Source organism: Eschrichtius robustus, chromosome 4, assembly GCF_028021215.1.
Source record: "Eschrichtius robustus isolate mEscRob2 chromosome 4, mEscRob2.pri, whole genome shotgun sequence".
Lineage (NCBI taxonomy): Eukaryota > Metazoa > Chordata > Mammalia > Artiodactyla > Eschrichtiidae > Eschrichtius > Eschrichtius robustus.
In genome coordinates, this window is record NC_090827.1 from 145,397,789 (window position 1) to 145,469,877 (window position 72,089).

Genomic DNA, 72,089 nt, shown 5'->3' on the forward strand with positions numbered 1-72,089 from the left:
ATAGTAGAAATTGTTGCCAAGTCTCTGAACCTGGAAACCAAGATGAGAGGTCGACTAGATATATCTAGATAGCTCAAGCCTCAAAGCATTTTTTTTTCTCACAATGGGAAACAATTCTTTATGGTGACCAGCCATAATGGGCAGACACAATAATGCTGGAGGTTTCTTCCAGCCAGGTAGGATGTGGAAGAAGTTATTTCTTAAGAGTTGCAGCCAAATATTATATAGAAAACCATATAATATGGATTTTTCTAATTCTTTCCTCATAAATCAAGTTTGAGTAAAACATTTTTGTGTATGTGTCAAAAATACGACATGGGTGATTTCCTGTTGCATAACAACATTATGAGGCACATAATACCATTTTGTTCTTATCAACCAATGCCACGTATGATTATTTTATCTGGTATTGCCTTCTAGATCTTTACATCAGAAAGGAAAAAAAAATTTTTTCCTTTGGTATTCTGCAAATAATATGTGGGGTATTGCTTAAAACATGTGTGAATGAATTTTAACATTCACTGATAATCTTTGCTTGAATAAGGAATTATTACAGTAGTCACAAATGCTGATTTTCTATTTTCCTACTACATGTATTAGCTAATATTCCTCTGTTAGAAAACAGCTTTTCTCCTTCCCCATTTTTTTAAAGTATTACTATGGACTCATGCATAATATACTTTAATTCATTGTGTTATAACTGGTTACTCTATTTTTATGATGTTTAATTGTCACTAATTTGACCCCCGTGGGCCCCTTTCTCACTAGATCCTATGCACTTTGACATGTTCCCATTAGTTTTGAAGCATGTCTTTGCTTTCTGGATCTCTCATCCACTTGGAGCTATTCTCTTATATGCAGTCGAGTATGACTCTAATATCTCTTTTTTGCAAATGATCACTAAGTTGTCACAACACCATTTACTAAAAACTACATTCATCAATGAGAACTCTTTAAAAACCAGAGAAATTAACACTGATTTGTGATGTCATATTTACATATGTATGCAGTTTCTTAATGAACTTTAATCTTTTTTCTGTGAGAGATCAATCTCTTTGGGCTTGAGTTATAGTTGGTCGACTTCATTCCATAAAGTCTTTATATGTAGGAGCAAATAAATATTTTGAAGACTTCACATCCAACAGTCAATTTCTCTCCCTCCTTCCCTCTCTCCCTAATTCTCTCCCTCTAATTCTTATTTTGGATTTGATCTTAATCTCTTATAACAAATAATTATGAAATAATCAATATGAAATATGAAAATAAAAATGAGAAGACACGGTTTTTAGTCTTATGTATACCTATTTAGGTGTAGGAATTCTGAAAAACAGTAAAACAAATATCACTCAGATTAAAAAATTATCTCACTTACTTTAATTTCATGCACTTGGTTTTGTGTTAGCCCTGTATAAGCTCAAATCTATTTAAAATGTTATTCTATTTTAATATTGTTAAAATTACGCATTTTATGCTCCCTAATTTAACTAGCATGGTAGGTTAAGGGGTCATTTAAAAAATTACATTTCCCATGCAGAAAATGATAAAGAAATGCAATGGAATGGCACTTTTTTACTTTATTCATTAGGCTTCACACTAGTAAATAATTTGTAGAGTCGTGGAGCAAATTAGCCAAAACTGTTTTATTTGATTCTAATTCTACTTTGTCATTTGTGAACAGAGATGATGGCACTGACACAATACCCATAAGGAATGCACTCTGTGGTTTCCCAGCATGGTGATGGATTTTCACGGATTCATTCATATTTTCTTACCCTGTCTCCCTGGTAATCAGTGTTGCTCAAGAAAAAATTATTTTCCTAAGAGCAAGATATTGGACTTGATTCAATCTGTGTCGCAACAAGCTGCACTAAATATACATTGATATACTGTTGGCTCTAAAGTTAACTGTGGAAATTTTTTAAAATAATGAATCATTAAAATTTGAAAGACTCTGGAATGTTAACTGTAGTGCAATTATGGGAATACACTACAGAACCCAAGTTTTAAAATCTACAGGATAATTAACTGGAAAATACTAGGATTCTGCCAAGTCCCTACTCATAAAGTTGATTTCAGGCCACCAATCTTACATTTAAGTTGGGTGCCCTTTATTAATTTCTTCCTTACTAAGTTAGAGAAAAATTTTAATTGCCCAACAGATAAAAATAAATAAATAAATAACATTTTAAAAAGTCTTACCTAAAAATTTAAGAAAAATTTCCATAGCACCTTGCATTTATCAGCAGAAACCTCATTTGGTTTCTGTACAGATTCTGTATCCCATTATATTTTTTGAGTTAATATGGATGAATTGATAATCCTAATCTGATTATTACCTAAAGGTTAGATAGTTTGATAGTTTTATCAACTACTTATTTCACTCTAAGGAATACTTCGACATTGTAAAAATTTCAATGTTTTTCCTGTATATACTACAGTGTTTCAGCAGCGTACAAACTCAAGCCTCAAGACCACGCTGGAAGTTTGCTGGGAAGGGTAATGATGCTAAGGTCTCCTTACTTAGGTAACCTGCCCAACTCTAATACAATGAAGAGAATGATGATGGCCATGGGAGCTCAGCATCTGAGACTCCCAGCTTTTCAGTTTCCTTCTGGGTTCTTCGATTTTCTATGGGCTCTATTATGTCATGCTGGCATCCAGCTCATCAGAAAACAATGAGAACTCTTTACAATTGGAGAAATTATCACTGAATAGGTAAATCTGAGATACTTGATGCTAAAAGGCAACAATGCTTTTAGACATTTGTCAAAATAACTAGTACCATGGATGTTTTCTAATCTGAAGGGAACGCTCAGGATAGATGTACAGAAAGTATTAAAGGGTGACAAGAACTCCAAGTTAGTCAGCCTTTTCATCAGTCTCATCCCTTGAGATTCAAGGCAGTGACTGAAGTCACAGGAAGATCAAACACACTTGGGGGCTAACACCAACTTCCCTGGCAGTCTTGAGAATAGAAACTGATAGCTGGTTTTACTGGACAGCTAATTCTTGAAGAATATGAGTATCTTTTTAAAAGGACTCTACAATGTCTTTTTATTTCTTTCATTATATTTTCTTTCATATTTTGATAACATAATGGTCCTTCTTAACTTGTAACCTGTTATTTGGATATTTACTGTAGAAAGCTTGTAATTCATCCAAATAGAAAACTTCATTGTTCATTTCAATGTTAATGTGTCAATCTGGTTTCTTCACTTATTTCCTCCCTCCCTCCCTTCCTTCCTTCCTCCCTTTCTGTCTCTCTATTTTTGGTTTCGAGAAGAAGTAGCAACACTATCTAGTAAAGGACCTGTGATCCATCAGGCTATAAGTATTAAAAGGGAGTAAATTCATTAACAATAAATAATGTTTACTGTAAGATTTATGATAAACTTAGGTAAAATTTATTTTACTTGTGGGAAATGTAAAAATTGAAAGGAAAAGAATATTTGCCACATGGAATCTTTAAATCAGGATTTGTGCTGGGTAATTTACACAAATTATATATCATATAGTCTATTCAGAAAAAAATGACTAAAATAACTAAATTAGTTATTTATTAAGTTAATGCAAAGATTATTATCCTGATCTAATTACTGAAGATCTCAATTAAGCCCATATATCTAGTAAATTTTTGATAACGGGAAAGAACTCATTAGATGATTAGAATAACAAATTGAATAGAACCTTAATTAGATAAAGTGCTTTCAAACATTACAAGATGATTTTAGCTCCTTAAAAGAGTTTCATAAGTTTGGGAGAACATCTCTCTAGGCTTCCATGTTCCCTCTTTCGTTCCTGTCTAGAATTGAGTGATGGGCAGTCATGATTTTCTTAATTCTTTGTCAACTTCTCAATTTGAGAGAGAATTAGTTTTAAGTGGGTTTCACCACAAAAACACAAAATCATTCAGAAAAAAATTGCTTTATCAAAATTGCTCTTAAACTCTTCTTTATCCTAAGAACAGGATTTCGCTGCCTTATGAGAACTGATACAGTAGCAGTGTTGGAAAGGTGGAGAGCATTCCTACATTCATGCATCCTCTTAAGGCATTTCTTGCATTAAGTGCTAGTCTCTTATGATGAATATAAATGAAAAGACTAACTACTCTGTCAGGCGAAAGAGTCTAGGCTGTTTGCAAATTCCAGGAAGGAAAACATAGGTTCTGAAACACTGCAGTAGCTGTTACAAACACAAAATATACCTCAGTACTAGAGTCTAGCCTGCTCTTCAAGTTTACTCTGCTTTAGTCCTGTAAGTCCAAGTTTATTGGAAATGGAAACAATTTCTATTTGTTCTGAATTTGTTCTCAATTTCTATTTGAGAAGTATCCTCTTGGCTGCAAAACTGTGACTATTATTATGCTATTGAACAACCACAGAGATTTATAAAATCTACCATAATTGCTCTTTTAAATATTTTGATTATTGTGGAATAATGAACACACCATTTGAATATTTTTTTAAACTGACAATTGTTGATATTTCTTCTGCCATTCAGTCTAATTTTGTATTAGTTCTACCTGTTTTCTCATGGTTAACAAATATTTTAAATAACCCTGTCACTATTACACAACAGAGCCATTATTAACATATTTAATGCTTTGTTGCTTATATATAGTGAGAGACAAATATCACCAGGGAGGAAAATTCGAGGTAAAGATGGAATAATACAAAATTATGATCAAGCTTCTAAAGAGACTGATTTTGCTTTAGTGGAATATTCAAGACATTCTTGAAAGTACCTATTCTCAGAGGTATAGTAGATTTATTAATCAGAGTGTAAGTTTATTGGAGGAATTGGAAAAAGAAATCAAGAACTATTCTGTATCATGACAGCTAATAACACTGTTAATACGCATAATGAAACAGGAAATTAAATCATATCAAATTAAATTAAATTTCAAAGATAAACATCTCTGTAAATCTAAGGATGTATATATTGATGAAAGTCAATAGCACTTATCTCTGGGTGGTGGGATTTACAGTACAGTTTTTACTTCTTATTATTTTAACTTATTTCTAATTTTTATTATTAACATAAACTTCTACAATTACAATGTTAAAGTCCCAATATTAAGCCAAACATTGCAAACCCTAATGATTTTCTGTATAGTAAATGAATTCTACTGTTTATTAATTGATATTTTATTCTCGTTTCATCTGAACTCTTTAGGCATCACTTATCATCCACATGTTTTTAAAGGAGATTTTGGGTGGTTCAAGAGGAATATGGACACACATTACAATATATATCAATTTTTGGAGTGAACTTACGGTAAACTTACGCATCTTTGGAATTTGGTTAAAATAATGACAAGTGGTTAGAAACTATAAAAAGAAAACACAGTAATATGTTTGTTCTTTATATTTGAATCTGAGCTTTCTCAGGTATTGAATACATTATTTAAGATTAGGTATGATACCAGTTCCTTAGATGAAGTTAATAGTTTTCTTCCACTGAATTATTTAACCACTCACCCCTACAAAAATTTAAAGAAATCCTAAGACTGATGTCATGAGAAGTTTCTAAACACTGTTTTTACAAAAGTAAACATATCACGATTTCCATATAATTTTATGACACAAAAGTAAAGGGCAGAAAATAAAACACAACACTATTATGATGGTTCTCTGAGGACAAAACCAGTACAATTAGAATATGTATATTTTCAAAGGATGAACTGATTCCAAAGGTAGAATTTAGATGATTTGGAGGAGGAAATAAAATTCAGAATTGATTAAAAGATTTCCTTTATGTCTCTTTTACCTGTGCTTTTGATAGGAGCTAGAAAACAGGCTCACTAAGATCGATTTCTCATGCAAGGGGCCAGGGTCCTAGTGTGTTATGTTGTTGAATGAGAACCACAGTAGTAAGGATGGCAAATGACACATCTGCCCTTCATAGAAATCAACCAAGATAAGTGAAAATGGGGTATATGTGTTTTCACTCCAAACCAGTATCTGATCTCCCACTCAATCTGGGGAGTATTGACCACTGAGGCAAAGAAGCTGAACAGCCTGGCTCTCACCTTCCCTTCCTACGTAGCAGATTGGGCATTTGTGTATGATTGAGCTTGGCCATCTGAGACAGAAAATCATAAGTGTGTGATTCAGGGATAATGAAGAATTAATCAGGCATGGGATGACCATGGCACAAAAAAAATAACTAGATGAAGATACATTGGAGGAATATTGCCCAGTGCTGGTAGGGGCAGAGATGACAACACTAGTCTCCAGTGTCCAATGTTAGTGGCACTTCCCTTGTTCGGCCACTTGCTGTGGCATGAGTCTGGCTGTGATACTTGCTTCTGAGTCTCCTTCGGTGCATGCCTATTTTCTGAGCCTGACTATCACACCCATCAGTTCTGTGAGCCAGTCAACATTCTTTCAATAAACGCATTTTTCTTTTAAATGACTGGGAATTCGTTTTTGTTACTTATAAGAAAGGGTTCTGACTAACAGATTTTGCTGAGAAGTAATTTCACGAAATTTAAGATAGCAATGAATTTAAATTTATAGTAGTAGTTAATATCCTTAAAAAATGATTAAAGCAGACAATTTAGGTGACACAAACTTTATCTACCACTTCATAAAGTGGACAGCCTCCTTTTGGGGAACTGCAAAATGGGGCAGAAGGCCAGAAGCTTTTATAGGATTAAAAAAATAAGAACAAGGAAGAGAAAGATAGAAAATATCTGATTGGTGGGGACCACATAGTCAACTTGGGGGTGAAAAGGCCCATAACTGGCTTGGGATCTGGGGCTTGTTTGATTGGATACGCTGAATTTCCTGGCAAGTGGAACATTTACAGAAACACAGAAGTTATCTAAATTTTGGTTTCCTGAAGTGGCACCCCCAGCAGGAGCAGCTCCATCCTGGACCTAGAAATTTATTTCATCAGTCCCCCTCTTTTGATCATCCTCTTGACCATTCAAGAGCTTTGATAAAAAATATCAGTCTTAGTGTGACTCTCAGTCTTGTGAATACTATGCTGAGTAGTATTCACAAGAGGTGATTTCAGGCTATTCTTAAAGCTGGCTAGTCTTCTGTTCTCTTTTGTCATTCCAGCCAGAGAGAGATCATCTGTCAGCTGGTTGATGGCTGCCTATATGCATTTAAAACTTTTGTAAGAATACAGTATATTGGAGAGACAACAAAACAAGGCCCATGGTTTATAGAGCACTCCTGAGCCAGGGTCCCCATGACCCAAACCAGCTAGAATCAGATAAGTCAAGAAATGATCCCAAAGACGTGGACACTTCTGTAAGCCAGTGGCCTATTTATGTATTTCATGTAACTGTGTCTCTATTTTCCCAGAAGTGTTTATCCAGCAAGCTTGTTCCAGAGAAGCTGAGGCACTGGAAATCAGGGAGAAGTTTGTGAAGAACACAAAGAGCTACAGAATCATGAGCATCATAGCAAATCCAACAGTTGGTTGGAGGCTGGATTACCCAATGACCTAACATATGTGAGCAATGGCATTATCTTTTCTGGCCAGGACAAGGAAGAAGGTGAACAGAAGAATCACAACAACCTTCCTGGTATAAGAATTAGGAATAGAATGATCAGAGAGGGAAAAATGAATGGAAGGAAATGCTCTTGATCTGACATCCTGGGTTGAAGCAGTCTACCCCAATGTCAGCTACTTCTCTTCTTAGTGAATTTGATTTTAGGTCTCTGGCATTTACACAGAGCAGATGTCAGGTAGAACCTTCTTCAGTTGTGAAATATGCACTCAAGGTTTGACACCTTGTAATTTGGCAGCAGTGTCAGTGGTCAAGAGTACTTGGTAGGGTCCTTTCCATGACCCTTACTTTTGCAAAAAGCATCAGAATGAAACAATAACTGTCTGTAAATGACAAAAGACTTAAAGCCCATGGTTAAAGATCTGATGAGAGTTCATTATACTGGAATTGACAAGGAATGTTGGTTATTTTTGTGACACACAACATTTTAAGGTGATAACTGGAATTGTGACTAATAGAATTATACCAGGACATACTGGATTTTTAGAAATGTTATACAATTTCTAGAACACTGATATTAATAACATACAAATATAACCTAAAAAAGGTTAAACATCACTTCTTATTTGAAAATGTTTCCTATGTGACTTAACATATCAAATAAGCCTAATTAGTTTAACATTTCTCTTTTTACAAAAAGAGAGAACAAATCATTGGAGACATTCCAGGAGCCCTTTGAAAAATCCCAAAGTTAGTTCAAGGTCAAAAAGACTTTACTTAGAATTTGATTTGGAGGGAGTTTCTCAAAAAAAAAAAAATTCGTTTAATCAAAGTAAGATTTAAAGACTTTGAAAACAAATATAGAATGCTACATAGTTGTAAAAAAAACTCAGCTCTTTTAATATTGAGAAGGCTGGGATTTCTCATGTAATCAAAATCCTGATAAAGAAACATGAAGTACAGTAAATTATTTTGGTAAGACACAGAAAAAAATCTCTGCTTTCCAGGCAGATTACTTAAAATGTTTACAATTTATTATTAAGGGCAGACCAATAAACTAATAAAGCTTTATCCTTTTAACAGAGAGAAAATTAAATACTAATTTTGTACCAGTGTGCTTTTGATAGTAAAACTCATTAAAAATAAAACAAAACTTAAATATATCCATTCTAACCTTAGCCAGCTTGACCACACATAAAATTCTTTCCCAAGATGCCTTTTCCACAAACCCTCTACAACTGTTTATATTCATTCAGATTTTGTCCTACTTTTTTCTATCTTTCTCTTTCTGGAACAATCAGTTGTTTTACTTCAGAAAAAAATTACTCTTTTTACCTTAACAAAAACACATCTCCATACCTCATACCTTTTCTTACCAAAAACATAACCTAATTCCCTTGCACAGACATGTTTCCCTTATTATTTCTAGTAGTTTTATTTATGTATCTTAATTAGAATCCATAACCCTTAGAATCCTTAATTCCTAGTGAAAACTTAGAAGAAAGCAATTTGTGAACTATTATACTACGATTCTGTGGATTGGAAAATTTATAAATACATTTCAGAATTTCTAGAATTAGAGTCTTACTTGTAAATTTTTCAATGTGGTACAAAACGTGTTTACTAATATACCCAAATATTTTTAGTTCTTCTGTAAAAGGAAGCCAAAAGTGGATAAATCTTTGTTCAGTAATTAATGTTTCAGTATTTTACCTTATTTGGAAATGATTTAGGTAGTCAATGAATATCCATCATTTCATTTAACTCAGTATAACTTTAAGGATGGAAGCTGCCAAAAAGATCTTGAAAACTATTTTTAAGTATACATACCATAGAGCATAATTATTGCTGAAAAATCCATTTATAAAATTTTATCTTACTTACATCTACTTAATTTACTTGTTCTTAACAATTATGTTTAGATTATTCATGGAACTTTCATGAGACATTAAACAGCTAACCATCACCTAAGTTATCCTTCCTGCCGACAAGTTCTGTAAGAGATAACATAAGCTTATTTGACTTCTGGTTAACCTAAGTAGAATAAAAGTATTATATTCAACGTTGATAACTCTAAAAACATGGCTATTTTAATTAAACCAACAAACTTAAACTAGCTTTTGTTTACTGAAGATTATCTTGGGAACTTGAATAGAGCTCTTTACATATAATACCATCCAAAGGTAGAAAAAAAATCATACATTTATAACACACATACAAAGACATACATAAATACACAGACAGACACAGAGATTTTATAGCTTTTGTTTTAAATTTTTAGCCATGAGTTGAGTATGATAATGAAAAACTCACTAGTTTGAAAAAGAACAGTTGAATCCAAACTGTGTTGCTGGCAGATGGAATAAGTTAAGGTTACCGGCTCGGATGGCTTAAACTTTTTCATAATATTTGTGGAGAAGACTTAAGATTCTTCATTCACCTCGTTTTCAAATATCCTTTTCCTTTTTCTTTCTTCTGATAAATTACATCCCTCGAGTTTACATTTCAAAGAGATTCAGGTCTTAGAGAAGACCAAGTAGAACATTTACATTGCAAAGGCACAGAGAAAGAATGTGAGTTCTGCAAGAAGGATTTTTGTTTCCTAAATCCAGAATTTTTACGATATTTACGAGTATTTTGAGATGAACAGGGGAGTTTTGGGGACTGGTCAAAAGGATATGTGGACTTTTTCTGTTCTTGTAAAGACTCAATTTGTAAGTAAGTTGTACAAGTTGTCCTCAATTTGTAAAACAGTTGTTCTTAATTTCTCAAAGAATTGGGGTACAATGGGAATGATATCAAGGGACTGATCCACCCGTTGAAGTACATTATTATCAGTTTGCTTCTCCATATCAGGAAGAAGGTCTTCAACTAAGACAGAAATCAAAAGGTTCTCATATGCTAGATTTAGAGCTGTTTATCTTTTAAATGTTTTTCTTTCCCTCTGGGTACATAGTTTCATTTAGCTTAGAAGAGAAGGCCTTTAAAAAAAGTTTCTGTCAGGCTCTGAATGTCAGTTTTCAATTTTGCCAACTTCTGACTCCCAGGGTTGTAGAGCTACTTAAAAAAATACATCCTTTCAAATATTGTCAGGTTTCAGCTGAGACAAACAGTAAATATTCTCGGCAGTATTAAACAACCTCATGGACCTAAGAGGCATCCCCAAAGAGGGTACAAAAGATACTACCTTCCCAAGCTTCAGAGCCACTCTCACAGACAGCCCAGTGAAAGAAAGACTTAGACAATTCCCTGAGAGCTGGCAATGGTCAGTAGGACCCCAGCTATGAATGTAGTGTACCCAATTTTGTCTGGCAATATCTAGCCCCAAATGCGGTGCAACCCACATTTCTGTCTGGACATATTTTGGGACCCCCAACCTGATAGGTGAGCTGCCTGCATATGAAAGAACCAACAACCTGCAGGTCCCAGGCAGGCAAAAAGCCAAGCCAATTTCTCAGGACACAAAATGAGACAAACAAGAAGGCAATAGCTGTCCCTAGGAGATAAAAGGATTGATAACCAATAAGGGGCAATGTAAAATTTTCCCTTCCTCTCTCAACTAGACACTACAGAGATCCAGGAGAGCTGACTCTAGTAAGAATTCTCATCCTTCGCTGGCTTCTGCCAATTTTCCCTGGATCCCATCGGCAGGCTCCAGAGTGAGTAAGTTTCAAGTAGAGAATGTAACCCCAGTATCTACTAGAATATGGCAAGGTTTCCATTCATCTTAATTTTAGTTTCTCCTTGACTACTAGAGGGAATAACTGGTAGCATTTTGCCAGAGAATCCCTCAACGTCCCATCAACCCTGGGAGGGCCCGCCTTCAAAGGTAGACATGGGGGTGTTGGAGTTGGTGTGGAAAGCTTTGACTTTTGTTTAGAGTCTTGCAGTCTTTTCAGAGTGGAAAGGAAATTCAGATAGAGAATTACTAGACTAAATATTCAGGTAAATAAAGATAGAGGGCAGTAGCAGAAGTCACATCAGTCTTACAGTCTTTTGTTTTAGGTACCTCCTGTGTCTTTAATTTTTCTTTAGCCTTTTGCAATGAACCTTTTAATGAAGCTAGAAATTGTCAAGTCTTTTGGAGGCTTCTGCATGCCAATTAAAATAGGTATCCAATTCTGTTTGATTTGGAAATCCTTGCTTTCAGGTGCACTTCTTAAATGAATGATCTTGTCCAGTTGGACTGTTCCCCATAATGTCCATTGTAACTCTAGGTTGTTTTAGTAAGATTTTGCCATTTTTGTAGATATCTAGATTTTCTAAGACCACAGTTCTTAGACATAAAATAAGCAGATGTGCCAGAAAGTGATACTCTCAACTCTTTGAAACTTGAGGATTCCATTTCTTTAGCTAATCCTTGGTTCTCTCAGAGCCAAATTAATACCCAAGAGGGATGTGCCACTGGGTTGGGGATTGTGTGGTGTTTCACAGTGTACCTCATTGTACAGAAATTTTCTGGAGGATAGTATGTGATGTAGTGTCAATCTAACCCATTCTGTGACCAAATTATCCTAGCATGTGTGTCTTAAAATTAAGTGGCAAGTGCTCTAACAGCTTTTAAGTGCTTGACCTCTGCCCACCAATTTTGAGACTTCGGCTTCAAAGTACCCATTAGCAATAGGTCTCTTATTCCTTTTAGGAGAAGAGTTCTCTATAGAACCCTAGGTAGACACCTTAATGGCTTTTGATAGTCTGACTTACGCCTACTTAGATTTTGATTTTGACAGTCAAAATAGTCTGAATTTCTTGTCTTAATCTACTTCCCCAAGTCCTCTAGTGGTTTATGCTGTGGGCTTACCTTAAGGCTGAGTCCCATAATGGATGCCACCTGATGTGGACTTCCAATGTAATTATCCTGGAACATTTCTGGGACCCCAGAACATTTCTGGGAACTTTAATAAACCCTGGACCCTCTCTGATATATATTAACCACCAACCTCAAGAAAATTTCTGTGCAAAGAGGTACACTGTAAAATACCACAAAATCCTCAACCCAGAAGCACATTCCTCTTAGGTATTAATTTGGCTCTGAGAAACCCAAGGGTTAGCTAAAGAATATATGTGTATGTATATATGTGTGTGTGTATGTGTGTGTCTATATATATAATTTTTAAAAAAATACAGTTTGTTTGGATTGGAGAGCTGCATGCAAGGGAGCAGAGTTCAAATCTTAGAGTGACTTACCCGTGGCCCTCAGAAATGACGAGAACAGTGAACTCAAAGGGATCAGCCTGCCTCTCCTGTGTGTCTCCTTGTCCAAGAGGCCATTAGCAGTCACCTTAGGATCCCATTCCTCCACGCCAAAAACTGTAAAAAAAAATGATTAAAGAAGACAATTTAGGTGATACAAAAAAGCTTTCTTGGGGGAGATCTTCAAGATGGTGGAGGAGTAAGACACAGAGATCACCTTCTACCCCACAAATACACCAGAAATACATCTACACGTGGAACAACTCCTACAGAACACCTACTGAACGCTGGCAGAAGACCACAGACCTCCCAAAAGGCAAGAAACTCCCCACGTACCTGGGTAGGGCAAAAGAAAAAAGAAAAAACAGAGACAAAGAATAGGGACAAGACCTGCCCCTCGGGGAGGGAGCTGTGAAGGAGGAAAGGTTTCCACACACTAGGAAGCCCCTTCACTGGTGGAGACGGGGGGTGGCGGAGGGGGGAAGCTTCGGAGCCCCGGAGGAGAGCACAGCCACAGGGGTGCGAAGGGCAAAGCGCAGAGATTCCCGCACGGAGGCTCGGCGCCGAGCAGCACTCACCAGCCCGAGAGGCTTGTCTGCGCACCCGCTGGGGCGGGCGGGGCTGGGAGCTGAGGCTCGGGCTTCGGCTTCGGTCAGATCGCAGGGAGAGGACTGGGGCTGGCGGCGTGAACACTGCCTGAAGGGGTTAGTGCGCCACAGCTAGCCGGGAGGGAGTCCGGGAAAGAGTCTGCAGCTGCCGAAGAGGCAAGAGACTTTTTCTTGCCTCTTTGTTTCCTGGTGCGCGAGGAGAGGGGATTCAGAGCGCCGCTTAAAGGAGCTCGAGACGGGCATGAGCCGCGGCTGTCAGCGCGGACCCCAGAGACGGGCATGGGACACTAAGGCTGCTGCTGCCGCCACCAAGAAGCCTATGTGCGAGCACAGGTCACTCTCCACACCGCCCCTCCCGGGAGCCGGCGCAGCCCGCCACTGCCAGGGTCCCGTGACCCAGGGACAACTTCCCCAGGAGAACGCACGGCGCGCCTCACGCTGCTGCAACGTCATGACGCCTCTGACGCCGCAGGCTCGCCCCGCCTCCTCCGTTCCGCTCCCTCCCCCCGCCTGAGTGAGCCAGAGCCCCCGAAGCAGCTGCTCCTTTAACCCCATCCTGTCTGAGCGAAGAACAGACGCCCTCAGGTGACCTACACGCAGAGGCGGGTCCAAATCCAAAGCTGAACCCCAGGAGCTGTGCGAACAAAGACGAGAAAGGGAACTCTCTCTCAGCAGCCTCAGAAGCAGCGGATTAAATCTGCACAATCAACTTGATGTACCCTGCATCTGTGGAATACCTGACTAGACAACGAATCATCCCAAAATTGAGGCGGTGGACTTTGGGAGCAAGTGTAGACTTGGGGTTTGCTGTATGCGACTGACTGGTTTCTGGTTTTATGTTTATCTGAGTTCAATATTTAGAGTTAATTATCATTGGTAGATTTGTTTATTGATTTGGTTGCTCTCTTCCTTTTTTTATATATATACATGTATATATATTTTTCCTTTTTCTCTTTTTGTGAGTGTATATGTGTATGCTTCCGTGTCTGATTTTGTCTGTATAGCTTTGCTTTTACCATTTGGCCTAGGGTTCTGTCTGTCTGTTGTTTTTTTTTTTTTAGTATGGTTTTTAGCACTTGTTGCACTTCTAATCATTGGTGGACTTGTTTTTTGGTTTGGTTGCTCTCTTCTTTCTTTCTTTCTTCTTTTTTTTATCACTTTTTAATTTTTTTTACTTTTAATAATTTTTTTATTTTTTATTTTAATGACTTTATTTCTTTTTATTTATTTATTTTCTTTCTTTCTTTCTTTTTTTTCTCCCTTCTCTTCTGAGCCGTGTGGCTGACAGGGTCTTGGTGCTCTGGCTGGCTCTCAGGCCTGTGCCTCTGAAGTGGGAAAGCCAAGTTCAGGACACTGGTCCACCCAAGAACTCCCAGTTCCATGTAATATCAAGTGGTGAACACCCTCCCAGAGATGTCCATCTCAATACCAAGACCCAGATCCACCCAACAACCAGCAAGCTACAGTGCTGCACACCCTAAGCCAAACAACTAGTAAGACAGGAACACAACCCTACCCATTAGCAGAGAGGCTGCCTAAAATCATAATAAGGTCACAGACACCCCAAAACACACCACTGGATGCGGTGTTGCCCACCAGAAAGACAAGATCCAGCCTCATCCACCAGAACACAGGCACCAGTCCCCTCCACCAGGAAGCCTACACAACCCACTGAACTAACCTTAGCCACTGGAGGCAGACACCAAAAACAACGGGAACTACGAACCTGCAGCCTGCAAAAAGGAGACCCCAAACACAGAAAGTTAAGCAAAATGAGAAGACAGAGAAACACACAGCAGATGAAGGAGCAAGGTAAAAACCCACCAGACCAAACAAATGAAGAGGAAATAGGCAGTCTACCTGAAAAAGAATTCAGAATAATGATAGTAAAGATGATCCAAAATCTTGGAAATAGAATGGAGAAAATACAAGAAACGTTTAAGAGGGAACTAGAAGAACTAAAGAGCAAAAAACAATGAAGAACAACACAATAAACGATATTAAAAACTCTCTAGAAGGAACCAACAGCAGAATAACTGAGGCAGAAGAATGGATAAGTGACCTGGAAGATAAGATACTAGAAATAACTACCACAGAGCACAATAAAGAAAAAAGAATGAAAAGAATTGAAGACAGTGTCAGACCTATGGGACAACATTAAACATCCTTCGAATTATACGGGCCCCAGAAGAAGAAGAGAAAAAGAAAGGGACTGAGAAAATATTTGAAGAGATTATAGTTGAAAATTTCCCTAATATGAGAAAGGAAATAGTCAATTAAGTTCAGGAGGCACAGAGAGTCCCATACAGGATAAATCCAAGGAGAAACACACCAAGATACATATTAATCAAACTATAAAAAATTAAATACAAAAAAGAAGTATTAAAAGCAGCATGGGAAAAACAATAAGTAACACACAAGGGAATCCACATAAGATTAACACCTGATCTTTCAGCAGAAACTGTGCAAGCCAGAAGGGAGTGGCAAGACATATTTAAAGTGATGAAAGGGAAAAACCTACAACCAAGATTACTCTACCCAGAAAGGATCTCATTCAGATTCAATGGAGAAATTAAAATCTTTATAGACAACCAAAAGCTAAGAGAATTCAGCACCACCAAACCAGCTACACAACAAATGCTAAAGGAACATCTCCAGGAAGGAAACACAAGAGAAGGAAAACACCTACAATAACAAACCCAAAACAATTAAGAAAATGGTAATTGGAACATACATATTGATAAATACCTTAAATGTAAATGGATTAAATGCTCCCACCAAAAGACATAGACTGGCTGAATGGATTAAAAAACAAGACCTGTATATATGCTGTCTACAAGAGACACACTTCAGACCTAGGGACAAATACAGAAAGTGAGGGGATGGAAAAGATATTCCATGCAAATGGAAATCAAAAGAAAGCTGAAGGAGCAATTCTCAAATCAGACAAAATAGACTTTAAAATAAAGACTATTACAAGAGACAAAGAAGAACACTACATAATGATCAAAGGATCAATCCAAGAAGAAGATACAACAATTGTAAATATTTATGCACCCAACATAGGAGCACCTCAATTCATAAGGCAAATGCTAACAGCCATAAAAGGGGAAAATTGACAGTAACACAATCATACTAGGGGACTTTAACAACCCAGTTTCACCAATGGACAGATCATCCAAAATGAAAATAAATAAGGAAACATAAGCTTTAAGTGATAAATTTAAAAAGATGGGCTTAATTGATATTTATAGGACATTCCATCCAAAAACAACAGAATACACTTTCTTCTCAAGCGTTCATGGAACATTCTCCAAGACAGATCATATCTTGGGTCACAAATCAAGCCTTGGTAAATTTAAGAAAATTGAAATCCTATCAAGTATCTTTTCCGACCACAATGCTGTGAGACTAGATATCAATTACAGGAAAAAATCTGTAAAAAATACAAACACATGGAGGCCAAATAATACACTACTTAATAACCAAGAGATCACTGAAGAAATCAAAGAGGAAATCAAAGAATACCTAGAAAAAAATTACAATGAAAACACGACGACCCAAAACCTATGGGATGCAGCAAAAGCAGTTCTAAGAGGGAAGTTTATAGCAATACAATCCTACCTCAAGAAACAAGAGATATCTCAAATAAACAATCTAACCTTACACCTAAAGCAATGAGAGAAAGAAGAACAAAAAAAACCCCTGAAGTTAGCAAAAGGAAAGAAATCATAAAAATCAGATCAGAAATAAATGAAAAAAAATGAAGGAAACAATACCAAAGATCAATAAAACTAAAAGCTGGTTCTTTCAGAAGATAAACAAAATTGATAGACCATTAGCCAGACTCAACAAGAAAATAAAGGGAGAAAACTCAAATCAATAGAATTAGAAATGAAAAAGGAGAAGTAACAACTGACACTGCAGAAATGCAATGGATCATGAGAGAGTACTACAAGCAAGTATATGCCAATAAAATGGACAACCTGGAAGAAATGGACAAATTCTTAGAAAAGCACGACCTTCAGAGATTGAACCAGGAAGAAATAGAAAATATAAACAGACAAATCACAAGCACTGAAATTGAGACTGTGATTAAGAATCTTCCAACCAACAAAAGCCCAGGACCAGATGGCTTCACAGGTGAATTCTATCAAATATTTAGAGAAGAGCTAACACCTATCCTTCTCAAACTCTTCCAAAATATAGCAGAGGGAGTCACACTCCCAAAATCATTCTTCGAGGCCACCATCACCCTGATACCAAAACCAGACAAAGAAGTCACAAAGAAAGAAAACTACAGGCCAATATCACTGATGAACATAGATGCAAAAATCCTCAACAAAATACTAGCAAACAGAATCTAGCAGCACATTAAAAGGACCATACACCATGATCAAGTGGGTGTATCCCAGGAATGCAAGGATTCTTCAATATACACAAATCAATCAATGTGATAAACCATATTAACAAACTGAAGGAAAAAACCCATATGATCATCTCAATAGATGCAGAAAAAGCTTTCGACAAAATTCAACACCCATTTATGATAAAAACCCTCCAGAAAGCAGGCATAGAGGGAACTTACCTTAACATAATAACAGCCATATATGACAAACCGACAGCCAACATCATTCTCAATGGTGAAAAACGGAACCCATTTCCTCTAAGATCAGGAACAAGACAAGGTTGTCCACTCTCACCACTATTGTTCAACATAGTTTTGGAAGTTTTAGCCACAGCAATCAGGGAAGAAAAAGAAATAAAAGGAATCCAAATCGGAAAAGAAGTAGTAAAGCTGTCACTGTTTGAAGATGACATCATACTATACATAGAGAATCCTAAAGATGCTACCAGAAAACTACTAGAGCTAATCAATGAATTTGGTAAACTAGCAGGATACAAAATTAATGCACAGAAATCTCTTGCATTCCTATACACTAATGATGAAAAATCTTAAAGTGGAATTAAGAAAACACTCCCACTTACCATTGCAACAAAAAGAATAAAATATCTAGGAATAAACCTACCTAAGGAGACAAAAGACCTGTATGCAGAAAATTATAAGACACTGATGAAAGAAATTAAAGATGATACAAATAGATGGAGAGATATACCACGTTCTTGGATTGGAAGAATCAACATTGTGAAAATGACTCTACTACCCAAAGCAATCTACAGATTCAATGCTATCCCTATCAAACTACCAGTGGCATTTTTCACAGAACTAGAACAAAAAATTTCACAATTTGTATGGAAACACAAAAGACCCCAAATAACCAAAGCAATCTTGAGAAAGAAAAGCAGAGCTGGAGGAATCAGGCTCCCTGACTTCAGATTATACCACAAAGCTACAGTAATCAAGACAGTATGGTACTGGCACAGAAACAGAAATATAGATCAATGGAACAGGATAGAAAGCCCAGAGATAAACCCACGCACATATGGTCACCTTATCTTTGATAAAGGAGGCAAGCATATACAGTGGAGAAAAGACTGCCTCTTCAATAAGTGGTGCTGGGAAAACTGGACAGCTACATGTAAAAGAATGAAATTAGAACACTCCCTAACACCATACACAAAAATAAACTCAAAATGGATTAAAGACCTAAATGTAAGGCCAGACACTATCAAACTCTTAGAGGAAAACATAGGCAGAACACTCTATGACATACATCACAGCAAGATCCTTTTTGACCCAGCTCCTAGAGAAATGGAAATAAAAACAAAAATAAGCAAATGGGACCTAATGAAACTTAAAAGCTTTTGCACAGCAAAGGAAACCATAAACAAGATGAAAAGATAACCCTCAGGATGGGAGAAAATATTTGCAAATGAAGCAACTGACAAAGGATTAATCTCCAAAACTTACAAGCAGCTCATGCATCTCAATATCAAAAAAACAAACAACCCAATCCAAAAATGGGCAGAAGACCGAAATAGACATTTCTCCAAAGAAGATATACAGATTGCCAACAAACACATGAAAGGTGCTCAACATCACTAATCATTAGAGAAATGCAAATCAAAAATACAATGAGGTTTCACCTCACCAGTCAGAATGGCTATCATCAAAAAATCTACAAACAATAAATGCTGGAGAGGGCGGGGAGAAAAGGGAACCCTCTTGCACTGTTGGTGAGAATGTAAATTGATACAGCCACTATGGAGAACAGTATGGAGGTTCCTTAAAAAACTAAAAATAGAACTACCAGATGACCCAGCAATCCCACTACTGGGCATATACCCTGAGAAAACCATAATTCAAAAAGAGTCATGTACCACAATGTTCGTTGCAGCTCTATTTACAATAGCCAGGACATGGAAGCAACCTAAGTGTCCATCCACAGAAAAATGGATAAAGAAGACGTGGCACATATATACAATGGAATATTACTCAGCCATATAAAGTAACAAAATTGAGTTATTTGTAGTGAGGTGGATGGACCTAGAGTCTGTCATACAGAGTGAAGTAAGTCAGAAAGAGAAGAACAAATACCGTATGCTAACACATATATATGGAATCTAAGAAAAAAAAATGGTTCTGAGACTCTAGGGGCAGGACAGGAATAAAGATGCAGACATAGAGAATGGACTTGAGGGCATGGGGAGGGGGAACGGTAGGCTGTGGCGAAGTGAGAGAGTGGCATGGACTTATACTACCAAATGTAAAATAGATAGCTAGTGGGAAGCAGCTGCATAGCACAGGGAGATTAGCTCGGTGCTTTGTGACCACATAGCGGTGTGGGATAGGGAGGGTGGGAGGGAGAAGCAAGAGGGAGGGGATATGGGGATATGTGTATATGTATGGCTGATTCACTTTGTTATATAGGAGAAGCTAATGCCCCATTGTAGAGCAATTTATACTCCAATAAAGATGTTGGAAAAAAAAAAGACAGTGGGTTTGACTCCCATCCTAATCAGGGATCATGGGTTCAAGTCCCAATCTGAGGTGTGAGTGGGTTCAAGTCCCACCCGAGAAGGAGAGTGCAGCTTCGATGAGATATAGAAATAACATGTCACAGAATTCAACATGCATTCATAAGAACTATCATACAACTAGGACTAAAAGGGAAAATTTCCATTCTGATAATGGGCATCTTTGAAACACCTACATCTAACTTTATACTTAGTTGTGAATGACTGACTGTGTTCCCTCTAAGGTGAAGAAGTCAAGGATGTCCATTCTTACCACTTCTGTGTAACATTTCTCTGGAGGTTCTATCTAGTATAACAAAGGGAAAAAAAACCACGAAGTTCAAAGAATACTTATTGCAAAGGAAGATGTAAAAATATTTTCTTTTACAGAAAGCAAGATTCTATAGTTGATGGAATCCCCAAAGACACTGAGGAAAAATCAACCACATCTTCCTACACTGGGAAATAATCAGTAAATGAAAAAAAATAGTATTTAAACTAGCATTAAAAATGCAAAATAATTTGGTACAAATTTAACACCATATGTGAAAAAACAATTTACTGATAATTACAAAACATTTCTGACAATAATTTAAGACTACTTAAAATTTGGAGACACAAACAAATTTCATGGATTGAAATAAATGATACTGTAAAGGTCTTATTTTTCCCCAAATGGGTCCATATATTCAGCATAATCTCAATAAGAAAATCCCCAAAACCTTTTTTTTTGGTTTTGTTTTGGTAGAAGACGACAAACTGGTTCTAAAGTTTGTAGGAAGTACAAAGTCACAAAAAAAGCTAAAATAAAAATGACATATAACAAAGTTGGAAGAGTTACGCTAATACATTTTAAGACACATTCCCAAGGTTCTAAGTGGTGTGGTATTCACTTAAGGACAGACTTACAGATCAAATGAAACCATTCAAAGAGTACAGAAATATACTATTCACCTCCACTAAAATCCACCTGTGTCATCTTCTCAATTCACTAAAAAATAAACCTTTCTGAAATCATGTTAATTGATTTTTCACAGTTCTGTGTAGACAAAAAATAGTCTTTTTACTAAGTAGTGGTGGAATGGTGGAATGGTGGACTGGATATCCAAAGAAATGTATCTTAACCATTTCCTCTTTCCAAACAGTTATTAACTCAAATGGAGTCATACACTTAAATATAAAATAGATAAAGCTGTAAAAGTTCTAGAAATAAATAGCAGAAAAAATTTCCCCCAACATAGGACAGACAGGGAAGGCAAAGATCTTAAAAAGAACTCAAAAAACACAAGGCATAATATATACATATATTTGTATAATATATATTTATATATGTATCTGTATAGTTGGTCCTCCATATTACATGGGTCCATATCTGTGAATTCAACCAACTGTGGCTCCAACATATTTTTTAAAAATCCAGAAATCCCCAGAAGCAATACTTGAATTTACATAGGATGTGTGTAGATTTCATGCAAATGCTACGCCATTTTACGTAAGAAACTTGAGCATCCATGGATTTTGGCATCCGCAGGGGTCCTGACACCAATCCCCCATACATAGATACATTCATCCCTCAGTATATACATACTATAAACTCACAATAAAACTGTGCAGTAAGAAAGCATATACACAACATGGATAAATCTTAAAAGCATTTTGTCAAACAAAAAAAGCCAGATACAAAAAAAAAAATACATACTGAATTATTCTATTCATGTAAAATTCTAGGTCAGGCAAGACTAATCTACAGTGACTGAGAGCCAATCTGTGATGGCCTGGAGCCAAGGATAGATGGGTGGGTTTAGTGCAAAGCAGCACAAAGGAATTGGGGGGTAATGGAAAACAAAAATTCTATCAGTATATATCCTGATGTGTGGTGATTACACAGATACTCATATTTTTAAATATATGAACTAAAAATTAAAAATGTGTGCATTTTAACATATGTAAAATGATATAGATTTAAAAAGTAGGTGTGCAACAGCTAAATAATTAAATAATGCTCAAACTCTATCACAGAACAATTAAGAATTTCTGGTGGTAAAATCTGTGCCTCAGTATTTTCTACAGAGCTTCTGGGGGAAATTCTAATATGTAGGCAATGTTTAAAATATCTTGTTTACTGGAAATGAGGGTGTCATTTCTTGTAGACTTCTAGTGTTCTACTTAAGTATTGCTTTACTAGTAAGTGATGTAATTGTTATTTTTATTTTGTTTTGTTTTGTTTTTGTGTTCATAGACCTAACTCAGCAAAGATGAAGCTAACTCAATTATAAAAATCTCCTGAGGATAATCTTAGCAGTACAGAACATCTCAAAAAAAGAGGACAAAAAGTTGATATCCTTTCATACTAGAGAGATTCTTCTTTCACCTTGCCTCTAAGCAATTCCAAAACAATGGCAGTAAACATTTTAAGAGGGGCTGATTTATTTAACTAGTTTTTACACAGCCTGTTGTGTTCAAAAGTATTTCAAACAAATAACACATTTGATTAATGTGCACACTCTAAACAAAAGTCTGAAAGAGGAAAAAATATCAGGGTCCCAATGAGAATTTATTCTTGGACATTCGGTTGTCATGAGCTCTGCACTGAGCAAAAACGATCAATAAAATAAACATGTGAGAGACAAATTGAAGTAACAAAGAGTAGACAAATCTGATTATGGACTGTCTTCTTCCAGAAGATTAGAAGATTCAAAACTGACTGATGCCTCTTACCTCTTTCCTACCACCTCTGTTTGCGTCATGGTTAAGAGTATGGGCTTTGGAGCCAGTTATCCTGGATTTTAATCCTGTCTTCATCACTTAGTAATCAGGTGGCTAAGTGCAAGTAAACTCATTTCTCTGGACTTCATTAGTAATCTTGGATAAAAATAATTGCTATTAGATAATGTGAAGATTAATTGAATTAATGCATGTAAATTGCCTAGCAATTGTAAATTAAAATTAATTTTAAATACCATTGATGTAATTATATTTCAAAATTTGTCCCTTGTTAGTGATCATACAGGATGGAGACAGTGACTTTTATATCACCTAAATTCACATATGGCATGATAAAATAAGAACTATACCTATTCAAATAAGATGGTAATGTACAGCCATTTAATATTAATCCAAGTAATGAAGAAAAAATAGTCTTTTAGATCTAAAATATATTGTTACAAGTTTGCAGTATTGGGGGAGGAAGTTCTGCTTTCAATAAAATGACTCACAAAGCTTGTATAGAGAAATCTGGTCTCCCATCCTGAGGTAGTAGGTCAAGGTTGGCAAAAACATGCCAGGCATGCTGCCATTATCCCCTCTGCCCATCTAAGAGGTTATGAAACTGTCCTACTGTGTCTTAAGACAGTCCAAAAAACTTTCTTATTTGAAAGCTCTAGGCTGTCCCTTCTATTGAAGTTGACATTTTTGATAAATTGCTATAAATGGATATAGATGATTCTTATAGCTATAATCATTATAAAATTCTTGCTTCTACAGATATAAATATGAAAACAACATCCAATGATGTTTAACTTGAAAAGTACAATGAAAACAACAAGAAAAAAATTAATATGGTCAGTGTATGTGGGGAGGAGAAGGGGTATATGAGAATTCTACTTCCTACTCAATTTTGCTATGAACCTAAAACTGCTCTAAAAAAAATAGTCTGATGATTAAAAAAATTTTAATAAGATGTAAATATACATGTGAACAAATATTAAAAAAAGATGATTTCGTGTCAAACTAATATAAATTATAATTAATTGAAAAGGATAAGGTAGAAGAAAGATGTCATGGATAACTGAGCTCCAATGAAAAGAATAAAATAACAACTAGATTAAGATACCGAGAGATGAAAAAAAGAAAGAATCTCATGAGATAGTCACAGTTGGAAATGGGACAGTATGCCAGGGCTTCAAAACTTTTCTCAGAGACAACCAGCCCCTTTAAGCTGAAAGAGATGGCAGGATCTGTAGACTTTGAGATGAGAGTCCACCCAAGACTTAAGGTTGAAAGAAGATTTTTCTCCATCTGGAAAAGGAAAGAGCTAAGAGCAAAAACGTTTGCCCTTTAAAACCCTTATGTTCACATTTGTAAGCTTGAAACTTCAGATATCCAGCCATCGTGTAAATGGCGAAGGCAGGGCAGACACCTCTCAGGTATCCTCAGAGCTCATCTCTCTGTGCTCATGTCTGGTCACTCCACAGTGGCGAAGCATAAGCATCAACTGTTTCTATTATATAAACTCAAAGGTACACAGTTAAACAATCAGATTTGAGTGCTAGTTTCTAAAAAACTAAGTAAACAAAGAGGTATTTTCATTTCTTTGATTATCCTTAGAAAATATCGTGAACATTTATGTCGACTCAAGCAGTTGATTGATTTTTTTTTTAATCCTTAAATACAGCAAACATAAAACTCTTCTGGTTCTGTTTAAATCTACTCTCGTAAACAAATTGTTCCATTTATAACTCATTCAGTGTCTTTTTCATAAACATGATTATTATGTCTAAAATAAGATAATCTATATGAAAAGCAGATTTTTATTGCTTTGGGTATATTTGCCAAATGATTTTAAAAAGAAAAGTATAATGGGTTAGACGGATTTATGGGGCAAATAACTTACTCTTGGCAATAGGATGCTTAAAAAAGGCTGCTTTAAAAGTTAAGAAGCTCACAATGCCAGCTCAGAATTTACAGCTAACAATTTTATAGGCCAAAGCCACGACACAGGCATCCTTATCCTGCAGTGCCAATAGGATTACCCTTCCAAGCATTATCCTAATGTGGAATTAAACTGTCAAGTTGGCTTGCTTGCTGCATAGACTTGTGCATAAGATGAATGTAACTCTGGGTAAAGTTCAATATTGCTCCATCTGTTAAGCACCTTCTTTTTCTAGAAGTACAAAAACTGGAAACACACACATGCATACAATTCCTATTTAAGTATTGAGCCATTGTGGGCTGACATTGAAAAACATGAGGACAGCAACCCAGAACACTCTTAATTATAAGTACAAACTTTTCTATTTCTTAAAACTTCTATTCCTTAAATTTTTTTCTAGTTCTTAAAAAGCTGATGTAATTTGAATTATTTAACCATCATCAGAAAAGCCAAATATAAATCATACAAAAGTGGGAAATGGATATAAGAATTTGTCGTGCATGTCAATCTCTAATAGCAATAAACTTATCTCCATAGCTAAACTTCTTTTCTTTGATCATTAGAAACTCTTTGGATGCTTTTAATTATTTTGTGTTCTGTCCATGACACAAAATAATTGGTTGGTAGAATCACTGCATTTCAACCAGGATGATTATGGAAAATTACAAGGATAGGAGATGATTAATTATTGAAATAGCAGTTGCCTGATAGTTTACTAATCTGAATCACACTGAACATAGAAAAAAAAAATAGCTAAAAAGTACCTAGTTTGTATAAGAGGAGAGACATAGAAGAGGCAGCATTTTAAGGTAGTGGAACTACAAGTTTTAATACTGCTTCTTTGGGGAGAAATTTGTAATTAAGCCTTTTTCCATAAATACTTAGGTAATATTTTTAAATTAATAAATTAATAATTTAATTTTTTAAGTGTTTTTTGTTCTATTTTTCTTTTTTAAAAAGAAAAAGATTCACCCTCACCTCACAAAGATAATAATTTAGCCCTAATCCAATATAAGTATTTTCTATAAATTTCCTTTAAATTGCTTCTAAGGAGAGATTAGCATAGCTTAGTAGATAGCTGGCCCTTATTTTTCAAGAAAAACACTATGCTAATGAGTATTTTACATTGTACTAACTCAAGAGGAAAAGCTGGCTTTTTTCTCTTTCCTCATCTTTCTTATTTTCAGGAGAAATATTACCAAGTAACAGGAATTTATGTAATTGCATACTCTTAACATGTTTCTATCCATATTTAGGTAAAACAAATAGAAGTAATTATGTAGATCTAGAGAACAGAGTCTAAGGAGAATCTTTTTGTGACTAAATTCTTAAATTTTTAATCGTAGGACCTGATTTATGAGCCAATCGATTACAGAGTACATAGGGATTAGATTTTTTCTTCTGAGTATTACAACAAAGTGATTTTTTAGCACATAAGTTAAAGGAAAAATGATTTATATACATTTTAATGTATTTTTCTTATTCATAGGTAATGCAATATACTATGTACATATAAAATCATAAAATCAATGATTGGAAGCAACCACACGAACTGTTTAGTGGTTAACTCTAGGGAGGAATATATGATTGAGAACAGAAGGTAATAAAATGTGTGTGTGTAGGGGCTGGGTAGAGGGGAGTGCTGTATTTTATTGCATATGTAGTATAATTGCATTTTATGAAACAATAGTATACAAAATGTTGACTTTTTTATTATCAAGGCTTTCTGAATGTAATACTTGCAGACCAGCTTCACTGTATATTGTGCTTCTATGATTGCCACAGACTAGCGTCAGCTAACCTGGTAAACAGCAATATCCACTTCCCTCCTTTTTTTTTTTTGCAGTACATCTTTTAAACCAGACTGTTTTTAATGTGTATTGGGATTTCCAGGAAATTTTTTTCTAACACCTGTGCTGTTACTTTGACATTCAATGTTTTTATAACCCAAAAATATTTTTATCTTATGACAATATCATCTAAGAATTAATTAAATAGTAGAATCAGTGCTAGTTCAGAAAAGTGCTGCCAGGCGACACAAACCTTGGAATTCAATTAGGTATGTTAAATTTCTATGAAGAAGGTCAAGCTTTTAATTTAGATAGCTTTATTTTAGATAAAAAAAACATAATTAGAGAAAAAGCACATCTAGGAGATGTGCTGTGATTAGAAATATCTATATTCTAAGACTGCATTTCTCCATTTCCTATTCTACAGGAAAAAAAATATTCTTGAATTATTTTAGGTTTGAATTATGCAAACTTTCAATTGCATAATATCCCCAGAAATGCCTCTTTTAAAATAAAAGACATCATTGATATATCTCAACGATGTTTGAATCATTTTCAATGAGAAAAGTACCATTTTACTTTGCAAATAACCATGAAGAAGGAAAGCAAAATGACTGTTAAAGAAGTTTCAAAAATATAAAGAGATTTTTAAAAATGATACTAGTAGGGGCTTCCCTGGTGGCGCAGTGGTTGAGAATCTGCCTGCCAATGCAGGGGACACGGGTTCAAGCCCTGGTCTGGGAAGATCCCACATGCCGCGGAGCAACTAGGCCTGTGAGCCACAACTACTGAGCCTGCGCGTCTGGAGCCTGTGCTCTGCAACAAGAGAGGCCGCGATAGTGAAAGGCCCACGCACCGCGATGAAGAGTGGCCCCCGCTTGCCGCAACTAGAGAAAGCCCTCGCACGAAATGAAGACCCAACACAGCCAAAAATAAATAAATTAATTAATTAAAAATCCTTCCGTGAAAAAAAAAAAAATGATACGAGTAATACTACCTACCAGAGATAATCATTGTTAATATTTTAGCAGGTTTCCTTTTAATATATACATATGCATATATACATACAATGTTTTATAAACTGTATGTATATATGCAATGTACTTTCTCCTATCATTGTATTGTGAGAAGATGTGTATGTCAATATGTATTCTGGAAAACACAGTGTAGATAGCCATATAATACGTAATCATTTCCACTCTTAATATAAATAACAATGTACTAATTTATGGAGAACTCCTGAAGTTTCTGGTAATTTCGTTACGACAGTTTACTGAACTGAAATTACAGTATATTAACTCTTTTAAAGGTTATTTTACGTTTTGCTATTTTGCTTGACTGAGGATAGTATATCAAATATGAATTGGACTGTCAAAAGTCAAATTCAAAAACCTCTACCACAAAATGGAAATCAATTTTATGAGTTAGTATTTTCCATTTCTCTAAGTCTGTGCCTGCCTTGGGTAGATCTTCCAGTCATTAGCACCTCAATAATCCTTCATAGTCCATTTGGTCAAGCATTTTTCTCTTCATATGTATATTTTTTCCTGTTTCTGGAATGTGGCTACTTCTGGTTTTCTCTGCTCTAGAGGGCCTGTCTCTTGGCCAGAGAGGAGGAGAGAAAAGGGTGATTGTTATGTGGTCATTTCATTGATGAATAACACCCTTAATTAGGGCTCTGTTGGCATTTAAGTGTGGCTATTCTTCCTTGCATGAAACATGCCAGACCATTTCAGAAAGTTTAGTTTTTCTCCCCACCACAACTCCTCCACCTCTGCCCAAGTAATTGCCAGTAGAACCTTGCCAGGTATTGTGACACCAAAAATCACTCTGACACATTTCCTCCACACGACCGCTGGGGACAGGCACTGCCTAGGAAAGGGAAACTGGAGGGCAGCATCCAGTTTCTTGATCTCCTGGAGGTACTATGTTTGGTTTTTCTGCTTTTATATCATTTCATTGGTTGATTTTTATCTTAGTTGGGCCGTTTTAATACAAATTTGAAGAGATGAAAATGACACTACATTGATGCTTTTTATTAGCATCTTTTATTAATAAAGTTTAAATATGTCATAATCTGTATTAATTCTGTAAGTATTTTGTTCATATTTTTGCCTGTGTTTTACTTACTGGCTTTCCATATTTGATCAACTCTCTGTATAGAAGGATTACTCATAATCCATCTGTTTTCAATGCATAGTGATGTTTCTAAAACATAAATTGCATTGTAGTGCCATCCTGGCTTAACTTTTTTCACCCTCACATTTAAAACAAAATCCAGGGAGTTCCCTGGTGGTCTAGTGGTTAGGGTTCGGTGCTTTCACTGCCATGTCCCGGGTTCAGTCCCTGGTTGGGGAACTCAGATCCCGAAAGCTGCATGGTGTGGGAAAAAAAAAAAAAAAAAATCCAAAAATCATGACATGAAGGTCCTCACCACACCATTCTAATCTTTCCCTATCTCATACTTGCCCAAATTTACCAATTCTGCTTCCCACATCAGGTTTATTTCAGTTATTGAAATATGCCAATGTATATGTGGAATTTTTCTTACCCTGTCCCTTGTCATGGAATCTGCCTTCTTATCCTATAAACTAAATGCTTGTGTCCCCTCAAAATACATAAGTTGAAGCCTTATCCCCCAATGCAACTGTATTTGGAGATAGAGCCTTTATGGAAGTAATTTAGGTTAAATGAGGCCATAAGGGTGGGGTCCTGATCTAATATGATTAGAGACCTGATACAAGGAGACATCAGAATGCTCTCTCTCTCTCTTTCTCTCTCCAAGAACAGAGGAAAGGCCGTGTGAGGACACAGCAAGAAGGTGGTCATCTGCAAGCCAGGAAGAGAGATCTCACTGATAACTGGGTCAGAACCTTGATCTTAGACTTCCGGCTTCCAGAACTGATAAAAATAAACTTCTTATGTTTCAATTGTAATATTTTGTGATGGCAGCCAGAGCAAACCAAGACACATTTTGGTACCATGAAATGAGGTTGCTGCTATATAACAAATACCTACAAATGTTAAGGCAGCTTTGGAAATGGCTAAAGGGTAGAGGGGTTGGAGAAGTTTTGAGGTGTATGCTAGAAAAACCGTAGATGGTTGGGAAGGAACTGTTCATAGAAATATGGATGTTAACAGTGATTCTGGTGAGAGCTCATAAAGAAAAGAGGAGAGCTGGAGAGAAAGCCTCTCCCATTAGAGAATACATAAGTAATCATCAACAGAATATTAGTGGAAATATGGTCATTAAAAGCCATTCAGTGAGGTCTCAAGACTAAAACAAGGAATAGGTTATTGGAAACTGGAGAAAAGATAATACTTGTTATAAAGCGGCAAAGAACATGACTCACTTTTGTTCTTAGCGTTTTGTGGAGGACAGAGCCTGTGAATGATGAAATTGGATATATAGCTGAGGAAATTTCTAAGCAAAATATTGAAGGTGTGATGTGGGTCCTCCTGATTGCTTATGGTAAAGCGCAAGAGGAGAGAGGTAATTGAAGTAATTATTAATTACTTAATAATTATTAAATTAATTAATTATTAAACAAAAAGGAACAAAAACTTAAACGTTTGAAAAATTCTCAGTCTGTCCGTATTGCAAAAAATGAGAAAATGTGTTGTGAAGAGAACACCAAGGGTGTGGCTGGACTGCCAAAGATAAAGAGATTATGGGATTATATGAGCAGAAACACTGCCAGTTTGAACTGAAGGGGACGAAGATAGGACAATTAAGGGTAGGCTGTAGGACTTTATATTCTACAGCATTGGTCCCCAACCTTTTTGGCACAGGGACTGGTTTCATGGAAGACAATTTTCCACGGATGGGGGGGGGGGGCGGGGGCGGGTTGGTTCAGGCGGTAATGTGAGCGATGGTTCAGGCAGTAATGTGAGCAATGGGGAGCGATGGGGAGCAGGGAGCGGCAAATGAAGCTTCGCTCCCTCCCCCACCCGCTGCTCACCTCCTGCTGTGCGGCTCCGTTCCTAACAGGCCCCAGACCGGTACCAGTCTGCGGCCAAGGGGTTGGGGACCCCTGTTCTACAGGGTGGGTTCCCTGGTGGTCCAATGGTTAAGACTCCGCGCTACCACTGCAGGTGGCACGGGTTTGATCCGTGGTCGGGAAACTAAGATCCCACACGCTGCGAGGTGTGACCAAAAAAAAAAAAAAAAAAGTGGTATATTCTACAGGATGGGGCCATAGAATGACCCCAAAGGTGATTCTGCAATCATCAGGGCTGCCACTCTCACCACAGGTCCAGGGGCAAGGCTGCTTCTACCCCAGTTTCAAAGGGTGGGGCCACCTTCAAGGTTTCAATATGCCAGGCTGCCACTAAATGGAGCCTTGGGCCACCTGGAGTCTTGAGGGTAAGGTTGCCTGGTGCATTAGGGGTGGGGCCCTGCCTGGCAGAGCCTTGTGTGCAGACAGCAGCCCCAGTGGGTCCAGAAGATGGATTTCAAGCCAAATAAGATTAATCTTAAGCCTTAAGACCTAATATTGTCTGCCTTGCTAGGTTTTGGACTTGCTTGGGACTCATCCCTCCTTCTTTCTTTCCTATTTCTCCCTTTTGGACTGGGAGTGTCTATCCTATCAACTTGCATTTTGGAAGCACAAATGCAAGTTGATAGGTTTTACAGGTTCACAGCTAGAGAGGAATTTTGCCTCAGGATGAACTGTACCTTGAGTTTCACTAACACCTGAATTAGATGATATTTACAACAGACTTTAGATTTTTGAGTTGTTGCTAGAATGAGTTAAAGTCTTTTGCAGCTGTTGGAATGGCATGAATGTATTTTGTATGCAAGAATGACATCAGGTTTGGGGGGCTAGGGGTAAAATGTTGTGGATTGAATGTCTGTGTTCCCCCCAAATTTATATGTTGATGCCCTAACCTCCAATGTGACTGTATTTGGAGACAGATCCTTTACAGATGTAATCAAGATTAAATTAGCTCAAAAGAGTGGAGCTCTGATCCAGTAGGATCAGTGTTTTTCTAAGAAGAGACATGAAGAGGTTGTGCGCTCTCTCTGTCTCTCTTTCTCTCTCTGTCTCTCTCTTCTTGTGAGCACAGAGCAAAAGCCATGTAAAAATACAGCAAGAAGGTGGCCGTCAGCAAGCCCTCGACAGAAATCCAATAGGCAAGAAACTTGATCTTAGAATTCTAGACTTGAGGACTATGAGAAACAAATCTGTTGGTTAGGACACCCAGTGTGGTGTTTTCTTATGGCACCCTGAGCAGATTAATACAGGTGGTGACTTAAATACCATCTCCTCATGACAACCAATGATAACCTTTAAAAGTACAGCTTCCACCCTACAACACATACACACACACTCTGGTGTTGCCTGCTACTCTGTGTATTTCAGAGTACTGATCATTTATTAGGATTTTAATTTTAAAATATTTTGAGCTTTTTAAAAAGTTATAGTTTTATTTTCTCATTTCTCTTTTATCTAGACTGCCAACTAGACTGCCAGCTCTACATGCGAAAATTATTCTTGTTTCATTCATGTTCCTTTGTGACCAGACTTAAGACTTAGACTGTGTACATAGAGCTGCTTAGTAAATATTTTCTAGTAATTTATTTAGTTAATATTTATTGACTTACTATTTACCAGGTACTGTCAAAATACTTTACAAGCTTTCTCATATTTATTTTTCCAAGAACCATGTTGTGTAGGTATTATTCTTTAGAGATGAGGAAATTATGTGTCTAGCCTGGAATAAGAGTTAGTATCAAAGGAACTGAGATTAAAAAATGGAGTCTGTCTCCAAATCACTCTCAACCATGACAGCATGTTATATTTTTTCTCAGTAATGAGTAAATTATTTGAATAATAAATATCATCTTGTTGACTGTAACATTAGCTGGAAATATTTTCCCACATTCCCCCCCCCCCCACATTTACATTTTAATTAGTTTGCTATGATCCTTTTAATGAATTTTATTTTAAAAAGTAGTACATACACTCAGTTAGAAAAACAAAATCAAATAGAACCAATAAGCCTGGTAATGAAGTGGCCTTTTTCCCACTATTTCCTAGTACTCCCTAATCCCACTGCTTTGGCTTCTTTTTTCTTTTTTAGCTATGTCCACTTATATTTACCTGTGTATACATAAAATGTATACCCATACTGCTATATCTAGATATACAATTTTTATAAAGTATATATTGTTTTTTATTATGGTGTGTAAGATTTATATCTCTGACAACAAAAGCCCTTTCCATTGTTCTCTTTCTTTCCACTCTTATAATAAGCCCAAATCACAAAATTTGTTTAAATACTCAGTATATACTACTATGCAACTACACTTATCATTCAATGCTGAGCCAAATATTATACATCAGTAAGCACCCTTAAAAAAAGTTTTAACTTTTCTGAAATAAACAGTTGCCCCATTTTGGAATTTGTATTGTTTTCTAATAAAATTGCTTCTTCTTCTGAAACAGTCCACTGGATTCTAAAAAGTCTCTGAGTGGCATTTTCTGCATGTTCAAACCCATCAAAATATCTACCAATTCATTATTTTCAAGCTGACCTCTACCCTAAAGCCCTGCTCCTTCTGCACCCACCTCCATGTGGGTGGCACTGCTGTTCTCCATGCCTACTATACAACTCTCCCTGGGACTTCCTTTCACTATCATCCTTCTGTTAGGACTAACTCTGGATCTTCTGCTTTCTGGAATGGAGGTCTTCTTTTTTTCTTGCTGTACTCTCTAGACTTTTAGGGAACACAGCCTCCAGTAGTTTCCATAAAAGGCATGGGAGGTAATATTTTGAGAAGATGCATGCCCACCAAAAACATCTTTGTTGTATCATAATATGACATCCTTATTTTGCCTTGGTATAGAACTCAGGGGAGAGGGATAACCCTTTTTCTTAGTAAACGAAGGTATTACACTCTTATCTTCTGGCTTCCATATATTATTGTCGGTCTAATGCAGTTCAGCTTGATCATATCTTTATCCACTATGTTCTGAAATTTTATAATGTAGTTTTATTTTGAGTCTTTTTCATTATTGCTGTATACTCAATGGTCCTATTAATGTGAAAACTCAAGTCCTTCAATTCTGAAAAAAAATTCATTGTCTATAATTAATGTCTTTCCTCAAAGTCTAATTACGTTTGGTTACCTATTCATGTTAAAAAGAAGAAAAGTGCTAAATGGAAGTTCTGTTTAAATTGGCAGAACTTGTCTAATGGTGTGTATTTTAGTTTTTGTTTCTTACTGTCACACACCAAATTATCACAAGTTTAGTGGCTTAAAAAAAATCCATTTTAATCTCACAGTTCTGTAGGTGAGAAGTCTGGGCATGGTTCAGAGGAATTTTCTGCTCAGGGTTTCACAAGGCTGAAATGAAAGAGTCGGCCAAGCTGCATTCTCAGCCAGAGGCTCAAATGAGCTATTTTCAAGCTCATTCAGATGAGCGGCAGAATTCAGCTGTAGAAATTCTCACAGCTACAGGACTGAGGTCCATGTTCTCCTTGCTGCTTGCTGGTCAGGGGTTGTTTTCAGATCCTAAAGTCTGCATTCAGGTTCTTAGAAACATGGCGCTCTCCATAACATGGCAGTTTTCCACTTCAAGGCCCAAAGGGATACGTCTGCTTTCGTTTTAAGTCTCTTCTAAGGGCTCATCTGTTTAGGTCAGGCCCACCCCAATCATCTCCCTTTTTATTAACTCAGAGTCAACTGGTTAGACACCTAATTACATCTGCAAAATCCTTCCACTTTTACCAAATAAGGTGACCTTATAACTGGAGCGATAACCCATCCTATTCACTGGTGATTATTTGAGGCTGTGGGTCATCCGGAGTCATCTTAGAATTCTGTCTACCACGATGTGGACCACAGTAGCATAGTGAGTCGATAATCCAGGCCATTTTACTGTGGAACTGTACACTCCACTGAGATCATGCTTTCTCTGGTGCTGATTATTTTAAAGGAAGGACGAATTCAATTTTGTCTCTTGGGGGGGTGGGAGTTATAACTCTAATTTGTAAAATTCTGGGAAGTTAGCAGGAAACTTTGGCTGGTTTCCTGCTAATCACCAAGTAGACTTCCATTTAATCAACCTTATTAAATCTGTTACTCCTTTCCACAGCTGTGCCTTATGTACCAGAATTTACCATCCCTCCATAGAGTAAGCCATCTATCTTCTGACAAAATGGCAAGAGATGGTTTTTGTTTTGTCCCATTTTGTTTTGAGTTAGGAGAGGGAGAGGACATTTTGGAATCTAAGTTCTCCTTTTATTGACTTTCAATTATCCATCCACCTGTTTTCAATCCTACCTACATTCTGTCTTATATCACTTGTCCATTTGCCTTACAGCTTTCAAAGTTTTACCAGATTCCACCTGCTATGATGTTCTTTCTTCTCTTTTATTCTTGCATTGTATCACTTTTACCATGTAACAAGTTAGTTCAAGTTTTAGCAAGTTGAAACAGCAAACGTTGGTCCTCTTTTGGTTTATGTGGGTCAAAGATTCAGAAGTGGCTTAACTGAGTGGCTTTGGCTCAGTGTACCTCATGAGGCTGTGGGCTGGATGTTGGCCAGTAATGCAGTCATCTTGACTGGGCTCCAGAATCTGCTTTTAAGATGGTTCACTTCCATGGCTGTTGGCAGGAAACACCAGTATCTCAAGGGCTACTCACAAGAAGCCTCGGTTCCTTGCTACATGGACCTCTCACTGGGCTGCTTGAGGGTCCTCACGACATGGCAACTAGCTTTCCTCAGAACAAGTCATTCTTTCATTTAATTGTAGTGTGATTTGGGGAAGTAGAAGAGATAAATGCATGTGTTAATATATTGAGGTCTGGACCCAAAAAATAAAACAAACAAACAAACAAAAAGCCAAAACAACAACAAAATAAAACGAAACCCTGATTCTATTAAGGTGTTTCTTTTTTCTTGTTCTTACCTCAAATGTTATTTCTGTCTTTGTCTTATATGTCTACAAAGTTTTATAGTTTTGTAAAATCAACACTAAAGATGAAAAATCTATCATATCAGGTATCTAGCCATGTCTATTATATACTAGATAGCCTTGTGAATATACTAGTCTTGTGAATTTTTTATGTGTCATCTAAAGTACTGCAAACCGATATTTTGGTCTGACATATTATAGCACTTTTAGAAAACATTGGGTTTTTTCGCTTTGTTTTTTCCAAGTGGGGTGAAGCTTCTTTAAATCAAAACAGTCTAATTTAGGTTGAGGAATGATCCACATTTTTCCCACACAGTCCTTAATAAACTTCACTCAACGATAAGTGATGGTTCCGACTGTTTCTGTGCTATTGACTATTAAGAAAGATACATATGTTTCCCTGGAAATTCCCTAAATGTGATTAATTGCATTTTTATTATGAAAAGAGTTCCAAAACATTTTTTTTTCTTTTTAGTATCCAGTGCCTCAATAGACGATAAATATTTTATCAGAAAGCTTACAAATAGGTTAGGAAGCTAGAAAATTTCATATAGTCCATTATTTGCAGGAAGGATAGATTCAACTTTAAGTTTATATTATATTAACTACCTGTGTGAGTGCAAAATTATTTGCTTTGTAACTGTTTATTTGTTCACATTAGAAAATGTAAGAATTTGCCAGTAAATTATAAGATTTTTAATACTACTGCAAAAACAAGACAGAAATTATAATATTGAAAATATACTGGGTATACACTGGTATTTTAGACTTTGTAACCAACAAGTGTAAATGGTTCCTTTGCTTGGGAATTTAGAATGCTGTTACTGTTAAAAAGCTCAGCAATCTCATGATACTCATCAGACTTAAGTCAACTATCTCCAGTTATTAGCCTGGGTCAAATTATATGTCATTTTTGCCTTGTGCAAACACTAGATCTATTTGTTTGGTACAATTTTCCCGTGTTATATAACTAAACCACTAACAATTTAGACCTAGTGATGGCATGACTGGAGAGAAGAGAAAAAGAAAACAAAATATGTGACTAACTTAGGTGGTATTTAATTAAAACAAAAGGAAACGACAGTGATATATAAGTGAATATTGCAACAAGGTAAATGGATTCTGGCAAAGTTGCTTTGACTTAACAATTTTGTGATTGAAAAGTCACATACATTCACAAGCAATAAAACTATGTTTATATGACAAGAATAATAATTAAAAATTTTAATTGTTACCTATATACACGTACTGTTTTAAGCATTTAATTCTGATGATAACCCTCTGATGCATGGTCATTACCTCCATTTTTTAAACAAAACTAAGGAACAGGTAAACTGGCCAACATCACACCAGACACTTCCCCACGTGGAGGCAGGATCTGGACCGGAAGAGTTTGACTCCTGAGCCTAAGAGACATTTGTTTCCTTATCAATCAGGGTTTCTCAACCTCAGCACTCTTGACATACTGCGATGGTTAATTTTTTGTTGTGAGGGTTTGTACTGTATATTATAGGATATTTAGCAGTGCCCCTGGACTCTATCCACCAGGTGCCAGTAGTTTCCTCCACCCCTCATTGTAGCAACCAAAGAAGTCTCCAGGCATTGCAAATGTTCCCTGGAAGACAAGCTCACCCCCAATGGAGAACTGATGATATAAATTTATTTGTTCTATACTTAACAGCCATTTAATAGTAACTTAAAATAAGATGCCATATAGATGGGCTTGATATGAAAATACAAACAAAAAATTGGATGGAATTATCAAAATTTTAGTTCAACAGATATATCATATTTTTATGCTTAAAATGTCAGTAAGGAAAATGAAGGAAATGAAGGTAATATGAAAAATGTAGGTAATATGAGAAGATTACTGAAAATGCTATTGTAAAAAAAATTTTTTAAGGTACTTATAGGAGCCCTTAAGAGGAGGGAAACTTAAATAAAACTAATACAGTCAGGGAAGTTTCAGATGGTACTCAGAGGAACAGTCTTACAAGACAAATACTGATAAATCTAAGCAACTTGCCTTGGTATCATAAAAGTCAGGGAGGTCCCAAAGTCAACTGGAGAGTACATGTTCCCACTAAAGCTATTCAAATTCTATTTTTTTAAAAAGTCAGCTAATTATTATTTTTTCCAAACCACATTCTTAAGGACAATACTTTTTGATACCCAAAGTAGTGGGTTTTCTAGGAAGAGGAGTTATCATGTGAGTAGGTCCAAATCTGAGGAAATTGAAAGTAGTATAATGTAGTTAGGCCATAAGATTTGATGAGAAGATAAATGTCTAGAAAGGTAATGTATAGACAGGACTGGAGCCTTCTGTGATGTGCTAAGGAGCCTGAGATGTGTCTTAAAGATAGAGGACATTGAACATGTAACAGAAGGATAGCATGATTAAATTTGCATTTAGAGTATTCATTCTGGGAATAATTTTGAGCTTGGTTTGGAAGATACTAGCTGTAAGAAAGCTGTGAAATAATCTAGCAAATATTGGTCAGAATCATAAAAGCAACAATGGACTTGGAGAGAGAGAAGAATGAATTCAAACGTTAATAAAGAGGTAGCAGCCAGCTTGGGCATGACGTAGGGAATGCATGTAAGGATTATGTGAGTAAGATTCTAAATTGGCTCTCAGATTTCTTGTTTTAGAAACTAGGTGGCTGGAATCATTCCCAGAAGATATACGGGAGGAGGGGTAAGTGAGGAGGGATGGATGACAAGTTCAGAAATAACCAGATGTGGACACCAAAAATGTTTATCATGTAAAAGCTGAATTTTAGCTTCTTCTTTACCTTATTATGATGCAAAAGCAAACTGGCATTAGTGTTCAGTTTAAGCAATTTTCAGCATTAGCTTGGCACCAGCGTTTCCCATTGGCACTCTTTAAACTTGCCCTGGCTTCAGTGCCAATACTGCCAGGATGTACTTGGCAGTCACAGGACCTAGGTGTCAAATTGTAAAATGATTTTGTTCCACTTTCTTTTTAAAGAAATGATTTTTGCAAGCTAACTTTACTTCCTATTTAGTAATTTAAAGTGAATTTCTGAGAAATATTTTCCATACAAGTATTTATTATTTAAATTCAGCAGTTCCAGTTTTTCTGGTGATCCTGCTCATTTCACACGCCTCAGTCACACTCTCTCATGTCTTCTACTCAATTCACTGAAAAGTTAGCCCTTTCAAAATAGCACCATGTACCAGAAAAGCCACTCTCCCACAGGTATCAATTCAATGGTCATCCGTTTTACATTGGGTTCTGTGGAAACAGATTCTAAAACAGGGACTTCCGGGCAGAATGATTACTGGGGAGTAGTCTTGGGAGACAGACCTGTCTGGAAGTGAGAAGAGCAGGACTAGACAGAGGGACTACTGTAACGCTGTGCAACCAAGATCCCAGCTAATCCTACATGGAGCTCTGCAGCTGGGATCGCCCTTCAGGGTAGTTCCAAATTTAGGCAAAGGACCAGGCCTTTGTATCCCCACATCAGCCAATCTCTGGTCACTCCTGGAAAGGTGAACAGCCTTGAGTGAAGCATTTTCCTGTGACTAAGAGAGGAATAGAGCTGTGAACAATTAGCAATCAAGATTATATGCTTGGCAGCTGGAGGATGGGTGCCTGGAGAATGAAGAGGGAATCTGGGTGGAACACCTCCTAATCTGCCACCCTATCATTCATACCATTTCTGAACCCCCATCTCTTCCAGGAGCCTAATTCTCATTCCTCAGATTCTCACTGTCCAGTTGGAACTTTCTGGTCCAATTATATCTTTATCTTCACCTGTATAATCTAAAAAATTAGATTACTTTCTGTTCATCTTTTTGGCTTCTGGGCTTTTTTTTTTTTTTTTTTTTTCCCTTGTTCTCTCTCTATTCTGTATGTTTGGATCTCTAAATGGAATGTGGTATAGAATTACATATAACATTGAACATAAACACTCAAGAATCTTTAAAAAACTGTGCAGTACTAGAATATAAAAATTTGAACAAAATGTATAGAAATAAAAGCCTGAGAAAAACTTGAATATGTAATGTATATTAACATCAAGCCCAGTCCCTGGAACAAAATTCTTTCCTTTCCTTAATGTCTTTCCTAAACGGACCCAAAATACTTAACTAAGGTCAGTTAGACAACCCATTTAACTAGTTAAACTAGTTCTGTGTTCCTTTCATTGTATAATAATGAAAATGTTAATAATTGATAGATAAGGTGTAACAAAATATCAAGATCTTGAGAACATTTTATTAGACAGTTTTAAGTGAAAAATACCTGTTCTTTTCCTGATACTAGAAGGAAAGCATTTAGTCTTTCAACATTAACCATCATGTTAGCTGTAAGTTTTCACAGGTACACTTTATCAGTTTGAGGAAGTTCCTGTGTATTTCTAGTTGGCTGAGAGTTTTATCATGAATATACGTTGAATTTTTTCAAATGTTTTTACTGCACCTATTGGGATGATCATATAATTTTTATAGTATAGTCTCTTTATATTGTGAATTACATTGTTTACAAATTTTACACAAATTTTATTTCTTTTGCATAAATTACTGGATTAACTTTGCTAAACTATGTTTAAGGATTTTGCATCTGTGTTCATGAAGTGCGAACTGTTTGCTGCTCCTCTATTTTCTGGATGTGTTTGTATGAAACCGTTAATATTTCTTTTTTAAATGGTAGAATTCATCATTCAATGTACCTAGATCTGAAATTTTCTTTCTGGGAACATTTTAAAATACGAATCCAATTTTTAAAAATAGATATAGAGCTATTCAGGGTATCTATTTCTTCTTGGATGAGCTTTCGTAGTTGATGTCTTTCAAGGAGTTTTTCTATTTCATCTAACATCAAATTTCTTGGCACAAAGGTTGCTCATAATATTCCCTTCTCAAACCCTTAATGTATGTAGAATCTGTAGTGATGTTTCTGCTTTCATTAATAATATTGGAAAATTGCATGTTCTCTTTATTTTATTTTATTTTTTTAACATCTTTATTGGAGTATAATTGCTTTACAATGGTGTGTTAGTTTCTGCTTCACAACAAAGTGAATCAGCTATACATATACACACATCCCCATATCTCTTCCCTCTTGAGTCTCCCTCCCCCCCACCCTCCCCATCCCACCCCTCTACGTGGTCACAAAGCACCGAGCTGAACTCCCTGTGCTATGCGGCTGCTTCCCATTAGCTTTCTATTTTACATTTGGTAGTGTATATATGTCCATGCCACTCTCACTTTGTGCCAGCTTACCCTTCCCTCTCCCTGTATCCTCAAGTCCATTCCCTAGTAGGTCTGTGTCTTCATTCCAGCCTTGCCCCTAGGTTCTTCATGCCCATTTTTTTGTTTGTTTTTTAGATTCCATATATATGTGTTAGCATACGGTATTTGTTTTCTCTTTCTGACTTACTTCACTCTGTATGACAGTCTCTAGGTCCATCCACCTCACTACAAATAACTCAGTTTCATTCCTTTTTATGGCTGAGTAATATTCCATTGTATATATGTGCCACGTCTTCTTTATCCATTTTTCTGTGGATGGACACTTAGGTTGCTTCCATGTCCTGGCTATTGTAAATAGAGCTGCAATGAACATTGTGGTACATGACTCTTTTTGAATTATGGTTTTCTCAGGGTATATGCCCAGTAGTGGGATTGCTGGGTCGTATGGTAGTTCTATTTTTAGTTTTTTAAGGAACCTCCATACTGTTCTCCATAGTGGCTATATCAATTTATCTTCCCACCAAAAGTGCAAGAGGGTTGCCTTTTCTCCACACCCTCTCCAGCATTTGTTGTTTGTAGATTTTTTGATAATGGCCATTCTGACCGGTGTGAGATGATATCTCACTGTAGTTTTGATTTGCATTTCTCTAATGATTAATGATGTTGAGCATTCTTTCATGTGTGTGTTGGCAATCTGTATATCTTCTTTGCAGAAATGTCTATTTAGGTCTTCTGCCCATTTTTGGATTGGGTTGTTTGTTTTTTTGATATTGAGATGCATGAGCTGCTTGTAAATTTTGGAGATTAATCCTTTGCCAGTTGCTTCACTTGCAAATATTTTCTCCCATCCTGAGGGTTATCTTTTCATCTTGTTTATGGTTTCCTTTGCTGTGCAAAAGCTTTTAAGTTTCATTAGGTCCCATTTGCTTATTTTTGTTTTTATTTCCCTTCCTCTAGGAGCTGGGTCAAAAAGGATCTTGCTGTGATGTATGTCATAGAGTGTCCTGCCTGTGTTTTCCTCTAAGAGTTTTATAGTGTCTGGCCTTACATTTAGGTCTTTAATCCATTTTGAGTTTATTTTTGTGTATGGTGTTAGGGAGTGTTCTAATTTCATTCTTTTACATGTAGCTGTCCAGTTTTCCCAGCACCACTTATTGAAGAGGCTGTCTTTTCTCCACTGCATATTCTTGTCTCCTTTATCAAAGATAAGGTGACCATATGTGCGTGGGTTTATCTCTGGGCTTTCTATCCTGTTCCATTGATCTATATTTCTGTTTTTGTGCCAGTACCATATTCTCTTGATTACTGTAGCTTTGTAGTATAGTCTGAAGTCAGGGAGCCTGATTCCTCCAGCTCCATTTTTCTTTCTCAAGATTGCTTTGGCTATTAGGGGTCTTTTGTGTTTCCATACAAATTGTGAAATTTTTTGTTCTAGTTCTGTGAAAAATGCCAGTGGTAGTTTGATAGGGATTGCAATGAATCTGTAGATTGCTTTGGGTAGTATCATTTTCACAATGTTGATTCTTCCAAACCAAGAACATGGTATATCTCTCCATCTATTTGTATCATCTTCAGTTTCTTTCATCAGTGTCTTATAATTTTCTGCATACAGGTCTTTTGTCTCCTTAGGTAGGTTTATTGCTAGATATTTTATTCTTTTCGTTGCAGTGGTAAATGGGAGTGTTTCCTTAATTTCTCTTTCAGATTTTTCATCATTAGTGTATAGGAATGCAAGAGATTTCTGTGCATTAATTTTGTATCCTGCTACTTTACCAAATTCATTAATTAGCTCTAGTAGTTTTTTGGTAGCATCTTTAGGATCCTCTATGTATAGTATCATGTCATCTGCAAACAGTGACAGCTTTACTTCTTTTCTGATTTGGATTCCTTTTATTTCTTTTTCTTCTCTGATTGCTGTGGCTAACACTTCCAAAACTATGTTGAATAATAGTGGTGAGAGTGGGCAACCTTCTCTTGTTCCTGATCTTAGTGGAAATGGTTTCAGTTTTTCACCATTGAGGACGATGGTGGCTGTGGGTTTGTCATATATGGCCTTTATTATGTTGAGGAAAGTTCCCTCTATGCCTACATTCTGGAGGGTTTTTATCATAAATTGGTGTTGAATTTTGTCAAAAGCTTTTTCTGCATCTATTGAGATGATCATATGGTTTTTCTCCTTCAATTTGTTAATATGGTGTATCACATTGATTGACTTGCATATATTGAAGAATCCTTGCATTCCTGGGATAAACCCCACCTGATCATGGTGTATGATCCTTTTAATGTGCTGCTAGATTCTGTTTGCTAGTATTTTGTTGAGGATTTTTGCATCTATGTTCATCAGTGATATTGGCCTGTAGTTTTCTTTCTTTGTGACATCTTTGTCTGGTGTTGGTATCAGGGTGATGGTGGCCTCGTAGAATGAGTTTGGGAGTGTTCCTCCCTCTGCTATATTTTGTAAGAGTTTGAGAAGGATACGCATTAGCTCTTCTCTAAATGTTTGATAGAATTCGCCTGTGAAGCCATCTGGTCCTGGGCTTTTGTTTGTTGGAAGATTTTTAATCACAGTTTCAATTTCAGTGCTTGGGATTGGTCTGTTCATATTGTCTATTTCTTCCTGGTTTATTCTCAGAAGGTTGCGCATTTCTAAGAATTTGTCCATTTCTTCCAGGTTGTCCATTTTATTGGCATATAGTTGCTTGTAGTAATCTCTCATGATTGTTTGTATTTCTGCAGTGTCAGTTGTTACTTCTCCTTTTTCATTTCTAATTTCACTGATTTGAGTCTTCTCCCTTTTTTTCTTGATGAGTCTGGCTAATGGTTTATCAATTTCGTTTATCTTCTCAAAGAACCAGCTTTTAGTTTTATTGATCTTTGTTATCATTTCCTTCTTTTCTTTTTCATTTATTTCTTATCTGATCTTTATGATTTCTTTCCTTCTGCTAACTTTGGGGTTTTTTTGTTCTTCTTTCTCTAATTGCTCTAGGTGTAAGGTTAGGTTGTTTATCTGAGATGTTTCTTGTTTCTTAAGGTAGGATTGTATTGCTATAAACTTCCTTCTTAGAACTGCTTTTGCTGCATCCCATAGGTTTTGGGTCGTCGTGTTTTCATTGTAACTTTCTTCTAGGTATTTTTTGATTTACTCTTTGATTTCTTGGTTATTAAGTAGTGTATTGTTTAGCCTCAATGTGTTTGTATTTTATACAGATTTTTTCCTGTAATTAATATCTAGTCTCACAGCATTGTGGTCGGAAAAGATACTTGATATGATTTCAATTTTCTTAAATTTACCAAGGCTTGATTTGTGACCCAAGATATGATCTATCCTGGAGAATGTTCCATGAGCACTTGAGAAGAATGTTTATTCTGTTGTTTTTGGATGGAATGTCCTATAAATATCAATTAAGTCCATCTTGTTTAATGTATCATTTAAAGCTTATGTTTCCTTATTTATTTTCATTTTGGATGATCTGTCCATTGGTGAAAGTGGGGTGTTAAAGTCCCCTACTATGATTGTGTTACTGGCGATTTCCCCTTTTATGGCTGTTGGTATTTGCCTTATGTATTGAGGTGTTCCTATGTTGGGTGCATAAATATTTACAATTGTTACATCTTCTTCTTGGATTGATCCCTTGATCATTATGTAGTGTCCTTGTCTCTTGTAATAGTCTTTGTTTTAGTCTATTTTGTCTGACATGAGAATTGCTACTCCAGCTTTCTTTTGATTTCCATTTGCATGGAATACCTTTTTCCATCCCTTCAGTTTCAGTCTGTATGTGTCCCTAGGTCTGAAGTGGGTCTTTTGTAGACAGCATATATACAGGTCTTGTTTTTGTATCCATTCGGCAAGCCTATGTCTTTTACTTGGAGCATTTAATCCTTTTATATTTAAGGTAATTATCGATATGTATGTTCCTATTACCATTTTGTTAATTGTTTTGGGCTAAGTGGCTAAGGTTGGTTCAGTGTGTTGTGTAGGCTTCCTGGTGGAGGGGACTAGTGCCTGTGTTCTGGTGGATGAGGCTGGATCTTGTCTTTCTGGTGGGCAGGTCCACGTCTGGTGGTGTGTGTTGGGGTGTTTGTGGCCTTATTATGATTTTAGGCAGCCTCTCTGCTAATGGGTGGCGTTGTGTTCCTGCCTTGCTAGTTGTCTGGCATAGGGTGTCCAGCACTGTAGCTTGCTGGTCGTTGAGTGGAGCTGAGTCTTGGCGTTGAGATGGAGATCTCTGGGAGATTTTCACCATTTGATATTACGTGGAGCTGGGAGGTCTCTTGTGGACAAATGTCCTGAACTTGGCTCTGCCACCTCAGAGGCACAGCCCTGATGCCTGGCTGGAGCACCAAAAGCCTGTCATCCACGCAGCTCAGAATAAAAGGGAGAAAAAAAAGACAGAAAGAAAGAAGAAGATAAAATAAAATAAAATACAATAAAGTAAAATAAAATAAAGTTATTAAAATAAAAAATAATTATTAAAAAAAATCAAGTAATAAAAAAAAAAAGAAAGAAAGAAGAGAGCAACCAAACCAAAAAACAAATCTACAAATGATAACAAGCGTTAAAAACTATACTAAACAAAAAAAACAAAAAAAATGGACAGACAGAACCTAGGACAAATGGTAAAAGCAAAGCTATACAGACAAAATCACACACAGAAGCATACACATACACACTAACAAAAAGAGAAAAAGGGAAAAAAATATATATATATCATTGCTCCCAAAGTCCACCTCCTCAATTTGGGATGATTCATTGTCTATTCAGGTTTTCCACAGATGCAGGGTACATCAAGTTGATTGTGGAGATTTAATCTAGTGATCCTGAGGCTGCTGGGAGAAATTTCCCTTTGTCTTCCTTGTTCGAACAGCTCCTGGGCTTCAGCTTCGGATTTGGCCCCGCCTCTGTGTGCAGGTCGCCTGAGGGCGTCTGTTCTTCCACTCAAGTGGGATAGGGTTAAAGGAGCAGCTGATTCTGGGGCTCTGGCTCACTCAGGCTGGGGGGGGGGGTGGGGGGGGAGGGAGGGGTATGGAGTGTGGGCGAGCCTGTGGCAGCAGAGCCCAGCATGACTTTGCAGCAGCCTGAGGGTGCTGTGTGTTCTCCCAGGGAAGTTGTCCTGGATCACGGGACCCTGGCAGTGGCGGGCTGCACAGGCTCCCAGGAGGGGAGGTGTGGATAGTGACCTGTGCTTGCACACAGGCTTCTTGGTGGCTCCAGCAGCAGCCTTAGCGTCCCATGCCCGTCTCTGGGGTCCGCGCTGATAGCCGCGGCTTGCGCCCGTCTTTGGAGCTCCTTTAAGCGGTGCTCTTAATCCCCTCTACTTGCACACCAGGAAACAAAAGAGGCAAGAAAAAGTCTCTTGCCTCTTAAGCAGCTCCACACTTCCCCGGATTCCCTCCCGGCTACCTTCCTTCACTTCTTCGATCATACTTTCCTTTACTTCCGTAAATAGGCATTCAATAACTACTTTGCAGTCTTTTGCTGTTAAATGTGACATCTAGTTGCTCTTATAGGCAGTTCCTTTCTCATGCTTTTTTTCCCAGTTATGGGTCATACTTCCCTATCTCTTGGTCTGTCTCATATTTTGTTATTAGAAAGTGGACATTTTAGATAATATATTGTAGGAATTCTGAGTACTCTCTGGTACTGTCCCTCCTCCTGGATTTATTATTACAATTCACTTGTTTGTTTAGTGACTGGCTGGATTATTTTACTGAAGTCTTTCCCCTACCCCAACAGTGTTATGCCCCTGACATTTCTCCTCAAAGAGTCACAGTGTTCATTATACCCCCAGTTACCGTGGCATGGCAGTGTCACTGGTAGGACTCTCTTCCACTCTCTCCCATAACCCACCTATCTGTGAAACGCCACTAACTGCCCCTCTGGACAACTTTTCTATTATTTCCAGTAAGGCCCTGGGGCAAAATTACTCTTCAAACTAATCCAGTCAAATTTGTCTCCTTTGAGGGGATAGTTTCTGAAATCAGCATTGATATTTGTTTCGAGTGCTCCTCCTAGCTGTCTTATTCCAGAGTTTCCTCCTGCAAACTAGCAGGCCCACAGTATAAGCTGTATCTTCATTGAAGCCACCTATCTCCTCCCAATTGTTTTTCATCAAAACCTCAATTGCTGGGCTTCCCTGGTGGCACAGTGGTTAAGAATCTGCCTGCCAATGCAGGGGACATGGGTTTGGGCCCTTGTCCGGGAAGACCCCACATGCCATGGAGCAACTAAGCCCATGCGCCACAACTACTGAGCCTGCGCTCTAGAGCTTGCGAGCCACAACTACTGAGCCCACATGCCACAACTACTGAAGCCTGCACGCCTAGAGCCCGTGCTCCACAACAAGAGAAGCAACTGCAATGAGAAGCCCGTGCACCGCACCAAAGAGTAGCCCCCACTCACCGCAACTAGAGAAAGCCCGCACGCAGCAACGAAGACCCAACGCAGCCAAAAATAAAAAAATAAAATAAAATAAAAACATTAAAGAAAAGAGCGATGTACTAAAAAAAAAAAAAAAAGCAAAAAAAACCCCTCAACTGCTTTTGAGAGTGCCCTTAGGTTTAAATTTCTCCATACTCTTGCAAAAGAGGCCAGTTTCTTTGAGAAGAGATTAGGAACTACCTGTTTTACATCCTGCGTTTACCCAAAGGCAAAAATCTCTGAAACAGCTGGGGATGGGACAATGGAAAGCTTCTCTTTGAGTAACACCTTTGCTGTTGGAGTTGACTCAGTGGAGGGGCAGGCAACAGTCCTCAATTTTCTCAGCTTGCCTCTCTGATGTGAATCCACTACTTCACAAACTGGAGGAAGAGCTATGGGAGCCCCAGTGTTCTCAACATGCCACACTCAAAGCAGAGCCTCCATTCCACAAGTGGCAGTTGCACAGACGAAGGAAGCCCCCTCGTCTAGACTGCACTTGCATGTGATTTAGCCTCAGCAACAAGTGTTTAAGGGCAGGATGAGAAACACTGAAGTCATGCCTCTCCTGGGAAGAAAGCCCGCTGACTGGGAGCTGGGAAGAGAGAGGAGTCCTGCTTCTTGGCTGCAGCCGTCTGGAGTCTCTTTCTTGCTGAGCTGGGAGAGAGAAGGGAGGGAGTGATCTTGGCTCAAATATCACAGACTCTTGCCTTTCCTACTGAGTTTTTATACATTTTCTTGAATAGATGTTTCTTCATTTTCCGTTTGCCCTTAGTACTATTTCCAGAGGCTTTAAATGGTTGTTTTTACAAATAATTTCCATCAATTTCACTGGAGACCAGGTCAGCAAAACTCCTCATGCTGTTAAGCTAGAAATTAATACTTTAATTTTTGAAAAGTACTTTTTTGGGGGGTATAGAAATATAGGTCAACAGTTTCTTGTTTTTTTGTTTCTGCTACTTTAAAAATAACCTTCTACTATCTTTTGGTTTGTGTGGTTTCTGGTGAAAAGCCTGCGGTCACTCTTATGTTTATTCCTTTGTAAGTCATAGTTCTTATTTCTGCCTGATGATTTTTCTTTATCACACATTTTCATCAATTTGATTATGATATTCCTTGTGCAGTTTCTTTCCTGATATTTCTGCTTGAAGTTTATTGAACTTCTTGGATCTGTGAGCATGTAGTTGCCATCAAATTTGAAAAAAACTGCTATTATTTAAATTTTTCCTGCCTCTCCAACTTCTGGTACTCGAATTACATAAATGTTGGATTTACTGATAATACCCCATAGAAAATGTGAAATTCTGTTCATAGTCTTTTTTTCTCTTTGCATCTTCACTCATCTTACCTTGTGAAGTGTCCAGTCTGCTCTTAATCAAATTTGGTGTATTTTTCATTTCATTTTGCATGTTTTTTAAAATCTCTAGTGGTTTGAGTGATTTTTTTTACATATGCTATTTCTTTATTCATCATATAGTCTTTAACATATGCAATGAAATTATCACAGCTATTTTAACTTCTCTATGCTAATTCTATCAGTCACGATTTTTTTCTGTTACTATTGATTGATTTTTCTCCTGGTTATTGGTTATTTTCTTGCCTCTTTGCATGCTTGTTAATTTTTTAATTGTGGATTACAAATTACTGCTCCCTTTAGATCCAGTCATTTTTTTCTTAATATGTTGGATGCTATGTATGGTATGTTTCAGTGAGCCTGCAACACCTTTAAAGGTATTTAGGTTTGTTTGTTCTATTAGGGAGTTAAATTACTGACACATTACTTCCAGACTCCCAGGCTTGCTTTTATTCTTTGTTAGAATACAGCTAGTTTAGTTTTTTCCTTAGTCCCAGGATGTGGTTCATATTCAAAGGCATATTTTTTTTCTCCCAAGGCTTGAAGATTCTACAGTCTCAACTGAATGGATAAGGAGTTTGGGGAGGACTCTGTACCTCACTGGGCTAGAACCCTGTCTTTCAGCACTTCACAATATCTGGTATTTCTGTCAGCTCTTGGTCCCCTGCAGCAGTGACTCTCTACTAACCTTCCAGTAGTCCCTCTGCACATGTACAAATTGTCCCTCAATCATGGAAACATGGGGAACACTCTCTAGATTTCTGAGACCTCCCTCTCTGCATTCTCTTCTCTCTAGTACCTGTCCTACTAATTTCAACGACTTCAGTTGCCCTAAACTCCAATATTCTCCCCCAGCTCAGTGAGGCTATTGTACTCTGGTTGGACTTCAACTTACTGCACTGTGGGAGAGAAGGTCTCCTGAGTCAGAAAGCCTGAGTGCATGTGGGGCTTGCCTTGTTTGTTCTCCTTTCCTCAAAATCACAGTCATTCACTGACTGTGGTCCAAAGCCTGGAAACATCTGCCTCATGTCTTTTCTGAAATTTAATATTGTCTAAACCGAAAAAACAAGTCTGGTTCCATTTAATGGCTATAAGAGAAATTTTGAATTCTTCAATTTTAAATAAAAATTTCTATCTTTATCTCTTTGAAAATAAACTGTTCATAATAATTTTGAAAAAATAATTATTTTTCAGCAACTACCTGAAGTATTACTTATTTGTGTAAAATAATATTGGACAAATATTTTATTCACAATTACCTTAATTCTTCTAGACAGGGAGCATATGATTTACCTTAGATTCAATTTTTTAAAAAGTGTGAATATGGCAGCAACTGTTACCATAAATAACTTAAATTAAATATATTTATATTTTTTAAATACTTTAATAATCTGCTACCTACAAAATTAACCCAATGATGACTTTTCTTTTTCTAATGCATTGTAATGAATCAGTACATTTTAATTATTTGAAAGTGAATGAATCAAATTTCAACTACATTTTTACATGTGAAAGGCAAAGCATTTGTGAAAGGTAAAGCATCTGTGCTTTTTAGCACTGGGCCAACTGGAAAATCATTTTTATATCATATTGACTGTTTTCTAGGCATTTCCTACTATTTTAACGAACAGTGAGTCAAGCTATATTCCTCCATTTACACACTAGTAACGTAAAAATCATTATTACAGATGGAGAAACTCACAAACAAGGATAATTCTTTTATATGACCACAAAGAGAAACAACAGTGTACGAATAACCATTACTTATAGGAGAACATTAAGTGTGCTAACAGAGTGTTTTTGTTTTTTTTTTAAATGTAATTTGAGGGCAGGCACTACATTTCTCAGTATATTCCCCAAACTAAGGGGCAGTCCGATAAGAGTTGCATTAAAGTAAAGGTCAAGTAATGAGGACAAGATTCCTTCCATTTCATTTTGTCCCAGTTTGTGATTTATATGATGTCATCAACCATCAATGAATCACCCATGCAACGCCAAATAAAAAGATGAAATGGCTAAGAAAAAATATCTTTTTAAAAATACAGGGGAAAAAAAGAAATAAAAATCAGCTACTAGGCTGTACACTGAGAAGACGTGGCCTAAATACTCTTTTATTTGAAGCACTTGTATTTTAAGGAAGCAAAGCACATGAAGCATTGCCAATTTTTCTTTGCCCGAATAATACATTAAATATTTTAGTCCCAGAGTAGTTTTGTTAATATACTACAGTCTCAGTTTTGTCCAAGAAGACCTGAAAGAGTTATTTTTATCCTTGAATAGTTCTTATCTTATTGGTAGGTCTTGGATAGCTATGCTATAAATACTCCTGGTTTCACGATCTTTCATGAACTTGTTCTCAATCCATATCTTTGTTATCAAAACAAGTCAATCTAGATGAGATGAGGATAATGATAACAACAGTGATTTAAAAATTAATGTTTTTGCCTACGCACTATGTACCCAAAAAACTTTCAAGAAACACACAACTCAAAATTTCTAAAAGGAAGATGCTACTCTGATCTACAAAATACCTTCTTAATTTCTAGAATTTCTTGGATTTCTGCAGTAAAATTCAGAACATTAGGAGGAAAGTATTTAAAAATAAAATGAATGACTCTGTTTTTAAATATCTTCCCTCTCAATGACAACGGATAGACTTAAGGAAGATATAGGTTGGTATGAGGAGACAAGAAAGGATTAACAGAAGATGAAAGCAATGGAGGGGCTGAAGGAGACCATAATGATTCTGTGTCAAACCATATCCACTAAGAGTCACACTAACATCTAGAGAGGAAGAATTGTAAGTTAATGTCACAAAAGTGATTCCCTATGTATATAACTTGTAGTTTTATTCATCTTTAAGTTTAAATTTAAAAAATATAAAATTTTACTGCATAGTATGTTTTTTTTCTTACCAAACCCTTTGTATTAACTTTATAATATTTGATGTTAAAAATTGTCTACGTAGTATATTTGAAAAGATAGGTGCCTACGCCTGATGAATCCACAGAAAAGTGCAATCCAGTACTGGTGGCCAAAGGGAGCAGAATGAAGAACACCATGCCTTATAGGCTAGTTCCGTCTATACCCAGGTAATTAAAGAAGCCCAAGATAGATCCTTAAAACATGCAAATACCAATTTGTGGGACGGTGTTCTGTAAGGCCTACAAGTACATGTATACTCACACCAAAATTGATTTAGAAAGAGAAGACGCTTTAAAACAATTTTAACAAGAAATAAGTTTGACTTTCTCCTTCATTTTAATGGCATTTAAAAATATGACACAAAAGTAATTCAATGATACAAGCATAGACTCTGTTCCCCTTTTTAATTTTCTCAAGACCTTCTTTTTTTAAGTCTCTGTTTCTTCACTTATTTTTCTTAAAAAAGGGTCTTATTTTAACGAAATACTAATACAAATATTAACAAAGAAATGTGATCATTTCCACACTCAGACTTTTGTGTTCTGAATATTACATGGAAAGATGATGACAAAGGGTCTTGACTTTAGAAAAAAAGAAATGGAGAAAACAAATCATTTTTATCTTGGTGTTATTTTTGGCAAGTAATATAAAAGTATACATGTATTTGAATTCAAATATGACACATATCAGAAAGGACATAACCTAATTTCAAAAGTCTTTGCTTACTGGTCAGAAAGAATAAAAAAAGAAGTAAACTAGCAACTATAAATCACTTTCTCAAAATGTACTGAGATAGTTTCTAACATTTTCACATTTTTCTCATAAATGTGTATCAAAATCACTGTAAAGAAGCCCTTTAAATGGCATGTCTTGAGGAAAATGGTTTCATTTTCTTATATATTGTCATTTAAAACAAAGAGGGGAGAAATAAGAAAAGCACACAAAGACTAAATAAATGAAATTTTTTTCTACAGAAGTTTATAACTATCATTTAAATTAAAATATCTTGTGAATGGTTATAGTATTTCACTTGTTTACTTTTTATACATCTCAAAAAGCTTTAAAAGGGAAAAAAATTTGCTGAGTATTTATGGTCCATGTAATAAACATTTCTTGAATAATACCTCATACCAGCCACTATATTAGCTACTTGAACTCCCCAAATGGCAAAAAACCGGTTTCACTGCCCAAGAGCTCACAACCCACTGGGAGAAGACAGAAACAAACAAATCATTAGTATAAAAGAGATGAATGCTACATTGGTCCGAATGGAATATAATACAGCAGCATGGTAGAATATGCTTCGAAACATGATATGAAAATATTCATTTCTTCAATAAATTTTATATCTACATTTGTTCAGGGACATAATGTCTAATAATAATTTTAATATGGAAGAGTCACAATTGACTTTGTTTTAAAGTTCCTAATCTAAGAAAAAATACATTCTTTTTATTCCATGAGGAAAGTTGGTAATATTCATGCTAGGGTCCATATTTTAAATTTTCAAAAAACCTTAGTGTGTTCTCTGCATGATTGCTGTCATGCAGAGTCCTAGTGCCATTTAAGCTCTGTGCCCAGGAAACACTGTTAATTTGCATAGCTGGAACCAAAGGAGGCTACTACAGATATTCATTTTATGTTGAGGTGTTACAGATTGTGATGTCTAAAATCAGAGACATCAACTATATGTGTATGCTATTGTTGTACAAACAAAACTACAGGTGGCTTATTGGCTAATTTTCCACATCATCTGGTTAATTTATCCAGACCTTTTTTCTAAAACATTTGAAGTGACAGTATGCCATATGATCATTCACATAGTAAATACCACTCCAAAAAGTGTATGCCTCTGTAATGCAAACGTATTCTTTGTGAATTCATTTTATTCTTCAAATTTTAGATAAAAATGGAAATTTTTGATATCATTACCATTTTTGCATCATATTTCTTCCACGTTTCTGGACACTGGCTAGTGGCTAATTGCATTCCTATATAAAGTATCCAGATCTCATTTCAAGGCAAGATAGAGTGATTTCAGACATTTTGATAACTCTTCACTTCTCATTCCCCATACTATTTTCTGACGGAACTGGCCATGTATGCATATGGATGTAAAACTGCCTTCATCTCATGATCTGCTCTTTCATCTCACTCTTTTTCAGAAAAATAGTTCATAGTGAGCAATATCAATTGCTCATGATTTAAATGAGGAAATATGCATTTTACTTTATTCAATTTTATTTTTGTGACAATGAGAGTTCCTTTTTACTAGTTCTTTGTTGGTGGTAACATCATAAACAAGCCTATTATTGGAGCAATTAATGTGTTCATAGGTAGTCTGTGTGAATAAAAGGTTTCATTCTTTCACAATAAAAAATTCATATCATTGAACTTAAATGAATAGGGGTATGTGAGTTTAATGTGAACTGATTAAGCTTGCTCAATATATTTTTCTCACTATAGATTATAGCATTTTACACATATGAGGGTCTGGAATAACCCCAAAGCAAAGGATCTGGTATCTATGTTTTCCATAAGACAGTGTTTCATGTAATAAAATTCTTCCTACAAACTGAATGTGAGAACCCTGGATCAATATTCACTTAACAGGAAAAATGCCACACACATCATTAGCATTATTTCTTCTGACGTCACTTGCCACTGATTTGTAGGCTAGATTAGGTGGTTTACAGTCACAAAGCCACAAGGTACCAATGGTATGTGATTAGTCATGAAAATAAGCCTTCTTACTACCAAGGAGCATTCTAGTCAAATGAGGCTGTGCACACAAAACTTGCAGAGTTGCTCACCTCAGGCTGGGCAGCACATTAACACATTTGTCAAGGTCAATACTATGACTCAAGATTAAAAATAAACCCCATATTTTATTTTTCTGTATCTAAACTTGAGATTATTAAAATTCCAAGATGTCTTCATTAGTTTGACCTCATGTATTTTATTATATAATTATTTAAAAAAGAGAAGAAGAGGAAGAAAAAATAGAATAAGAAGGAACAAAAGAAATTCACCAAATATCTGGAAAGCATAATACGTTATTAATGTTTTCATTTATTTTTCCTTGCAGTAGTCATCAGTTACTAGCAAAGATGTAGGAACTTGCCAAAACAAGACGTGTAATACTTTGTATGAATTACAAATAATTTAGGAAATAAGCTCTATGTTAATTAGACCTTAAAAAGTAGCATCCTCTTGTTTACAGCTTCCTTCCAAGGACCCCAGGAGCTTTATTTTTTGTGAAAGGAAAAAATCCAACATTCAATTTGTTGAGTTATTACTATTTGCCAGGGACTACTCTAGGTTTTGGAGATACAGAAGAAAACAAGATAGCCAAAGTCTGGGGCACACGGAGGCTTATAGTCTAGTGGGATACATGACAATAAACTAATAAATAAATAAATAAATAAATAAATAAATAAATAAATAAATAAAATATATTGTTTGCCTATGTGGATAATAGTATAGTTCTTTGGTTGCGGGGAAGAAGTGTTTTCAAATCTATGGTAGCCAAAAGAACTACTGAATAAAGCAGAGAAAACGGACTGGAAAAATAACAAGGGGGCAGTTGTAATTTTATGTAAGATAATCATGTACTTTCCCTGCAATGGTAATATTTGTGCCAAAACCTAAAGAAGACAAGCAAGCAATCCTTGACGATATTTGAAGCCAGAGCGCTTTAGCGAATGCAAAAGCTTGGGTCTGGCCTGGACTATGTTTGGCGGCCTCTAGGAACAGCCTGGAGTCTGTGCGCTGTAGTGAAAGGGCACCAGGAGCAACACCAGTCCTGAGAGGTAAGGAGGGGCAGTTCGTCAGGGTCCTTTCCCACAGTAACAACTTTGCCTTTAAGCTCAGAGAGATAAATACCTTCTGAAGAGCAACTGTCAACATTCTGAGAGGTCGCAGACAAGTGGTGAATAAGATAACATCTCATCATTTAAAACTGTCCTATCAGCTGGCATTGTCTCGTCACCTAATCTGATGTGGTTATTGGATTAGGAATGTCAGTGGTCAGGAAAAAAAATACTGCCGCTTATCAATGGTCTTTCCATACAGTTTAATCTAAACTTACCAAATAAAAGAGAGAGAGAGAGATTTTACTTTAAAATATGAACAAAGTAAAAATGTGAGTAGTTGTCTATACTCTGTAGTTCAGATTTCAACATTTGTGCAAAAGAAAATTTGTTGCAGCTAAGTTTTTATTGAGAGAGGAGGATGAATTGATTTCTGAAACTACCTGTGGTTGATCTTGGATACATCACTCCATCTTTCTGGGACTCTATGTTTTTTTAATATGTAAAATGATAAGGGTGAAGTAGTGAGTTTAGAAGTATCCCTTTATGGTCTAAAATGTTCTGATTTAAAAATCAAAATTATATTGTAAATACAGCCTACATATCACAGAATCTATCTGATAAGGCAGATTGCTAACCTTCTGTAAAACTAATACCTAAATATTATACACCCATGCATGAATATGGTGTGAGAATAAAAGGAGCATATGCAGCAGACAGAAAAGGTTTTGTTTTTTTTTTTAATCACTGAAAGAAGAGTTCTTTTGACTACTTTAGAGAACATTTCTTCCGAGCAACCAAAGAGCTATGCTGCCACCTACTGGTCAAACGATCAGCACCGACAAGATTTTGCAATTCCTTATTAAAAACAAATTAAAAACAAAACAAAACAAAAAGTAATAAATACCTACCCCAGATCATAATAGAGTCCTCACATTCTAAAATGAGGATTATAAAAATGCTTGGGCATTAATTTAAAACAATACCCGGGTAAAATTCTATTTAGATCTCTGTATTTATTATAAACCAAACAATACTGCTATCTTTCAGGTGGTCTTATGATAGTGCAACACATTTCTCACGGCTTTTCTATAGGGGGAAAATATCACTGATACACTGCTCAAAGTTCCAGTATTCTATTCTTTTACAGTAACAAAAAATATATTTTCTGGGACTCCCAGAAACAAAGCATTTAGTTTTAGAAGCCAAAATATAAAATGTTTTTAAAAAAGGAAAACTCCAAAGTAAGTCTTGGTTAATGACTAGCTATATTAAAAGTGAGTCATGTAAAAGCTAATTATACACTAGCTTCTTTGAGCACTAACGTCCCTAAAAGAGCTGTGGCACTTCTACCCTTTTCATTTAGAAACATTAGCACCTAAGCATCTAACAGAGCTGCTGAGAAAGTAGCCATTTGTTCAACCGTAACTTCTTCTGTATAAGAAAAGGCAATGCAGTTGGTTCTGTATTTAAGGTGCTATCCCCACCCCCTGATTATGTGATAATGCAGTCCTTTGATATGATTCTTATTCTTTAGAAATTTGTCACATCCAAAACAAGCACTTCTCTTTTTAACTGATAGAAATTCTTCATTCTCATAAGGCAACAGAAAACATAAAAATTGAGGGGAAAATAGAAATCAAGCACTTAAACAATTTTAAGCTAGCATAATTTGTATTCCATACTTTGTTCCAAAAAAAGATCTTGATGTGTATGTTTCCTGTCTTTCATTTAGAACGCAAACTGTAGACACTGGAGAAGGAAAGGGTGCATCAAATAAATTCTGTGCTTGCTCTCAGAGCAAAGCCACTCTGAGATAGTCTGAGTGCTTTGAACTACCTAGCTTTAATGTTCCTACCCCTGAATCCTTAATCAAATAGATTGCCTCATCAGAAAGATTTTTTTGAAAGCTTGCTTAAAATTTAATTTTCCTTTAACAAACTCCCACATTTTCCCCAAATATGTTTCATGCTCCAAATGGTACTTAAACCTTTGATAAGAACCACATTATTTCTTTTTTTTAGATGTTTTTATGTTTTATGTTATAATGTATATATATATGTACATATACACACACATATTTTTTCCTCTCTTCTTTGTCATTTTCTCTCACTTTCTCCATCTTTCTTTCTCGTTATCTCTTAAGTCTATGATCTTAAATTTCTTTTTGTGTATGTCCGTATTCTAAAACACTGAATAACCAAATCCACTGAACTTCTATCTTTATACACAACATTAATTTAAATCCATGCACTACTTCTTATAATAACTTAAACATCCTTTTAAACCTAGAATTAAAAAAAACTTTTCATTCATAATGACATTGTGAGGGTTAAAGGAAATATGAATATCACTCTTTAGGGTTATTATCTTTTATGCTACCTATATCTAAATTGTCCCTGATATATGGTGGTAAAGATTCTTTTGAAAATAACCCTTCTTGGTCACAATTCAGAAAACAAAATGTGTATTAGCCACATAACATTTTTTTCAACTTTATAATAAGTGGAAAGTAAATGTCTTCAATATTTACTGTTGCTTTAAGAAAACAACTATTTTTTTAATGTTCATGCTAATTGTTGAATTTAATCTGATCTAACATAAGCATTTTTCATTGTATTAGCCTCTATAAATATTTTATTTCAACCATAATATACCATTAATTTTGGGTACACAACTTATTGTAACTTTTACTATAAATAATGTGGAAATCATATAATATAAAGCTTTTTTACAGCTTATTGAGTTAAATTTGACATGAAATTGTAAGATATTTGTGGTGTCATGGTGATTTGATATATGTATACATTGTGAAATAATTCCCACCATTTAATTCATTAACATATCACTTTACCTATTTATGTTTTTATTTTCGATAACATTTAAGTTCTACAGTCTTAGCAAATTTCAATTATATAGTACAGTGTTATCAACTATAGTCACCATGTTTTACATTAGATCTTTAGACCTTACTCATCTTATAGCTGAAAGTTTGTATTACCCTTTTACCAGCCTCTTCCTGCTTTCCTTCCTCCTCCCTGCCAGCCCCTGGAAACTACTTTTCTACCCTGTGATTCTATGAATATGACTTTTATTTTATTTTATTTTTAAGATTCCACATATAATACCATGCAGTATTTGTCTTTCTCTGTCTGGCTTATTTCACTTAGCAAAATTTCCTCAAGATCCATCCATATTGTCTCAAATGTCCATATTTCCTTCTTTCTCGTGGCTGAATAACATTCCATTATATATATATATATATATATATATATATATACACATACATACACACACACACATACACACACACCATATCTTCTTTATTCACTCATCCATTGATGGACAACTTAGGTTATTTCCATGTCTTGACTATTGTGAAAAGTGCTGCAATAGACATGGGAGTGCAGATATCTCTTCAATATTCTGTTTTCATTTCCTTTGGATATATACCTTGAAATATAGTCGTTCTTCTTTTATTATTTTGAGGAACCTCCATACTGTTTTCCTCAGTGGCTGCACCAATTTACATTCCCATATAAAACATTTTATGTATTTTCAATTCATTTTTTATAGGGGAATCATTAGAATGGGGATCACTGACTTAAAAGATATTCATGATTAACTTAACATATGTCCTGCAAACATGATTTTAAGATTCTTCTCTTTGCTCCAAAATTTAGGTAAAGTCGTCAGGAATCAAGTCCAAAACCTTGGGATCTGTCATTACTGGAGAAAGGACCATGGAAAGGTTCATTTGCTGCTGCCCCAGAGTGAAAGGTACAACTTTAGAACAGTTATCGGAGAAGCTGTGTTAACCAAGGGAGGTTTTCCCCTTTGGAGGCTTTCACTGCTTCATCTTCAGGTCTATAACTCAAGGAGTAAAGATTGTCAGCCCTTCTTGTTTTTAAAAGGATAGAGGAAGCCCTGGAAGTATACATAGTTGGTATAATACAAACCTTATTATACACAAAGAATAAAAATACTAGGTTATTTGTTTGGATTATAATCCCATAAACTCTAAATGAGAACTTCAATTTAATGTGAAATAGAATAAAATTCCTAAATCTTGTAGGATATGTCATCTGGAAATAATGTTAACCTAAAGTCTCACTGGGTTTTGATACATTTCTTAAGTTGGCTGCAGCTCAAATATTAATACATTTGCTATAGACATTTCAAAAGCATTTTAATTCATGACTGTAAATGAGTATAAGTAGATAGATATATGTATCAGGAGATATTAATTAACTAATGTAAAGCAAAATAGCAAATAACTGAATTAATCTGTGTTTCTTTTTATTAGTTCCGTGATAAAGTAATTATTCACTTAAGGACTTTATGCTTTGACAACTATACGGAAATGCAAGTACATGAGCAATTAAACAGATTCCTTTGATGTTATCCCATTGTACCTATGTACAAGCTAAATTGCAACAACTGAATAATACAAATTCAATGTAGGATAAAGAGAAATAAAATTTAATCAATGTTTTAAATGTTGTATTTTAAATATTATTTAATCATCCCACATGTTGGATAATACTACTAGCATCTCCTTCTACTCCATTATTATTTTAACAATCTCCACATAGTTCATGTCATTATAATTTTCATTTGTTGTTTTTCAGTAAAGGACATGTTGAGAATCTTTAGTTCACGTAATTGTTTGTATACAAGTGTTCAGTGGAATGATTCATGCTGTCAAAGGGTCATGTAAAACAAAAAAAAAGATGAAGAACCACTGAAGTGACTCCTGTGTGTTTTGTGTGTTTGGTGACCCCTGTGCTTCCTACTTTCAGTTAAAAGCTGTTCCAAAAGTTAAAAATAGGTTTTGGATCTTACACCATGCACAAAAATTAACTCTAAGTGGATTAAAGACTTAAATGTAAGACCTGAAACCATGAAACTCCTAGAAAAAAAAACATAGGAAAAGAACTCCTGTCACATGAGTTTTGGTAATGACTTTTTGGAAATCGTACCTAAAGCAAAGCAACAAAACAAAAACAAAAACAAAACAAACAAACAAAGAAACAAGTGGGACTTAATCAAACTAAGAATCTTCTATACAGAAAATGAAACCATCAACAAAGTGAAAATACAACCTAAAGAATGGGAAAAAATTACTTGTAAACATGTATCTGATAAGGGGTTAATATCCACAATATACAAAAAACTCACACAACTCAATAACAAAACAAATCCAATAAAAAATGGGCAAAAGACCTGACTAGACCTTTTCCAAAGAAGATATATAAGTGGCCAACAAGTACAGGAAAAGATGCTCGACATCACTAGTCACTAGAAAATTGCAAATTAAAACCACAATGAATATAATCTCACACCTGTTAGAATGGCTACTATAAAAAAGACAAGAGATAAATGCTAGTGTGGATGTATAGAAAAGGGAACTCTTGTGCACTGTTGGGCAGACTGTAAATTGGGACAACCAGTATGAAAAACACAATGGAGACTACTCAAAAATTAAAATAGAACTGCTATATGATCCAGCAATTCCACGTCTGGGAATATATCCAAAGGAAATGAAAACACTAACTCAAAAATATATCTGCACCCTCATGTGCATAGGAGCATTATTTACAATAGCCAAGAACAACCTAAATATCCACTGATGGATGAATGGATAAAGAAGATGTGGTATATACGTACAATGAAATACTATTCAGCCACAAAAAAAAAAAAAAAGAAGAAGAAGAAACAGGGAAATCTTACCATTTGTGACAAAATAGATGGCCCTTGAAGACATTATGCTAAGTGAAATAAGACAGACTGAGAAAGACAAATACTGTATGATCTCACTTATATGTGAAATCTAAAAAAAAAAAACAAAAACAAAACTCCCAAATCACAGAAAAAGAGATTAGATTAGTGGTCACCAGAGGCAAGGGGTGGGAGGGAGAAGTGGAGGAAGGTGGTTAAAAGGTACAATATTCCATTTTTAAGATAAATAAGTACTAGAAATATAATATAGATCATGATGACCACAGTTAACACTGCTGTATGGTTTACAGGGGAGTTGTTAAGAGAGTGGCTCCTAAGAGTTCTCATCACAAGAAGAATTTTTTTTCTTTTATTGTATCGATATGAGACAATGGATATTAACAAAACCTTTGTGGTAATCATTACATAATGCATGTAAATCAAACCATCAGGCTGTACACCTTAAACTTATACAGTGATGTATGTTAATTATTTCTCAAAACAGGAAAAAATAAGGTTTTAGTCAGCCAATGGTTTACAAAATATCACCAGACTGCATCCACCTAATCTTCTTTACTACTTAACACTTCTTTCTTAGGTTTGAACTTTTGGAAATTTATTCATGGTGTTTATTTTGAGACTCCAGAAAGACACTTAGAGGACTGTAAGGGGAAGAGAGCCAGGAACACCAACACTTAACCCCACAGAGTTATGCACATGTCCGTCCCTCCCTATGGAAATGCAGCCCATTGAGGGCAGGAGCTGGGTTTCATCCATGGTGGACTTTTTTCACGGTACATCACCTGGCACATCAAAGCTACAGGAAAGCTCAGAAAAGGGGTATTTGAGAGTCGGGATTGCCTAAATCTATTCAAAACTCATCTAATCAAAGTAAGTGAGATTGTTTTTCCTATTGATGAATTACAAAAATTACAAAAAAGAACTTCATTTTTTCCTGAAAGGGTAAATTTCTAAGGCTTTGTTCCTATATGTAAGTCATTGAAAACACAGTTAGAATGATGTCATTACACACACACACACACTAACTTGTCACATTTAATACAGCCTCTCAGGCTCATAAGTATTATCATCTTAGAATTAGGATGGGGCAAGGAGAGGGAGGTCTATAAGTGAAAATTCTTTCATTCTGAGTCCTTGAACTTGAGTTAAGACTGGACAGAAAGGCAGGTTAGAATAGTCAAGTAGACCTGTGATACGGGAAGAAGAAACAGTGCAATCTTTGGGTAGCTCTACTCCATAAGTCAGCATTTCACTATGCGGTGACTTACGCACTAATCCTTTATCTTATTTCACTGCATTTTATCCCATTTATTCATATTTGGGGTCAGTGAGACAGACACAAATAGATTATAGATATACACAGCTTTACAATATTGTTAAGCATATTTTATAAAAAGCTAAAGAGGCATTTTTCCCTAGTTTTAAATTTAATGTAATAAGGAATTATATCTTCATATATGGTATGCTGAGTTTAAAAATTCTATGTGTGCGTTACTTACACCCAACAAACTGGAGAAAAATTATGTCAGAGTCAAGAAATTTGAAGCATATTGCAACACGCTAGATGTTTTGGAAACTTTTCTACTTTCTCACTTGTTGGGTTTGAGCATAACTTAATTCTAAAGTTTTGTATATTAATGAATGCATTATTTGGAGGGTGGTTACCTATAACATAAATAAACATAACATTAAATGTCAACAAAGATACAAATGAGAAATAATCATCAAATATCACATCTAAACAAATTAGCTAATAGATAACCACTAAATGGTTATCCAGATCATCTAGTCATAGCCTTAATTCCTGCCTCATGTACCAGCATATCCTGTTTATTTCTTGTGGATTAATGTAAGTAATATGATCTCAGTGCTTCTCTTGAAACATAATATTGCATTTCCGGCAGATTTCACTTTAAGAAGAATTTATGGGCTGAACATCCAACTTCATTTTTACTTGATCGTTTTTACTTATTGTAGGTAGTTATTCCCTTTCCTGTTCTTCATTATTCTCACTCCAGATAAACCTACAGGGTGGGATCTACTAGGAACAGTTGATTGCAAGTTATTTAAATATTAATTGATTTCAGTTCAAGTGCTCTGGTACATGTCTTCAAAGAGTGACATGTATTTTTAATGAAGATAGACAGTAGATGACATACCCATTGTGAAACATCAATAAAAGAAAATATTGGATACTTCTCAAATTGAAAGGAAAAATAAAAATTTAAAAAAAGGTCAAATACTTTTCCCATGGGAGAGATGGACAGAAAAATCAGCTTGTTTTCACTTTTTGGAAGAACATTCTTAAGAATGGGTTATAAGAGAATCTTGCACTGTATGCAATATATAATAGCAGATCATATCTCTTTTTGTTTCCTCCACCACAGTCACTGTTCAGAATGGTTTGCTTATGGGAGGTCTCATTAATAGTTCTTTACAGCTGACCCCTGCTGTAGAGGGTATTACCACTCCACAGGTTTCTATCACACAATTTTCTGGGTATGTCAAAAGCATATGCCAAAGCAAAAAGGGCAGAGATAAACCTTGCGGATTCTAAAGAGTGACACCTGGCTGGAATTCAATTTGTCAGGAAATGTAAAGCTGTGTTGCAATGCATTTTAAGCTTGGGTTAGCTTAAAATGACTCATTTGCTGGTGTTTAAAATTAACTCTCAGGACCCTCCGTGACAGTGTTCAAACTCTGTACAAATATAACGCTGAAATATTTAAACCCAGTGCAAATTATGTTTTGATTCAAGACAATGAATATGCTTAATTAAACTGGCACTGAAAATGTAAATATTTTAGCTAGTATTGTATTAACCTTAAAACCCTGGGAATTAAATTCTACTTTTCTAATCTTTCATAATGATGAAATTCAAAATGTTATTGTTGTGTTTATAAAGGAGTCCATTGTTAGGCAGCATATGCATTATGAGACAATGGTAACACATTTAATTGCACAGCAGGGAAGGGATTCAGCGCTTCAATATTGCACACAACAACAATAAGAGATTTACCAAACAAAATCAATACAATGTAATCTTGGATTCCAAAATCTGAAGTCATAGAAAGAAAGAAGGTATCACAATCACCTGATATTTGTAATTATGGTTATATTCTATCTTAGTGGACTCTGTGGACAAATTATTTTGTTAATAAAATAAATTGGCATTCTAATTAAACTAAAAACAGGGGCCCTTTCAGGGGAAAAATGTTATGCTTTATCTAAGAACTAACAGCAAACAACAACGAAATAAAAATTAAAAACAAATTAACACCACCTTGATTTTCTGAGGTGTGTAAATGTGGTTTTTTACTAATGAAATAATCCCCTATCATTTTATGCAAAGCCATTTTATCTTTTTTTGGTATGATGTTGACTTCACTTTGTTCAACAATTTGGTATAAAGACAAAACATGGAAACCGGATATCTTTCACCCCAACACTGGAAAAATCAATGCTATCAAAATTATTAAAAAGTCAGGAATTCCAAGATTGATTTTTTTTGTTGAATTTTAAATAATCTTAAATGCTCATGGAATCTGCTGACATTTTAAAATATTTAATTGAAATGGCTATTCTGAATGTGAAACAGTGTACATCTGTAGCATTTAAATTGATTGATCTTCTTGTTTCATATGGTTAGTTTCCCATCCTACCCCACAGCTACCTATATTGACAAAACAGGATTATCTTCAGGGTGTGTCTGTTCTCCTATTCATTTACATGTATTTTCTTTAATTACAAGTATGAGAGAAATAAATCAAATGGATTTTTAAAGAAAATAATTTGTTTACATCAGCATTGACAACAATGCCCTTGTGGTATAGGTGGCCTCTAATATGACTCCCAATAACCCCTCCCTCTTTTTTATCATGCCCTATTATAACCCTCTCCCCTTGAGTGTGACCTAAACCTAGTGACTTGAATAGAATGAAACAAAAGTGATGGGACAGTATTTCCAAGACTGGGTTATAAAAAGAGGGATCAGCCTTGAATGCCCTCTCTTGCTCACTCACAGGGAATCCAGCTGCCTCCCATGTTTTCATCCATGCTATAAAGAGGCCTTCATGACAAAGAATTAGGGAGGACCTTCAACCAACAGCTGGTGAAGAATTGAATCCTATCAGTATGCACACGCATAAGCTTGGAGCAAGTCCTCTCCCAGTCACATCTTCAGATGTGACCACAGCCCCCAGCCTACACCATGATTGGAGTCTTCTGGGAGACCTTGAAGTAGAGGACCCAGATAAGTTACACCCTGATGCCTTACTCGCAAAAACTGTGAAATAACCAATGTTCATCGTTTTAAGCCACTAATTTTGGGGAGTCATTTCTTGTGTGACAAGAGGTAGCTAATACAAACTTATTTACCTTCTCATCTCATACAGAACCTGTTAGGCAGTGACCAAAATTTACTGAGTCGACAATGGGTGTTCAAAGGAAATTTGAAATTTAGTTTCTGATGTTGAGTTAACTAACCAAGGTCAAGATTCATTCCCTTCCTGCTGATTATTAGAGACTGTTCATGGGCAGCTGGTGCTGTAGAGTCCCACAAATCATACTGTCATTTAATGTTTTATTCTAATTGTCAAAAACTTTTAATATGGCATTTTAAACTCTATAAGAAGTATTAGACACAGATTAATTTTATTTTTCAGCTTCTACAGCTCAAGTGGTTTTGACCTAAACCACAGTGTTATTGGAAATCAGTCCTAGATACAAAAAGATTCTGAAAATAAGAACTGGATTTCTTCCCCTTTCAGGTATCACCACACAAGTCTCCCACTCTGAGCCTGATATAGATAACAATACAAATATAGGTATAGATATAAAACTTCAACTACCATAGTTACCAAGTATTTATTGAACATCTCAAGTATACAGGTTATCTACTGACTGACACACCAAAAGTCAAATATAAGGTAGCATGGTTTCAGATCATTCCATGGAAAGTATTCCGTAGAACGTACAAGGCGCCATACAGAATCACTGAAGGGAAGAGGTCTAAGAGGAGGATGGAGGACTGTTGTGCTGAAAAGTCTCACTACTTTAAAACAAAGTTTTTAAACTATGAAGATGGTGGTATAGGCACACACAGATACACACTCAACTCTTGGTTACAAATGAATAGGACAATGTTGGTCCTGATGCTGATCTGATTCTATACCATTCAGCCATTTATTTGTCTCTGTAATAAATCAAGATAAACTGAAGTGGCCCTGGGGACTTCTATGTGATCACCATAATCATCAATACAAATCACCTTCTGCATTTTCAAGTTTGTGAAGATGTAATTGGTAATCTGTAGAATAAATTAAACAAATTGGTTTTTAAAATTGAAATAAAAAACAAACATAAAACACAGAATTTGTAAAAGATTCCACCTAAAAGCAAGGACTGTCCAAAACTAATACATGGTTTTAGACAGAAGCATTACTTTTTTCTTACAGCAACTAGTTTCATCTTATAAAATGTAACAAACCTCTTTTTCTATCACTGTGACACATGCCATTGAAACATTAAATCTAGAAGCAAGATGCTTAGTCCCTACCATTTTACTCATACTAGTTTATTTGTTTGTTTGTTTGCATCCATTAGTGGAAAAAAAGAAAATGTAAGGCTTGAAGTAAATTTTATAATAACTGACAACATAATTATTACAGGTATTAGTTGATTGCTTAATATCATCATGAAACATAAAGATGAGAGGCTCAGTATGGTATATATGAAAGTTGTTAAGAGAGTAGATTCTAAGAGTTCTCATCAGAAGAAAAAAAGACCTCATTTTTTTTTTTTGGGGGGGATCTAGATGATATGGTGGATGTTAACTAAGCTCACTGTGGTAATCATTCCACAACATATGTAAGTCAAATCATTATGCTGTATACCTTAAACTTATACAGTGCTGTATGTTAATTGTATCTCAATAAAATAAAATTTCAGGGAAAAAAAAAAAGATGAGAGGCTCAGATTATAACCAGAGTTGTTTTATCTTTTGCTTATCTCTTGCCATTTATAGCCAAGGAGTTTACTGATAGCTTAGTTAGAAGAATTTGTTAGGTGATATCACAGTCACACTGCAAGTGTGCCTATCATTTTCTATATGCATAGTAAGCAGACCTTTCTTATTCAATAGCTGCTCAATATATGTACACATATGCACCAACACACACACAAGACTAATTTTATTAATTTATGAATGAACAAGCTAGATATTTACTATATAAAATTCTTTGCACAAGGAATAAGAGTCTCTTTTTTGGTGTCTTATTATGCTACACCAAAAAACGTATTTCCAGTTACTTTGGCTAAAGTTAAAATAACCTGTCTTAACTAGTGCACTGGGGTTTGAACCTTCCCTATTTAATTATTAATTTATGTAGACTACATTCCCTAAGATCCCTTAAAACATATACAAGACAACAAGATTAATAATTACCATTAAGATGTATTTTTATAATGATAAAAGGATCAATCAATCATAAAAACATAACAATATTAAATTGTGTATGCACCAGACAACAGAGCCTAAAAATACACAGCAAAACAGATAAACTTGATAAAAGAAATAGACAAACCCATATTCACAGTCAGGGACTCCAACATCCTCTTCTTGGTAATTGATAGAACTACTGAACAGAAAATCAAAAAGGATATAGAAAAAATGGATTACACACAACCACCAGGATCTAACTGACACACAGAACACTCCAGCCAACACCAGCAGAATATACATTGTTTTCAAAAACTATTCACCAAGATAGACCATATCATGGGCCATAAAACAAACCTCAACAAACCTGAGAACTAAATTGTACAGATTATGTTCTCTGACTATAATGGAATCAAAGTAGAAGTCAATAACTGAAGGACAAGAGGAAATCTCCAAACATATGACAATGAACAACACACTTCTAATTAATCTACAGGTCCAATGGAAAGTGTCAAAAGAAAGTTTTAAAAATACATGTAGAAATGAATGAAAATGAAAATATAAGATATCAAAATATGTGTAATTCAACTAACACAGTGCTAAGAGGGAAATTTATAGCACTAAATGTTTACATTAGAAACAAGGAAAGGTCTCAAATCAATGACCTATATTCTCCCTTCAGGAAAAAAAATTTTTTAGTATAAAATAAACATGAAGCAAGCCAAAGGAAGGAATTAATAGAGATTAAGGCAAAAATCAATAAAAGTTTCCATTTTTAAGAGGAAACAATAGAAAAATCAATGATGCTAAAAGCTGGTTCTTTAAAAAAAAAATAAGTGAAATTGAAAAAGCTCAGGAAAATGGACACAGATAAAAAGAGAAAAGACTGAAATTACCAATATTAGGGAAAAAAACAGGAATATCCATTACAGTCCCAGCCAGTATCAAAAGGATAATGAAGAATTACTGTCAGCAATTTTACACTCATAAAATATACAATTTAGAAGGGTCCCAAGATGACAACTTACTAAACTCAAAAAGATAACATAGAAGATCTGAATAGTCCTAAAACCAATGAAGAAATTAAATTTTTAATTTAAGCTTTCCCAAAAAAGAAATCTTCAGCCTAGATGATTTCACTGGAGAATTCTAACAAATAATTAACACAATTTTATGCAATGTCTTCTAGAAAACAGAAGATGGGGGAATATGTTCCAATGAATTCTATGAGTCTACTCTTACCTTGATATCAAAAGTAGACAGAATACAAAAAAAGAAAATTACAGACCAATATCTCTCATGAACTTAGGTGTAAAAATTCTCAATAAAGTATTAGCAAGTTGAATTTAGCGATGTAGGAAAAGAATTATATGCTATGACCAAAGTGGATTTATTCCAGGTATGCAAGGCTGGTTCAACATTAAAACATAATGCATTGCAATCCACCACATATGTAGTCATATCAACTGATCCAGAAAAGAAGATTTGACAAAATTCAACACTCATTTATGATAAAAACTCATAGCAAACAAGGAATAGACAGGAACTTCCTGTCATGGGCTAAATTGTGTCTCTCTCCCAACCCTTCAAATTCATATGTTGAAATCCTAACCCTAGTACCTCTAAATGTGACTATTTGGAGATAGGGTCTTTGAAGAGATAATTAAGGTTAAATGAGGTCATTGGGGTGGGCCCTAATCCAACATAACTGGTGTCCTTACAAGAAGAGGAGATTAGGACACAGACACATACAGAAGAGAGACCATGTGAAGACACAGGGAGAAGACAGCCATCTACAAGTCAAGGAGAGAGGCCTCAGAAGAAAGAAACCCTACCACCACCTTGGTCTTGGACCTCTAGTCTCCAGAACTGTAAGGAAATAAATTTCTGTGGTTTAAAGCACCCAGTTTGTGGTACTTTGCTGTAGTAGCCCCATCAAACCAATATACTTCCTCAACTTGATTCAAAAGCATCCACATAAATGGACCTTATGGTTACCAAAGGGGATAGCAAGTTGCGGTGGGGGAGATAAATTAGGAGTTTGGGATTAACATACATACACTACTATATATAAAATAGATAAACAACAAGGGCCTACTGTATAGCACTGGGAACTATACTCAATATCTTGTAATAACCTATAATGGAAAAGAATCTGAAAAAGAATATATATATATGTATGTATATACATTTATATATATATATGAATCACTTTGCTGTACACTTGAAACTAACACAACATTGTAAATTAACTATACCTCAATAAAAAAAATAGAAATCTAAAAAAAAAAAAAAGCATCCACAAAAAATCTACAGAGAACATCCTACTTAATGGTAAAAGACTGAATATTTTCCCACCAAATCCAGGAAAAAGGCAAGGATATTAACTTCCACCATTTTTATTCAACATACTGCTGAAAGTACTTTAAGGTAAGAAAAGGAAATAAAAGGTATATTAATTTTAAGGAAGAAGTAAAACTGTCCATATTTTATGAAGTACTCTTAGAACTAAGCAGTGAGTTCAGTAAGGTTGCAGGATGTAAGATCAAGATATAAATCACATTTCTATACATTACAAAAGACATGTGGAAACTGAAATTAAAAAACAAACAAACAAACAAAACCAATGCTGGATATATGCCCAAGAGTGAGATTTCTGGATGATATGGTAACTCTATTTTTAGTTTTTAAAGGAACCTCCATACTGTTCTCCATAGTGGCTGCACCAATTTACTTTCCCACCAACACTGTAGGAGGGTTCCCTTTTCTCCACACCCTCTCCAGCACTTATTACTTGTAGACTTTTTCATGATGGCCATTCTGACCAGTGTGCGGTGGTACCTCATTGTAGTTTGATTTGCATTTCTCTAATAATTAGTGATGTTGGGCATTTTTTCATGTGCTTGTTAGCCATTTGTATGTCTTTGCTGGAGAAATGTCTATCTAGATCTTTTGCCTACTTTTTGATTGGGCTGTTTGTTTCTTGATATTGAGCTGTATGAGCTGTTTTTATATTTTCGAGATTAACACCTTGTAGGTCACATCATTTGCAAATATTTTCTCCAATTCCATAGGTTGTCTTTTTGTTTTCTTTATGGTTTCCTTTGTTGTGCAAAAGCTTTTAAGCCTAATTAGGTCCCATTTGTTTATTTTTTGTTTTTATTTCCATTACTCTAGGAGACAGATCCAAAAAAATATTGCTGCGATTTATGTCAAAAGTGTTCTGCCTATGTTTTCCTCTAGGAGTTTTATAGTGTTTGATCTTACATTTAGCTCTTTAATCCATTTAGAGTTTATTTTTGTATATGGTGTTAGAGAATGTTCTAATTTCATTCTTTTACATGTAGTTGTCCAGTTTTCCCAGCATGACTTAATGAAGAGGCCATCTTTTCTACAATGTATATTCTTTACCTCCTTTGTCATAGATTAATTGACCATAAGTAAGTGGGCTTATTTCTGAGCTTTCTATCCTGTTCTACTGATCTATTTGTCTATGTTTGTGCCAGTACCATACTGTTTGGATGACTAGATTTGTAGTATAATCTGAAGTCAGGGAGCCTGGTTCCTCCAGCTTCATTTTTCCTTCTCAAGGTTGCTTTGGCTATTCAGGGTCTTTTGTGTTTCCATACAAATTTAAAAACTTTTGTTCTAGTTCTGTGAAAAAGTGTCATTGGTAATATGATAGGGATTGCATTGCATCTGTGGATTGCTTTGGTTTGTATGGTCATTTTAACAATACTGATTGTTAAAAAACCAAAAAAAACAAAAACCAAACAAACAAAAAAATGCCATTTACAATTGCTTTAACAAAAAAGGAAACAGATACAAAGCTAATAAAATAGCCCCAGAATTTGTATCTTGAAAGTTACAAAATTCTGATCAAAGAAATCAAAGAAGACCTAGATAAATAAATGTAGAGACAAACTACATTTTCGGTTTGAAGACTCAACATGATAAAGATGTTAACTTTCTCCAAATTAACCCAGCACTGTAATGCAATTTCTATCAAAATGCATTAAAGCAAGTGATTTTACAGGCTAGGCAAGCTTATTTCAAAATTCATATGGGAAGACACAAGACCTAGAAGAGCTAAAAAATAAGTTTTGAAGACTTCCCTGGTGGTGCAGTGGTTGAAAATCCGCCTGCCAATGCAGAGGACATGGGTTCGAGCCCTGGTCTGGGAAGATCCCACATGCCATGGAGCAACTAAGCCCGTGGCCACAACTACTGAGCCTGCACTCTAGAGCCCACATGCCACGACTACTGAAGCCCACGTGCCTAGAGCCCATGCTCCGCAACAAGAGAAGCCACCGCAATGAGAAGCCCGTGCACCGCGACGAAGAGTAGCCCCCGCTCTCCACAACTAGAGGAAGCCTGCTTGCAGCAACAAAGACCCAACGCAGCCAGAAATAAATAAATAAATTTATATTTTAAAAAAAGGTTTCGATAAGTGGGAATAAAGTGTGAGGAATCACTCTGTCTGGTGTTAGGACTTACTATTTAGTGACTATAATGAAGACAGTGGGGTATTGGTGGAGGAGAGTCCCATAGATCGGTGAAACAGAATAGAGAACTGAGATATCGACCCACAGATATGTGCCTGAGACCAACAAAAATGCAAAAGCA